Consider the following 72,089-nt stretch of genomic DNA (forward strand, 5'->3'; position numbering starts at 1 on the left):
ATACTTATAATAATTTAGGTATAAAGACTTTAGATTGAATCCAAGGGATAGATACACTACAATTTCTTTAGATAAATAAACCGAGCGTGATTTAATTCAAGAGACAACACCGCCAGTCAATGACCGAACGTCAACTAATAATTTAGGACGAACGCTATTTACGTTCGTTCGGGAATCAATTATAAGGACGAGCGTTCAGTTATAAAACCGAACACTGCTTAGGACGAACGCTAGGTAGATGACCGAGCACTAATTAGAACGAACGCTCGATATAAGACCGAGAGCTCATTTGGACGAACGCTCAGTATAAGACTAAGCGCTACCTATGACGAACGCTGGAATATAAAACCGAGCGTTACTAATGTACTTCAATTCATTACGATCGTTGGACACGCTAGGCTGAGCCGAACGCTCAAACCTAACCCTTCACACAAAGGACGCTCGTTCTTAATCAGAATCCTTTCCAAATGAAAGAATTCTTATTCTAAGTCATTTTCAAGGGAAACCGAACGGTATAAGACCGTTCGATGACGAGCGTGCATTATCAAGCAAAGACTATGATATTTTCCAGATTTTTCATCTACAATAACTTCACAGTTTTCATACGATTCATAACTTATAATTTATCTCCACCATAAATCTCATACATTACAGAATTCATATTATCATCTCATACCATACAGAAATTATTCATTTTCCAAATCATACGTTTCATCCTAATCATACAGTTCAAACAATATCATTCATATCCATCCATTACACAGTACTCGTTCATGCATACTTAAATATCATACAGTTCATACATCCAGTACAGTTTCATGCTTTCACACACATCATGCAAGTATCAATTAAATTACTAAAGCTTCCCTTACCTGGTCTAGCAGTGAACTCCCTAAGCGAGTGCTTTTTAACTTGTCCAAATATGGTTTCCTACCCGCAACGTGCTTCTCAAGTGTTTCACTAAATCTAACCACAAGAAATGTAGAAGGACTTAGCTTATATTCTAACATGCAGCTGTACCAGGGTCCGCATGCAACTCAGAAAGGAGCGTTTAGAGTTTGAGAACTTACCGTTTTCAGAACTCTAAAGCGTTCGGTTCCAGTGAAAGCTCACGACGCCGTGAACGTTCCTACGGTGTCTGAAACGGAATCGGAGAGGTTGGTGGTGAGTTATCTTAGAGAGAAGATGAAGTGGTTTTAGAGAGAAGGCAGAGAATTTGAAATCAGAAATTCTGGGAAGAAGATGAAACATGCAGAAGAGTGGAGAAGAGTTTTCCAGAAAATATTTTTCTCTTCCCACGCAGGACGAATGTCCATTCTCCGCATGCCACTTGTCCTTCACTAACGTTTTTAGAACGTTCCAGCAGTGACACTTGGCAACCGCATGCAGAGTGGGTGTGAGTGGGTTTTGACGTGGCACGGTGCAATTAATGGTGATCAGAGTGTGGGATTTGGTGCGTTAAATATTCAGGGTTTCACATTTATCTATTTATTTTTGTTTTAAATCTATAATATATTTAATGCATAAATTTCTTTTCTTTTCTTACCAGTTTCTTTTCATAATCTTATTGGACTCCAAGAATTAGAGATGAACTATGATTTTATTCAATTAAGTAGCAATATCTTGATAGCTCAAGTGTCTAATTTTAGAGTTTATAAAGACAAGGGGTGGCAATGGGTAACATCAGAAGAGGTGAAGAAAAAGTGGGTTCAATAGTATCTCTGAAGATAGATGAGTTTTAGGTTTTATCTTGCAACTTGAATGATGATTTTTTTTCCCAGCAAGTTTTAAGCAATTAGCTCAAGTGAGTCATTTAAGGCTAAGGGAAAGTAATGTCACATTTCTTCCTGAACGCATCAAAGAATTTCACAGCCTATTTTCTCTCGCTGTGAATGATTGCAAGCATCTTAAGGAAATTAGAGAGGTTCTCCAAACTTGAAATATTTCACGACAATAAACTATACATCCTTGACTTCTACGGGTTCAAGCATGCTGTTAAATAAGTTTTTGTCATGTCTTTACTGAATTTGATTTGATAATATATGTAGCTCATTTAATGAATTCTTGATAAATTATAATTAATAATAGTTTCATACCAGGAAAAAGTCTTCTAGAGTGGTTCCATAAAAAAAGGAAGGAACCTTCAATTTCTTTCTGGTTTCAAAATAAATTTCCTACCAAAGTTCTTTGTCTTCTTATAACACATGTACTGAGTGATAACATGATAAGATTAGTTTGAGACATTATGTTCATCAATGGTGGAGTTAGAAAACAATATTTGCTACATTATCTAAATAGAGAAGTGAAAATGTTGGAATCAGATTATACACATCTCTTTGATCTACATGTGAAGGTTTGACCGATAGCTCCCTCATTAAAATAATTTGAATCCATGTTTTGAAAGAGGGAAACAACATGAAGGACATTCGATATCATCATCAACTTTCTAGTAACTTTGTTTAGATCAACAACATTAGTCCATGTTTTCAATTTAACATTATGTATTTTTTTTATGCTTACAGTGTAATTGTCAATGGATGTAATTTATCTCAAATCATCAATAAAATTAATTCTGATTAATTTTTTTGTATTTTACAATTTTATATATTTTATTTATTTCTTATTATAAAAAGCATATTTCATTAAATTAAGAAATTATGAATGTACGTGGATAATTATAAATAAAGGAAGCTTCAAACCTCCATAAAATAATAGTCACTAATAAAAGAAATTAAAAGCCTTAAAAAAAAACTTCATAAATATAAATTTGATACCAGAGGTCATCATAAACCTCTTCAAAAAGGTTGTGACGACTCTAACTGCAGAGGTTTAAAAAATCCTCACAAATTAATTTGCAAAGGGTAAAATCCCCTACAAATTCGAATAAAAACCTCCACATAATATTAATTTTTTTGTAGTGAGGTTGCTTAGAAGAGCGATGTGTTTCACTTTGTCGAGGAGGCTGCTCGGAAGAGTGATGATTGTGTACAATATTTGTTCTATGAATTTGATTTTTAAATTCTAAAAGTTTTTATTTTGTTAAAAACTGTGAATTTTTGGAACGAGTTTCATTATCTTAGTTAGAAATAAGATGTGTGAAAGTGATATAAGGAAAACTTTGTTTAGGAAAGACAATGTTTTTATGTTTGTCCGTTTTGACTCACTTTTCCCTCCTGGAGTCTACTTGGTGTTGGCAAAAAGAATTTTTTTAATTATGATAAAAAATAGGGAGAAAAAGATTAAAGCATGTAATTTTTCTATGAAATATCTTTAGGACCATTTTATGTTTTTCTATTGTTTAGTTGTGTATTTGCAGGATATTACAAAAAGTTTTAAAACATATTTTGATCATCATAAAAAAAAAGGAAGATTGTTGGCAAAGAGAAGATACTGAAAGATTAGGATATTTTGATGATAATAAAAGAAAGTTTAAGAACTCAAAAATGTAAAAGGATATTGAAAGACTTGTAGTTTAGTATGTTAATAAGTCTTAGGGTTAAATATGTTTTTAGTCCCTCAACTATCAAGCGATTTTGTTTTTCGTCCCTATTTCAAACTTTTAACGATTTGATCCCTCTCCTTAAGGAAATCATAATTTTTGGTCCTCACAAACTAACGCCGTTAAATTTAGTCTCACGTGGCTAACGGTATGCCACATATGATACTAGCTTTCACATTAATATTGTGCCACGTGGTGTGCCACTATTCACCACCCTCTTCTCCTTCTCTCCTCTTCCACCACCACCTTCCCCTTCAACTTCGTCCTCATACAAGCCCGCCACCACCAACCCCTCGCGCTAGCCGCCGTCGCCAACTGTGAATCACGTGCTGCTGCTGGTTGGGGGAAGGCGACACCGGCGATGAATAGTGGAGCGTGCATTGCAATTGTGCTGGTGATTACTCTGTGGAGATTTCGTGGTCCTTCACCGAAGGGATTCGGGATGCGTGTGGGAATTTCAGCTTCGGGGTGGTGATTTTGATTTCGGAGATTAGTGTTGTTGGTGTTGCTATTGGCGACGACGAGGGCGTGGATGGAAGTGGGTTTCTTGCTGACAATAGCGTACTTACTGTGTTCCTCCACGGTTTCGAAAGCGAGGTGGCCAACCAGCAAGGTCACCATCTTGTGCTGAGCGAAAAGGTCCTGAGACTTAGGGTAATTCGCAGCGACCTCCGACACGGCTCGTTCACGGCTATGGGAGGGAGCCCCCCGAGGTACTCACCGCCGGCGTCGCCAGCCGAGACGCGGAGGAGCCAGGAGACGTCGCCGACGGAGTTTTCAAGGTGGGAGGAGACCTTGCGGAAGGCGGCGCTAGGGTTGAGTGTAAACACGCGATTCATGAGAGCGTTGCCGCGACACTTGAGGACCAGGGCAAGAGCCTTGTCGAGGACCTGTTCGGTCTCTTCGATGATGCGGCGCGTGGGACGCTCGTAGAGTTCGGAACTGGCCTGACGGAGCAGCGAGGGGTTGGTGGTGGCGGGCTTGTGTGAGGACGAAGTTGAAGGGGAAGGTGGTGGTGGAAGAGGAGAGAAGGAGAAGAGGGTGGTGAATAGTGGCACACCACGTGGCACAAGATTAATGTGAAAGCTGGTATCATATGTGGCATATCGTTAGCCACGTGAGACTAAATTTAACGGCGTTAGTTTGTGAGGACCAAAAATTATGATTTCCTTAAGAAGAGGGATCAAATCGTTAAAAGTTTGAAATAGGGACGAAAAACAAAATCGCTTGATAGTTGAGGGACTAAAAACATATTTAACCCTAAGTCTTATTATGAACAAATTATCCTTTCTGAAAAGTTAGGATGAAATTTTTTTAGAGTTTGTTGATAGAGGTGTTTGAGATGCAATGTTAAATGGTTTATTTCTACCTACTATAACTATAAATGACTTGTAGAAAGCAAAACCTTATATGATGGAATATCCCTAGCCATGACCCAAGCACTTTGAAGAAGAAGCTAGAGTCATCTATGCAAGGTGAAGCAAGCTCTTTCTCATAGGCCACCATGGAGGTTAAAAAGTAGTTTAGGTTTATTTAGGCCATGTATTCGGTCAAGTAGTATAGGTTTCTTTAGGCCATGTATTTCAGTCAAGTAGGTAGGATTGTTTAAGGCTTGTGAAAAGTATATGTCATGTGTCATGCTTTCATTGGAGAGGATTTAAGTTTAGTACGTAGCCACATGACACTCTAGGAATGAAGAAGATTGTGCTTTGTAAGTGGCCACATGTCCTCCCCTCATTGGAGAGGATTTGTGGACACTTGTCCACTCCTTAGAAGGCCTCATTTTTTGCCAATGAGTGCAAGGGTGAGAAATCATGCTTTTAGGATTTTTAGGAGACACTCTTTCTTATATATATATATAGGTGTCTCCTCCCTTGTAATCATCTTTGATGTTTAGTAATGTTATGCTGCCCATTTTTTGCCATACTACTCATTTTAAGATCAAGACTAGAGCAACCCTGAGACCTTTTTAGTCACCTTCCTCTTAGAGTTGGCCAAACATCTCTTCGAGCCTTCAAACACCACACTACCACCATAACACCACCCTAGGTCGTGAGTCTTCTTCCCTTTTCAACCATTGTTTTCACATTTCACACCCCTTTGTCCACCATTTCCGCACCATTATCACCAAAAAGACCATCCTTCGTAGCATTTGTTCTAGCTTATAATAACATTTTCTAGACCATAGTGTTTGATGAACAGAGTTTTATAAACATCGTCTAGAGATAGAAAGAGTCTTTATTAAATAATCATCTAATAGACGATATGTGTAACAAGTTTTACAAACAACGTCTAAACATCTAAATGGACATCGTCTTACAAGTAAGAATTTTATGGACAAAAGCATCCATCTTAATGTTAACACTGAAGCTTCAAATATGTTTTACTCAAATAGTGTTATTCAAGCAAGTGGTTTACAAAATTTATCGTTTAACAAAAGCTTGCTCAACGCTACATATCTCAAACAACTTTTGATAAAGCATCTAATGTTTTTCATCATTTGATGATCATATATGTTGAACGCTTTAACTAAATGATGCATTTATTAATAAATTGACATATTATAAAATGTTTTGAACATGTTATACATCTTAATGTTTATCAACGCTCAAAATATTAAAAGCATGTACGATAAAGTGTTTTGATGTTTATAAACCTTATTCTTGATATTACTGCAGATCACAAAAGTACAAAGACTTTATCAAAATCACTACATCCAAGAAAAATACGTTGAGAGATACGAAGAACATTTTTGGAATGTTTCCCTTGAAGACTTTTGCTCTAACACATCGTACAAGCTACGTTTTGCTAAAAGTTATGACAAAACACTATATCTCTGCAAAGTAAACTTAAGTTTGACTTCTCACCAAAAAGGCTATTTGTTATACATGAAGTCACCCTCTCAGTCTAATAGTCATCTCTCAAGAAAGCTATAAATAGACAAAAGCTTGAAGAGAAGAAAAGAAAGGATAATATAGACAACCTTTGAATGCCCATACAAGTTTGTTGTTACTCTATTAATATATTTTCTAAAGCTATATTTTCAAGAGAAAGAAACATAACAAAATCTCATATTTCATTATATTGTTTTTATCTTCTCTTTGATATTTATCAAGTTGTATTTGCACATAAGACTGATTGTGTTGCACATTTCGAAGAGAAATAAAATACTTGGTGTTTAGCTTATTTGAGTTAAACAGTCTAGACAATTGTCTATGATTGAAACCAGAAGTAGTTAGAAAGCTTGTATACCAGGAGTGGTTTGGACTAGTCACGTTTACTAGGTGAACCAAGAGTGGTGAGAATACCTATTGTAAACTTGAAGAAGTAAAACTTGCATAATCTTCTTGAAGATTAGTGAAACCCCTTAAGAGTTCTTGAGAAAGAACTAGATGTAGCTCAAGTTAAGTGAACTAGTATAAAATTCGTGATTTATTTCTTTTCTTCTTAAAAATGTTTTCCTTTATATGCCCTTCATAAAAACTAGCGTCTAAACATCTTTGTTAAATCATCTATCTTTTTAGAATCCATTAGACACTACTTTGCGAAAGATTTTTAAAAACACTATTCACCTCCTCTAGTGTTTTCCTGTATTTTAGGAGCACGAGCTTAAACTTGGAATGTTGAATGAAGAAGAGGATCAATGAAGAAAAAGGAATATTGTTTTTAAATACAAGGTCTTCAAAAGGAAAAACTCCAAAGAAGATGATGACTCTGATTGTGAAAATATGGACCTATTGATGAAAATGTTAAAGTTTATGAAGAGAAAAGGTGTAACATCCCAAAAATTCACCCTTAAAATTTTTTTTCAAAACTTAAATATTGTAATAATACATTTATGGTAACATCCCGTAACCTCATACTAAAATCTATACATCAGTTTTAAGCTCAGACGTAACTGCAAGGATAACATTGAATCCTTCTAATTCGTTCTTCCATCTCTTCCTTCGTTTGCACAGGATCACGCGACAATCCTTCAACTGCTCCCGTATAACAAAAACGTTATACGATCATCGCCAAAAATATGGTTTTTCCGATAAATGCACAAAAACAAAGTAAGGGTGAGCTAACTTGCAATACATCATTTATAAAACGTGCATAATTATTTCAATACAAATGTCATATAATAATTAAGTCGGACATCCTTGTTGGAACAATCGGTACCGTTATAGAGTCGCGCAGCGGAATAAAATATTCGGAAAGCGTGTTACGGTCGCAAATCAAGTTTAATGGTCCATTTTAGAAAAACAATTTTCTTAGAGAAAATTTATCAAACAGTTGATATGCGTAAAAGATAAAGAGTGTAGGGAATAGAAAATCACACAAGCAATTTTTATCCTGGTTCGATTCAAAAGAATCTACGTCCAGTCGTTAATCACTATAAATAGTGATTAACCTTTTTCACTAAAAAGTTATTTAACAGATTACAAGAAATAGTGAATAAAGCAGATAAAAAAACCTTCCTTCGACGAACGAACCGGAAGAAGAACACTCTGCCAACTCGAAGAGAACAGCTCCGACTATCGACAAACGAAACACGAGCTTCTCCTATTCACGAGACCAGGCAGAGCACCTTGCTAACTCGAAGAGAGCTTGCTCCGACTATCGACACACGACACGCGAGCCTCTCCTGTTCACGAGACCAAGCAAGGGAACTTGAACTATAGCTTCTGAGAACTTCCTCTGACAAACAGTATTCTGCAAGAGCTTCTGTTCAACAACGTTACCTTCTGATTTTTCCAAAACAAAATATATAGCCAAGTACACTGAATGCCAAAGGACAGCTCCCAACTGCCATGAATAATCGATTATTGTAAGTGATAATCGATTATTCAAGTCCGTTACAGGTTTTCAAAGATGTGATAATCGATTATATGAAGTGATAATCGATTATTCAAGTATGACTTGTGATAATCGATTATTGCTTAATCATAATCGATTATTGCAGGTTAAAAATGCAAGTTTTACAAGGTTTACAAGAATTTCCTACTACATTTAATTTCTACAACTTGCTTTTAACTAATTCTAATATCTTCTTCAACTAAAACTTCTTGTAGCATCATCAAAACAAATTTCTTCAAGATTTACCAATACTCCTTATTGGTAACAATCTCCCCCTTTTTGATGATGATCAAAAATTCAAATTTTAAAAGCAAGTTTGGCTTACCTGCGAAACATACAAGCTAACAAACAACAATAAGGTTAGCAATACCTGTAATAATTTATACTTCTCCCCTTGTATTATTCTTCTCCCCCTTTTTGATCAGAAGCAAAAAGATCTGATGTTAAAGGCTCCCCCTAAATATGATCTCCCCCTCAATTAATCAAAAGATGCAATTCAAAACATAAATAAAATTGAAATTTCATAACATGAAAGAGCATAATACCTCATATATCTTCCCCTGAATGTAATAATCCCCTTTTAGAAACAGACTCCAAATAAAAAATATAAAAAAAGTTTTTTTTTTTTTTTTTTTTTTTTTTTTTTTTTTTTTCGAAAACTTAAGATAATCGATTATTACTTTAAATAATCGATTATGTGCAAGCCAAATTGTCAAAATCCAAATTTTTGAGGACGAGATAATCGATTATTACCCTTGGTAATCGATTATTTACGTTAATTTCCGAAAAACACAAATTTGGGCCAAATTTTCAACTTCAGACACATCTAACATTCATAAATTATTTCAAAGCTCTTAAAAAATACCAGGATACCATAGAGTCTTCTTTTCCTTTTGAAAAATTAACCTGCAAAACAAAACAATAGAGTTTTGGTCCCCATAATCTCATTTGGGTCCTTTGAGGTTAGAGACAATTTACTTTATAACAGGAATCCAAGCATATTTTCCATTTGGAACATCAAAATGTTTAATTCTACATTTGTTAGAAGTGTGCCCCTTTTTCATACAATAAAAGCATGTGATAACATTTGGATTTCTATAAGACACAGTTCCTTTTTCAACCCATACCCTACGGGTTCTTTTAATTTGGTTCTTACTTTTAAAAACACTTTTGTTTTTATAAACCTTTCTAACAGTTATAGGCATCTCAACATTATTATTTCCAGTTGCAACTTCAAGAAGATTTTCAAGAATATCAATATCAAGCATATGACTCTTACATGAAAGACATTCGACAGGATGTTCAACATTTGAAGACTCTTTCATTTCCAGGTTGCAAATTTTATTTCTCAAACTTACTTCCTCATCTAATGCCTTATCATACTTAATTTGCAATTGTTTAAATTCTTTTTTCAAATTTTTATGAGCAGCATTCAATTTCTCAGATTCATCAAGCAATTCAAGAAAAGCTTTTTGCAAATCAAATTCACTAGATTCAGAATTAGAACAACTTACTTGGCTTGCAGTATCATCAGTATTTACCATCAAACACAAGTTTGCTTCTTCATCAGAATCACTTGAACTACTTGAGTCATTATCAACCCAAGCAATGTGGACCTTCTTTTTGTGAAATTTCTTGATAATTGGACAAACGACTTTTATATGGCCTCTTTCACCACATCCATAACATTTAAAGCTTGATGAGGAGCCTTGATTGTCCTTCTTTTTCTTCAAGAGTTGGCTTTTAGATGATTCATTGCTGGCCATTAAGCATATATTTTCTTGCTTATTTGAATTGTTTGAGCTTGAGGAGCTTGAATCAGACAACGTCAACTTAACAACATCTGTGACTTTATCATGAGTAACTCTTAAAAATTCCCACATTTCCTGAGCACTTTCATAAACAGAAACTTTGAAAAAATCATCAAGGGTTAGTGCAGATAAAATTATGTTCCTAGCCCTAACATCATATTGTGCCATTCTATTTTCATCCATAGTCCACTGTAAAAATGGTTTTTCTACCTGCATATCATTTACTAAAATAGTGGGAACAATTGGTCCATTTATAACAACTTCCCAAATACCCCTGTCAATAGACTCCAAAAATATTTGCATTCTAATTTTCCAAAACGCATAATTTTCCCCCGTAAACAAAGGAGGTCTATCAATAGAAGCACCCTCAGCATAAACTTGGTTATGACGGCCCATTTTCGAAAAAAATTTGAAAAAATATCAAAGCAAGCTCTGATACCAATTGTTGGAACAATCGGTACCGTTATAGAGTCGCGCAGCGGAATAAAATATTCGGAAAGCGTGTTACGGTCGCAAATCAAGTTTAATGGTCCATTTTAGAAAAACAATTTTCTTAGAGAAAATTTATCAAACAGTTGATATGCGTAAAAGATAAAGAGTGTAGGGAATAGAAAATCACACAAGCAATTTTTATCCTGGTTCGATTCAAAAGAATCTACGTCCAGTCGTTAATCACTATAAATAGTGATTAACCTTTTTCACTAAAAAGTTATTTAACAGATTACAAGAAATAGTGAATAAAGCAGATAAAAAAACCTTCCTTCGACGAACGAACCGGAAGAAGAACACTCTGCCAACTCGAAGAGAACAGCTCCGACTATCGACAAACGAAACACGAGCTTCTCCTATTCACGAGACCAGGCAGAGCACCTTGCTAACTCGAAGAGAGCTTGCTCCGACTATCGACACACGACACGCGAGCCTCTCCTGTTCACGAGACCAAGCAAGGGAACTTGAACTATAGCTTCTGAGAACTTCCTCTGACAAACAGTATTCTGCAAGAGCTTCTGTTCAACAACGTTACCTTCTGATTTTTCCAAAACAAAATATATAGCCAAGTACACTGAATGCCAAAGGACAGCTCCCAACTGCCATGAATAATCGATTATTGTAAGTGATAATCGATTATTCAAGTCCGTTACAGGTTTTCAAAGATGTGATAATCGATTATATGAAGTGATAATCGATTATTCAAGTATGACTTGTGATAATCGATTATTGCTTAATCATAATCGATTATTGCAGGTTAAAAATGCAAGTTTTACAAGGTTTACAAGAATTTCCTACTACATTTAATTTCTACAACTTGCTTTTAACTAATTCTAATATCTTCTTCAACTAAAACTTCTTGTAGCATCATCAAAACAAATTTCTTCAAGATTTACCAATACTCCTTATTGGTAACAATCCTCATACCATCGTACCACAATTCCTGTTGGACACTCATCCTATAGTACCCAATAATCAACACAGTACATAATAGACTCTCATCCAGATGATACATTGATGAGTAACTCAACGGAAGGTTCTCCACTTGTGATACCATCCTTAGTCCCCTCACTATGTCCAAAATCGGCACATAGACCAGGACATCCTACTACAGTACCCTCAACATCAATATATACACAGATACCATATCATTACTGAATCGAACGCTAAAACAACGAACTTATATTATATCGAATACTGTTTACACGAACGTTAAAATTGATCACTTAGGCTCGACACTAAACACCAAACGCTATTATACCGGATACCATTAGGTCGAATACCAAAAGATCAAACGCTAAGTAAGATCAAGTACTTAGACTTCACGTTAAGACAGTGTACTCTACTAGAACAATTACTATTATTTCGAACACTATTCGAACGAACGTTCAAAGATCAAATCTCGCCGAACACTGCCTCTAACGAACACTATCTGAGGGCAACATCATCGAGGCTGGACGTTCCCTACGAACGACCACTAACTATTAACGATCCTTACCTGAGACAAGCATCATCCGACCCGAGCACTACCTATGAATGATCACTTCCTGAATCATGCATCATCACGACTGATCACTACTTATTAATCGACCGTTACCTCAGCAAATATTAAGGCCGGTTACTCCCCATAAATGATTGCAACCTCAGAACAACATCACCAATAAAGATCATTCTCTAAGAACGATCGCTACGAGACAAAACACTATAATAATGAACGTTTGAGTCTGGGTTAAACGCCTAGAGTACTCTGCTGAACACCTAAGGTACTGACTGAACTAAAACAAACTAAACCTCAGGGTACCAAATTAAGACCGGACACTAGCTACCTGAGAACAACTATCATCAAGATCAACAGTTACCTAATTACGTTCGCTACCTGAAAATAAATAACACCAAGACCGAACGTCACTAATAAGAACGCTCGCTACTACCTATAGATCCAACAAGTTTTACTTCCCGTCTCTCTCGAAGTATTATTCCAAATCCCGCTTATCTGCACTATCATCCCTCCCGTACCAGTACGATCATCACGGTTGGAAACCACAGCCACAACAAGCAAGGTGAATAACCAGAAGCATCACATCATAAACCCATTACATATAAACCATAACAATTTCCATAATAAATCGATACCCATGACATTGCAGACTAGACTTTCATAAACTAATGTCGTTTACTTGTAATTCGTCGTCATAACCTGCTCTCAATAACAGGCGACCCGAGCCGTCTTCCATCGCGACTTCAGACCTATCTCCCCGACTCCTCAAGGACTAACGAGTAAAAACATCGATACTACACGTAACGATGCACTATACTCAACACGAGCCGAAGTCATTGGGCGAGACATTCACCTCCTCGCGCAGAAGAAGGTGACACTCGAATCTCCGTCTCACGCGAGACTAGCAAAAATGCTAAAAAAAGACAGACGAAGTTACAAGTAAATAACATAGTGTATGTACCACCTCCAACAGAATAAACGTGCTCAATCACGAATTCATACATATTCTCAATAACATGTATAAATAAATCAATATTGGATCAAGGAAATAACCAACAATTCTCAATAATTGCTTCAAAATACTCCCACGGATTTATACATTATTGCCGAACGTTATTTCCAACTCGGATACTGTCTGGACGAACGTTCTGGGATCCATCATCATCAACGACCGAACGCTGCCTATGGACACCAAATGTTATTAAACCGAGCCCCAAAGGACGAACGCTCAAGAGCAAGCGTAGTCGTAACAATACCTCTAACGAGTACTTCATGAGGATTAATAACATCGAGAACGAACGCTCACAAACACAATTAAACCAAGGTTGAACGTCCAAAATCCAAACCGAACACTTAAAGCCGAACGCTCAAGATTGCTACCCAAGAATTCCAAGTTAAGAACGAACTCTTATACTCACTAATATCTCAATACCGAACTCTTAAATCAAACACTATAAATCCGAACACGATTAGGACGAACGTTTTGATACTTAGTCGAACCCCTAGGTCACTTTGCCGAACGGCATTAAAAGAAGCATGACCGAACGACATAAATCAGCAGCTAACCGAACGATGCTAAAGTCAAAACTTAACCGAACGCTCAATAGTCACTAATACCTCAAGGCCGATCGTTCAAGATTCAAAACTTAAGAATAAGCAACTTAAAACCGAACGCTCACTTATACCCAAAAACCGAACGTTCAGGATTCAAACCTAAAAATATCAAATTTAGATCGAACGCTTAACATATCTAAATCACTGGAAAATATTTTGACGAACGTCTAGAATTTACATAACTCAAGGACGAACGCTGACGCTCGTTACATAAGAATACAGAACCGAACGCTCATATTAGTTTGGTCGACCACTAATTTGTCGAGCACTGTTGGGACGAACGTTAAAGATCAAGCATAAGGCCGAACGCTACAAAACGAGCACAATATTAGATTTGAACACTATTTGACCGAACGCCAAAACCGACCGTCATTAAACACTATTCGGCCGAACGCTAACACTTAGCACCACAATCAAACACTATTCGGCCGAACGCTACAATCCGAGCACCATATTGAATTCAACACTATCAAGCCGAACGCTAAAACCGAACGTCATATTGAATCGACTATTGTTTGGACGAACGCTCAATGATTGAAACCTAAGAATACTAACTCAAGGCCGAATGCTCATAATTACAACAATACCAAGGCCGAACGCTCACATCACAACCATACCAAGGCCGAACGCTCAAGATTACTTCACTAAAATACTAAGTTAAGGACGAACGCCTAAAGTCATTAATTCACTATTTTAATACGATTTGGACGAGCGTCTCATATATTACTGACTTTACGGACGAACACAGACGTTCGTCCAAAACCGAACGCTCATGACCGACCACTGAGCAATTTGGACGAACGTCCAATTTCACCAGAATTGGACGTACGTGCGTTCTGCAGAATTCTGCAGAATCGCATCAGATTCCAGAAAAACCCAGAAAACCCATTGTTTCACCCCTTTTTCCCAGATTTGCAACAGTATAGTCTTACAATCACTCATATGTTCTTGCACAGAATACTCTAAACACAAAATTATTCATCAAACAATCATAATATGATCTCAAACATAATATTCCTACCATCTATAGAAACAAATCTAGCTCCCCTTACCTGGTTTTCTCCAAGCACAACCATCCTACAGCCAAGAACTCTGCCCCGATCGGAACGACGAAAACGTTCGATTGAAATGAAGCCCTCTACTCCGTGGAGGCCATGGTAGCATCAGAATAGAATTCTTATGGTTCAAGGTGCTGGAATTCTAGAGTGAAGTGAGAGAATTTTGGAGATGAAGTTTTAGAGAGAGAAAGAATGGTTTCCTTCCTTGTGAGCTACTCTCCCCCGTGCCAAAACAAGAGACCCTCTCCTTTGCTATGCTTCAGTAATAATGCACTTCCAATAATTGCATTCTAATAATGCAAAAGGTGGGTGACCACCATGCCCTCACCACTTCTCTAAAATATGAGGTTCTTACAAAAGGACATCACAAAAATCACAAAAAGAAGAATCAAGGATCCTCCTCTAATTTTAGGTGTTACGGGTATGGAGAATCGAGAATCGAGAAATGTCAAAGTGGACTGTCTAAGTGCTAAAATGATTGAAGAAAAGAAAGGAAGAAAATCTTCCAAGAAAAAGAAATGGGAGGGAAATGATTCAAGCTCTTCATCAATCTCTCTAGTGATTCAAATGAAAAAGCTAACATTTGTTTGATAGCAGAAACTGAATCAAGCTGGAACAAAGATTGTAGTTCTAGTATTTTTATCGAGTCAAATAATTATGTTGAATTACATTTTGCATTTCAAGAATTATGTGTTAAATCTGAAAAATTAAATTTTGTATATATAGAAAATTGAAATTTGATTATAAAGCTTTGTAAAAGAATTTTGGAAAATCTTTGGAAGAAGTGAAAACTTTAAATAGCAAAATTTCAATTTTACAAGAAAGTAGAAATGTATTGGTTGAGTGTGCATCTTGTAATAGCCATATGTTTAACATTGACATTCTTGAAAAATTACTTGCAGATGCAACTAAAAATAAAAGTTTTGAAAAACAATTTTTTAAGAAAAAAGATTTTCATAAAAACGAGCAAGCTCCTAAGAATAAGAATACAAGACTAGAAAGGGTATGGGTGAAAAAAGGTAAACCTTATTCTAGGAGTATAAATTGTATAATATGATTTTATTGTATAAAAAAAAGGTGACACACTTCAAATAAATGTACAATAAAACATTTTTACGTTCTCAATGGCAAATATACTTATATTTTTATCATAAAATAATCCATCTCTATCATTAAATGACCCCAAATAAGTTTTTTTTGGGTCTAAATGTTATTTTTCTGACTTGTAGGTTATTTCAAAATTAATGAACACTACAAGAAATAATGAAATTACATACGGACAACTATTACGGATTCATATCCGTATATAAATGAGGAACTATGTACGGAATTTATGTACGAAAACCAGAAAAAGTTTTATATACGGATATTATATACGGATATTTATATACAGAATTTTTCGTATATAAATTCCGTATATAAAGTTTGCGCGTGGTGCCGGGAAAACTATCCAAGGATATATCCGTATATAACCCGTAGTATCCGTACGTAGTTAGAACGAAGTTGTTAACTGCGGATATTATATACGGACGTGGGAAATTATTTTTTTAAAATTTTTTTTTTCTGATTAATTGGATGCCGAGCTGCATATCACACTCTGAAGAAGCGTTTTCCCCTCTTTCTCGAACCCTAACTCTGTTCTCGAACTCTAGAACTCTTGTTCTCTCTCTCGAACTCTCTTTCCCCTCTTCATCAATCCTTCATCAACCATTCATTCACCTCTCCTCTCCAACCTTCAGTCAGCTCCCGTGTCGAGCCTTCGTCTGAAACCTTCAGTCACGTCCCCTCTGGATCGTCTCTTCTCTGCAGCTGTAAATCATTCTTCTCTGGAGCCCTAAATCTGGTAAGTGATTCTTCTTTTCGTTCATGTTTATGGTAATCTGTAATGGTTAGAAATCTTTAAAATTGAAACCTAATCTGTGTTGATTTGATTTTCATTGCCCCATTTTTGGTTCGTCTTCAAATGAATAACGTAATGTAATGTAGTGCTCCTCTGTCTTTATAACCATGTGTTCTGCAACAGAGGTTCACTGACTTTTATAATAATACTCTATAATGGTAAACTGATTTACAAATTCAACCACATTTCTTAATTTCTCTTTGTTGATTGTCTCGGTTTGATTTTTTTTTGTTAGAAATCTGACATTGACTAAATATATAGCCAAATTATAGGATACATATGAATGCAAATTTCACTTTACAAATTAATTTTGTGAAGTTGAGTTAGATTTTAAGTAGAAAGATTCTTCTTCACAAAATCTACTGGGAATGCCAAACAAGCAATTGCAAAGAACTTCCTTTGGTTCTCAACCTCCCACCTCACCCTATCCAACAAAAGAAACAAGAAATAGGGGATAATTCGAAAAGTAATACCTGTGGGAACACTATTGCAAGATTTAGGACCCCCATTGACAATCCTGGAAATACTAACAGTTAATATAAGTAGCCATAAAATACAATAATATACTCACAAGAAAGAATAAGCTATCAACCCTGCTCACCTTGGCCAAGCCCCAATGACTGAATATGTGTGGAAACTAAGGCATATGGAACGCTGTAAGTGATCTGAAATAATTGATCCATGAAGCCAGATTAACTTACACAGAACTCTCAAATAATATATTGGCAAAATCATGCACAATTAATGGGGTAATGTCCAAATTTTAAATTTTGACATGTCTTGATTCTCGAGATAGAAAAAGCCAGTTCGTGTTAAAAACTGCTGCCAAGCTTGAGTCAAGACACTATAGGAGACATAATAGTACTGTTTATGTTAAGGTACATAGGAGAACAGAAGGCAGTTTGAGCTAAAGAGATCATGCAGACAAAATCAAATGAACTAAGATACTTTATATGATGAGTCACTGAAACCATGCAAAAAGACAGAATTTGAGTTTTTGTTTTAAGGAACATGGGAGACAGAAAGGGTGCCTTCAATATTGGCAGAAAAAGAACAAACAAAATGCTTTTAGCAGGAAATAGAGCAACTTACTGCAAGTGGAAACCCAAGAACGGTAAAGATTGTCAATACAGCAATCACAATGCCAGTTGGTGGTAGTTCTTTGCCTATATAGCCAATTCTTTTTGCCAGATAGGTTACAATAAGCATTGCAATAAAGCAGACAGCCATCAAGATATTTGAGATTCCCCACACAAACCCAGCCCCCCGCTTCCTGCATAACCTCTCCATGAGTACAGACGTTATTCCAAGAACAACTGAATTAAGCAATAAGCCTATTGCCCCCATTCTAACTCCAGTATCATAATTAGGGCCTTCATTTGGTTCACCACCATAAATCTCTCGGCCCATCCAATCAGTATCAAAAAGGAGAAATGGAAACCACCCAATCCAAGTTAAGGCAGTAGCGGACAGTATTGTCCATACTGGGGTTGAAAAATATCTGAGTGTCCCGAATAGCTCCCACAGAAAAGCTTCTCCAGCAGCACCCGATTCCCCTGCTGCTACTTCAACAGGTTGTGCCCCACTAGAACTCAGAGGTACTTCATGAGCTGCCATGATGCTTATATAAGTGGTGACAGCGATGAAACCAATGTCAAGATAGAAAGCGGACTTGAGATTTGCACAACTAATATTGCATGCAGGGGTCATGGTGAAAGCAAAGACCTTGTACCAACCACCGTATGATCCAGCTGCATATCCAAGAATATTACCAATAGCCATAAACAGGGAGAAATAAGCATTTGCAACACGTGTCCTTCGGTGATCCTTGCCTAACATTTCAAAGATACATAAACAAAATATAGAAGCAGTCAACGTATTGTTTTCTTGTTTTATCACTAATATTTTTAATTTAAAATAAATTACAATATAGACAAGATATATTCTTGCATTATTTTTTTCGTTCTTTTTTGAGGTGGAGGTGAAGGGGTTTTATTCAGACATTGAAGGCCACATTTGCAGAAACCATTCAGGCAAGATGTAATCAAAATAAAAAGATAAAAACATGTCCTTTTAATTTAAGTGAGAACTATATTCAGAAGTACATATCAAGCAGATAAACATTAGCAATTTTGATAGAACACCCAGAGTTACAGAAAATACCAAGACAGATTCTTGAATGTTTGATTAACAAAGTATAGCAGAAAACAAAGGTCTTTCGAGAGGACCCTAACTCTCCTAGTTCCCCTTTTCCTCCAAAAGCCCCAAAAGAACTTCCTGTTCACCTCCTAATAAGACTATTTATAATAGTCTGTTACAGTTTCGTAATTACAACTGTACTAACTACTTTCTTTTTTCCTTCTTTTGTAAACTGTATCAAACTTATCAATACCCCTCCATGAAGATTCACCTTGTTCTCAAGGTGAAATTCTTTATGAATGCAGGCAATAGATACCCAACTATTCTCAATATCTAAATTCCCAACCATTCTCAATATCTAGAAGATGTTTCCATTTGACAAGAACTTCTAAGCCACCTTGAGTGGTCTTTCTAGTATCTAGCAGTTGTTCTGGATATACTTACAGAATATAGTCTTCGGTAAGTGGAGGAGACAAGGGTTAGGTAAATGTGGTTGGCTACCCTCCCTGGTGACTAATGATGCTACTTGTTATGTCTGGGTCCCCCCTTTCCCTCTACTATGATTACTTGAGACAATAGAATTTCCCACGTCATTGGAGAAACTTCTAGTTATCCAGTTGATTTTGAAACCCGACCCAACTTTATTCTCCACTGGTCCCTTCCCTTTATAGACATAATTTGGATTTTTTCCTCCATCATTTGAGCCTTCATCATTAATTATGCCAGAGTTGAGGGATCATACAACATCACTTTTGCCTTAATACCATCCCTTAATCCATTCAAGAATATCCCAATAAGATAATCTTGATCAATCCCCTTTAGCAGCCCTGCATACTATTCAAAATTTTCAACATAATCCTCAACCGAACCAGTCTGAGTTAAGGCAATAACCACCTCGAAAGGATTCTTGAACATGTTGGACTGGATGCGACGAACCACTGCCAATTTGAATGATTCCCAAGTGGGATTGCAAGGCCTTCCCCTCCAAAGCTATCCTCACAGTCTGCATTCTTTCCATTTCAGATACTTCTTGGAGATGAAAGTATCTTTCCAACCGGTTGGTCCAGCCAAACACATCATCTCCCACAAAGATAGGAATATCTAATTTGCGCCAAGTGATCCAGCATTCAGTTGTCAGTCTTATTTTTGTTCAACAGACTTTAGAGGAGTACCCATATTCTGATTTGACCCACACGTTGACTCACTCGACATCTTCACCACCACCGTAAGTCCGCTAACAAAATTTTACAGCCGCTGGAACCTCTCATGATGTTCCTTTTCTGCTCTGTCATGATCTTGAACCAATTGTTGCACTATCTTTTCCAGCCCATCCAATCTTGTTTCCATTCTTGTATTCACCATGCCCCCACACAGATACCACAGGACCAAGAAAGAAGCTCTGAATACCATTTGATAGAACACCCAGAAAGAAAATACCAAGACAGATTCTTGAATGTTTTATTCGGAACAGAACGGTCCTACCAACGTAGTAGGAACACAACAACAAAGTATAGCAGAAAACAAAGGTCTTTTGAGAGGACCCTAACTCTCCTAGTTCCCCTTCTCCAAAAGCCCCCAAAAAACTTCCTGCTCACCTCCTGATAAGACTATTTATAATAGTCTGTTACAGTTATGTAATTACAACTGTACTAACTACCTTCTTTTTTCCTTCTTTTGTAAACTGTATCAAACTTATCAAATTTGGTAGAGATAGAAGAAAACAAATTTCCTGCAAAATATCTGGTACAATATTTGTGTTTCCATGTATTCACCATTGTCAGATGCTGATAATTTGATTTCAGATTTTAAGTGATAAAGTAGTTTTTCTTCAGCGGGAATACTTTTTCTGTATTAATTTTTTTTATATACTGTTTGTTTTAAACTTTGATTAGTCTCGTGTATTTAGGCATTACTAAACTTTTAGACCCAAATTTGCAAAGATATACATTACTACCTTGGTGTTCTTAATTTAAAATTCTAATATGCACATTGAAATTTTGAATTGGTGTTTAGTATACTGTTCTGAGCTTTCATTTTTCATATTTTAGTGTATTAAAACTTCTTCACATATGTACAGGCCAAGAAATCCAGTTCTCAAGTTCATTGCTAGTGGTAAGTATATGTGAATAATTAGTTTTTATATATATTTTATTATTTATGAATGATATTATATCAAGTGCGTTATATTAGGTAGGTTTATTACTTATTATAAATTGATATGTGATGTTGTTTCTTTTGTAGTTGCACTCGGTACCTGCAATCCACTATAGAACAAGCTTATTTTGACCATCAACCAAAGCTCGTAGTAAGACCTAAACCTTCAAATAGTCGTCCAATTGCAAATGTATGCTTATGCAACTGTATGTAACATATTAGAAGGGTTATTTAGTTCTTTAAATGTTGATTTTTTAATTAAAATTATTTAGCTCAACGTAATGTAGGTTGGCCAATATCCTTCTATATCGAAACCTTAAAACAATATTGTACATAGTGATTAATATAAAACAATAATATTGTACATAGTGATTTACATGTACAAAACAAGTATTAAGATAGAGACATGTTGAAAAACATTCTAAGACAGAGAGAAGAGGACCTAAATTAATTTAGGTTATTCTTTAGGAAGCCATTTGATAGGGTACGTGTCATAATATAGAGATGTATATTAAGCATTGGCTAATTGTTTTGTAATCGATTTATGTACAGAACATGGATCGTTCTCCACCAAATCGTGCATGGATGTACGATAGGTGTCATAGAGGAAGAGGTGCTTTGAAAGAGTCTTTTGTATTAGGTGTTGAAGAGTTTATAACTAAAGCTTGTGAACAAGAACGTTATCGTAGAGATGGGGGTTGACGAGAGTGTCGCGCCTCCCGCAAAAATTGTGCATAAAAGAATGCAGTATAGACTAGGAAGTGACTCCTAGGTCGTCTCTCAAGGACCAATTTGTGGTTCAGTCTCAGATTTAACACGAAGTGGGGGGGGGGGTGTTTTTGTGATTTTGTTTGGATGCGATAAAATTAAAGTGAACTGGAAATTAAACACAACTGAATTTAAAAACACTGAAATAAATTTCAAAGCAGTAAAACCAAACGGTAAAAGAAGGTAAAAAATGGAACAGTAAATATGCAGAAAGGTAAAATTTAACTATGCAGAAAATCATTACTGGTAAAATTTTAGCAAATAAAATAAAAGCATTTAACATGAAAATGAAATTCATCAAAGATTAAACATAAAAATATAATTACTGGACAGTGAAGATAAAAACCAAATCGATCAAACTGCTTCAAATACTGTAAGAGATTACATGCTTTCAGAAATTAAATTCTACATTTTTAACTGCTGGAAAATAAAAACACAGAGAAAGGAAGCTTGGAAGAGGAAGAGGCGAGAGCCTCTTCCCAAGCGTATCTGCTGTCCTAAAACTACTCCTAAAACTCTCCTTTCTTGCTTCTCTGATGCTGCTGCCATTTATAGCCACTTCTCCTCTGGACAAACTACCGTATCCTTCATTTCAGCTAGCTTGTTTGTCTATTGTCCCCCTAGCTTCCTGACTTTCTTCCATAGGCAGCCCCTAAATTCCTTCCAAGGCCTTGCGTTTTTGTCCCCGTAGTATTTGACTTCCTTAGCCAATTTTTTTTCACCAAATCCTTGGACGTTTCAAAACTGAGCAAATAGGTGGGGCCCTCACTTGTCTTCTTCTTCAATTTGCTAGCATCCCAGCTTCCTATTCCTCTGCATGCTTGGACGACCAATTTCTTTGCTGGACACCAACTCCTCAAGGCCGTGAACTTCCTCTGCTGAATTTAGCTTCATGTTGTGCTCTTGGATGAAGAAACCCGTGAGCTTCCCTTTTGGAATTGAAAAATATCACTTCTTGGTGGATGGATGCCATTAGCTTATCAACTGTAAAATGAAAAACCATTGTGGAGTGGAAGAATACAGAGCAACAAAATCTGCACTCCAAGCCATGACAAAAACCGTGAGGTAGCTAGATGTATCTTTGTGCAGCTCTCCAAATTAATTAGTTGTTTTCTCCTCCATTCAAGAATTACGTTCCAAGCTAAAGGTGTGGCTGGACAGCCTTGATCTTCTCTCCAAGCTCTTGTGACTGCGTGAAGAAAGCTGCTGGAAGCAATGAAGTCTTTGCTGTTTGTTGGACAGGTCCGTGGAGTGTGTTTGCAGCGGCTCTAAGTTGGAAAGCACTACTTCATTCTTCTTTCTTTACGTGAACTGCCCTTTATTCCAGCAAGCTTCACATGTTAATTGTTGGATGGAAGCTTGTGCAAGCTGTGAGTTGGATGTGCAGCTTTTCCAATTTAATGTTTGTTAAATCATGTTGCAAGCAAAGAAAGCCGTGAGGTGCCCCTTCTCCATCCAGCTTTACGGGTTTTCAATTCATAAGACAAAGAAAGATTTTCCAATGCTAAATGGTGGCTCCCACTTTCTTCAATTAATTGCTCTTTGGATGTGTAAAAATAATGAGGGGCCGTGTGCTTTCATAGAAAGGAACGAGAATTACTTCTCTTCTTTGTACAAAGTGAAGGCTTCTCTTTTTTTTCCAAGCGGGCCATGTCTTCTTACTATAAAACCGTGAGATGTTTGTATGTGCCCCTCCACCTATGTGATCTTTTCAATTTGAGAATAGTATTTCTTCTTTTAGTTGCAGCCCCATTTTTGTCATATGTTTGCCAACATAAATTCCATAGCCGTGCTTAGCATTTATGAATGCATGTGGACGTGAATTTCCAACCAAGTGGTCCCATGTGTTGTCTTCTTTAGCATATTGTATAATTTCCTTCAATCAATGACAAAACAAGAAGGGGGCCGTGTGCATACCACTTCCCTTTGAATAAAATTTTGCATTCATTTTGGAATTCTCTCCCATGGCCGTGAGCTATTTCACTTTCCTTTGAATTCAGCACTTTAATTTGGAGCTTCTTTTGGACGTGACCAATTGATTTACTTCTCAAAGAAAACTCCAAGCAATGGCCGTGTGATGTGTATGTGTGTTGCAAGCTTTGCTCCTAAAAATTCAAAGAAAAATATTCCATCTCAAGTTTCACACAAATTAAATTAATGCAACACAGGTTCGAGTAAATAACACAGTATGCAAATGAAATTTCTTCTAAATGTCCTAAAATATCTTCAGAATTTTCCCTTCAATCAATAATGTAAATAATTAGTCTCAGATAATTCAAATTAGTTAAAATAAGAATTTCCAATCAAATTAAGCACAATTAAGAAAAATGGGAAAATACTGGACATTTAAACACAATTCCCTGATTAATTTTAGTACAATAAACTAAGTGAAGTGAAGAAAATAATGACTCATCAGGGGTCTTCGATGTCCATGTTTGAAGTGCGATTGTACAAAGATTCTGCACGAAAGAGTTGTGAAGGTTCACCTTTACAAGAACGGTTTCAAGCCTAATTATTTCATTTGGGAGGATCATGGGGAAAGATTGGCAGAAGATTATGTACAGAATCATCAAAGTTGGATGGCTGTAGAGACGAAATGTGGTCAAATTAACCAATTTCAAACAATGGAAGACATGGTGCATGATGCTCTTAGGCAAAATGAGTCGTGCCAAGCATCTACTTCTAATAACATTGAAGAGGCTCCGAATGAAGAAACACAAAGGTTTTTTAATCTTTTGTTGGATGCAAACCAGCCGTTGTATGGAGGAGCATCAGACTCGAAATTATCAATGTGTGTCAGACTACGATGCAAAAAAGTGTGTATCAAAGTTGGGATTACAATCGCAGAGGATTGATTGTTGCGTGGATGGTTGCATGCTCTTTTATGATAATGAATATGGTAAGAATGATGGCGCGTTGCTTGAATGCAAATTTTGTGGAAAGCCAAGATATCAACCACGTACCACGGGAGCAACTACTACAAAACAAGTTCCTATGAAATTAATGTTCTATTTGCCATTAATTCCCATTCTACAAAGAATGTATGCCTCAACCCAAACTGCAGGACAAATGACATGGCACTATCAGAACATGTCGACCAATGGTGTTTTGCGTCATCCATGCGATGGAGAGGCTTGGAAGCACTTTGATAGAGTATATCCTGACTTTGGTATCGAGCCACGCAATGTACGACTCGGTTTATGCTCTGACAGTTTTAACCCATATGTACAGGCATCAAATATACCATATTCATGTTGGCCAGTTATTGTGACCCCTTATAATCTTCCTCCAGAAATGTGCATGTCTAAACCTTACATGTTCTTGACATGTCTCATTCCCGGGCCATTCAATCCAAAGGTTGGCATAAATGTGTACTTAGAGCCCTTGATAGACGAATTGAAGAAGCTGTGGACGGGTGTCATAACATATGATATTTCAAGGAAACAGAACTTTAATTTGAGGGCCATGCTGATGTGGACAATTAATGATTTTCCTGCTTATGGTATGTTGTCCGGTTGGAGCACTCATGGTAAACTGGCATGCCCACATTGCATGGAACATACAAAGGCTTTTAGATTATATCATGGGGCAAAAAATTCGTGGTTTGACTCCCATCGGAGGTTTTTACCGAATGACCATGCCTTTACCAATAAAAAATGCCACGAAAATGCACCATTTGATAAAATATACAAAAGTACATACAAACACCTACAATGGAAAATCCACTAAAGTTTATTTTAAGGGTGGACGTAATTCAAATTTAACAGCAGTTATACTATACAGGCTTTCATTTCATCATTGTAATATAAATACTATTTGGAGGTTGATTTGGGTCAGACTGAATCATCAGATTCTTCAGAATCACTCCTGTCAGGCTCCCCTGCATTTGTAAGATTCTCTGGAACATCATGCTTTGGTGCAGGCTTAGGTGCAACTTTTTTGTTAGCACCTCGGGCATTTTCCTCCACTTCTTGTTTAGCGGCTTCTGCATGTGAATCTCAGTCAAGGAAATAACCAAAGTGAAGATTGTTTCCACTATCAAGAAGGCAACAAACTAAATTTTATCCTTTATGCAAACATAGACTCTAGTTATCCCACGAACCCCGTGTTTATAAGTGAGGAAAACAATAAATAAAAGGGTGGTAAGAAAAAACCAATAATAATTTCATAATAATTTCAATAACTATCCATTATTTCAATAAAATAATTTAAAGCACAATCATAGATTAAAGATTAAAAAATGAAAACATCACTCATTTGCTGTTTGAGACAACAAAGACGTTTAAGGATATCAAGATTTTCAGCTGTTCCTCGAGCTAAGATTTTGAGGAGATCTTTCTCAACACGGGACACAAGCTCAGGCTGGAAAATGAAATATTAACAAAAATGTTAATATGAGATCATATACACATACATATACATATATGGAGGAAGAGAGGTATGTCAATGTTTGTCATGTGAGTGAATATAATACATTAAGATCGGGCTCCCTGCGAAATCTACGCTTGCGAGCATCTCTCATCGGCGGGGTGAGACCATGCCTGTACTCAATTACATCTGGAGCAGCATCACCAGATTCCCGAACCATAATCATCTGTTAGTTGGAGTCATAAAAAATCAGACACACAGTTATTAAGTTACATGAATCAAAGATGTGATTAGGAATGAACGAACTATTTGATTAATGATGCACAACTGACCTGACCAATGTCAGCAGTCTTAATCAAAGAGTTATCATCATATGTCTTGTAGGATTCAACAACACAAGGAAGGTCCAATAGAGAAGCTGGGAAGTGTTCATTCCCAATCATAAACGTACCACTCCTTTCATCGTCACTAAATGATAAATCTAATGACTTGTCTTCAGATGAAGAAGGATCAGTTTCATTCAAAAGCCGCTCTATTCTCTCTGCCACATTCGGTGGAACTCTAAGTATGAATTGCTCCTCCATAACTAAAAACATTAGGACATGTCTCAATACACTAAAATGTAAAATGACTTGATTTAAAAAACACATAATGGAATTGAATTGATTTAGAAGTCAAATCCCATGTTTTGAAATTAAAAAAAAATGATTTAGAATTTAAATCTTTTGTTATTAAATAAAATAGACTTGATTTCAATTCTGCATGTTTCACTTTGACCATTTTAATACAAAGTTATTAACTCGTCGAGTGAAACGATAAACTTCCTCTCTACTCCCAGCATAAAAGTAAACAAGTAAAAAACATCATAATTCAGCAACATAAAACTGTAAGACAAGCTGAAAAGTGATAGGTACTCAGACCTAAAACGAATAAACCCACATAATCTTGGAGTCTTTATTAGAACAACACCAAAGGATTCCATCAATGTGGAAGAACCAAACACACCACACTCCTCTGGTCTTTCGAGAGGACCAGACTTTCCTCACCTATCTCTTTACAGAAATACCAAGAATGACAAAAACTAAAGAAAACAACCTCCCAAAAAGACTTTATAATAGTCTGGCACAACAAACCCAACCCACAGACAGTTATAACTGTTTGTCCCTCTTATTTCTTCTAACATAAACTTTTCCTTTGAACCTATCAAAAAGTAATATTCCTGAACAGTTTGTTTTATCTGATACCACTAAGGATATTGATACAAGACTTAAAAAAAGAGTGTACACCAGTTTTTCGTTAAGCCCTTGTAGAAGAGATGCATTAATCCATGTTTTAAGAACTCATTTAGGACATAAGCTAGAATGATGATTGCACAATGAACAACAAGAATCGAAAAAGAGAACAAAATATTAACATAAAAGTCAAAACAAAAAACAGTCAAAGGCAAACCTACAACAAATAGTAGTTGCAACAAAGAGAATTAACACTGTTACATTCATATAAATTACAGAAAGAATTTATTTAGAAGTAGGCTTCCCAATGATAACCATTCCATGATCAAAGATAACATGAAAAATAATTCAGTATCATCACCCGAAAATAAAAGACAACATTGAACTTAAATGAAAAACAACATAAAAATATTTTTATAAAATCATTAGCGCTTTGGTTTTTCATCAATCATAAGTATTAAGCAAATTACCTAACAACAAGCTAGTCTACATAATAAAGCAAACCATGAACAAAATGGAGAAAAATGTGTGTCAACGGCATGCATCTCACAATCTGTGGAATGTCAAGGTTCATTGATTCTTGACTCAGGTGCCTCATACCATTTGTCTGGTAACACTCGTTTATTTTCCTCCATTACCCCTCAAAAAGTTCCTCAATTAGTTACTGTTGCCAATTGATCCAAATTGACATCTCAAGGAATTGGCAAAGGGTCCTTATCTCCTTCATTAAACATAAATTTTGTTTTGTATATTCCTCATTGTCCTTATAATTTAATCTCCTTGAGTCAATTGACACGTTCATTAAATTGTTCTATAACCTTTACTTCTACTTCCTTTGTCATACATGAACATGGTACGGGTCGTCGAATTGGAGAAGGATATGAGTCAGGAGGACTGTATTTCCTAAAACCTAACTCTTTTGTTTCCTGCATTTCAACTTCATCTCCTAAATTTTACATGATCATTTGGGTCACCCAAGTTTGTCTAAGCTGAAGTTGATGGTTCCAAGTCTTAAACACATTCCTGTCTTAGATTGTAAGTCTTGTCAGTTTGGAAAACATGTTAGATCTTCTTATCCCAAGAAATTCGAGACACAATGTAAGTCTATTTTTTCTATCATTCACTCTGATATTTGGGGACCGAGTCGAGTTACTTCCTTTGGTTTTAACTATTTTGTAACCTTCATTGATGAATTTTCTCGGTGTACGTGGGTTTATCTTATGAAAGAGAGATCTGAACTTTTAGTCATTTTTATGTCCTTTGCTAATGAAATTAAGAATCAATTTGGAAAGACAATTAACATTCTCATAAGTGATAATGCTAAGGAATATTTTTCTGCTGCATTTTCTTCATTTTTATCTTCCAAAGGAATTTTACATCAGTCAACATGTTCTCACACTCCACAACAAAATGGCATAGCTGAGAGAAAGAAAAGACATCTCATTGAAACAACACGTTCCCTGATGTTAAATACTAATGTTCATGTTCATCATTGGGGGATGCAATCCTCATTGTTTGTTTTTTGATCAATAGGATGCCTTCTTCATCTCTTGACAATAAAGTTCCTCACTCCGTAATTTTTCCAAATGATCCTCTTTACCATGTCTCTCCACGTGTTTTTGGGAGCACTTGTTTTGTTCATAATGTCTCCCCAGGTCTTGATAAACTTTCTCCCAAGTCTATTAAATGTGTCTTTTTGGGATATTCTCGCATTCAGAAAGGATATAGATGTTATTCTCCCTCCACAAGAAGGTATTATATGTCTTCTGATGTCACCTTTTTTGAGGATACACCTTTCTTCTTGTCTTCCAAGGAGGATCGTTCATCTATTCAAGAGATACTTCCTATACCATCATGTGATCCCTTGGTCATTCCCGCTTCTCCATCTTCAGCTCAAACTCAGAATGCAAAGATATTGTTCAACCACCTTCCTCCTTGCCTGAAGATCCTCGAGACTCAGCTCCTTCTCCATCAGATTCCCAAACCATGGATCCTTCATCCTCCTCGTCCTCTCTTGACTCAAATCAGGCTTGCCCTATTGCTCTTCGAAAAAGTATTCGATCTACTCGTAATCCTTATCCTGTTTATAATTTTTTAAGTTATCATCGTCTGTCTCCTACATATTTCTCCTTTGTTTCCTCCCTTTCTAACATCAAAGTTCCTAATAATGTTCGTGAGGCACTTGATCACCCTGGATGGCGACAAGCCATGATTGATGAAATGCAGGCACTTGACAATAGTGGCACTTGGGAACTTGTACCTCTTCCTCCCGGTAAGAAACCCGTGGGATGTAGATGGGTATATGCTATTAAAGTTGGTCCTACTGGTGCAATTGATCGTCTTAAAGCTCGTCTAGTCGCAAAGGGATATACTCAGGTTTATGGTCTCGACTATTGTGATATTTTTTCTCATGTGGCCAAAATCAATAGTGTTCGTCTATTTCTTGCCATGGCTGCCATTCGACAGTGGCTACTTCACCAATTGGACATTAAAAATGCCTTTCTTCATGGTGATCTGGAAGAGGAGATATACATGGAGCAACCTCCTGGATTTAGTCGTGTTGCTCAGGGGGAGTCTAAGTTTGTAAATTACGCCGTTCACTCTACGACTTGAAACAATCACCTTGAGCTTGGTTTGGTAAATTTAGCCATGTTGTGCAACAATTTGGATTGAAACGATGTGAAGCATATCATTCAGTGTTTTATGGGCATTCTACTCCTGATAAATGTGTTTATCTTATGGTTTATGTTGATGATATTGTGATTACAGGAAATGATGTTGCGAGAATTGTTCAATTAAAGGATCATTTGTTCAACCACTTCCAAACCAAAGACCTGGGTCGTTTGAAATACTTCCTTGGTATTGAATTGGCACAATCAAAAGAAGGAGTCATCATTTCACAAAGAAAATATGCCCTTGATATTTTGGAGGAAACCGGTTTGACAGATTGCAAGCCAATTGATAGTCCTATGGACTCAAATCAAAAATTAATGAGAGACCACGATGTTCCTTTCTCAGATCCAGAAAGATACAGAAGGTTGGTTGGAAAACTAATCTATCTCACCATAACAAGACTTGATCTTTCTTATCCAGTGGGAGTTGTGAGCCAATTTATGTAAAATCCTCATATTGATCATTGGAATGTCGTGGTACGCATCCTTAGATATGTAAAAGGGAATCTAGGACATCGACTGTTGTATGAGAATAAGGGAAGTACTGAGTTAGAAGGATATTGTGATGCAGATTGGGCTCTGAATGATCGAAGATCTACCACATGATATAATATTAAATTAGATTTTTGGTTTAATTAAAATCTAAAACTTTTCAATTGAATTTTTAAGATTATAGTTTTCTTATAAGGTAGTTAACGGGATGATATTGATATTATCTTGCTCTCTCACTATTATAAAGTCTTTTTGGGAGGTTGTTTTCTTTAGTTTTTGTCATTCTTGGTATTTCTTTAAAGAGATAGGTGAGGAAAGTCTGGTCCTCTCGAAATACCAGAGGAGTGTGGTGTGTTTGGTTCTTTCACATTGATGGAATCCTTTGGTATTGTTCTAATAAAGACTCCAAGATTATGTGGGTTTATTTGTTTTAGGTCTGAGTACCTATCACTTTTCAGCTTGTCTTACAGTTTTATGTTGCTAAATTATGATGTTTTTTTACTTGTTTACTTTTATGCTGGGAGTAGAGAGGGAGTTTATCGTTTCACTCGACGAGTTAATAACTTTGTATTAAAATGGTGAAAGTGAAACATGCAGAATTGAAATCAAGTCTATTTTATTTAATAACAAAAGATTTAAATTCTAAATCATTTTTTTTGAATTTCAAAACATGGGATTTGACTTCTAAATCAATTCAATTCCATTATGTGTTTTTTAAATCAAGTCATTTTACATTTTAGTGTTTTGAGACATGTCCTAATGTTTTTAGTTATGGAGGAGCAATTCATACTTAGAGTTCCACCGAATGTGGCAGAGAGAATAGAGCGGCTTTTGAATGAAACTGATCCTTCTTCATCTGAAGACAAGTCATTAGATTTATCATTTAGTGAGGATGGAAGGAGTAGTACGTTTATGATTGGGAATGAACACTTCCCAGCTTCTCTATTGGTCAGGTCAGTTGTGCATCATTAATCAAATAGTTCGTTCATTCCTAATCACATCTTTGATTCATGTAACTTAATAACTGTGTGTCTGATTTTTTATGACTCCAACTAACAGATGATTATGGTTCGGGAATCTGGTGATGCTGCTCCAGATGTAATTGAGTACAGGCATGGTCTCACCCCGCCGATGAGAGATGCTCGCAAGCGTAGATTTCGCAGGGAGCCCGATCTTAATGTATTATATTCACTCACATGACAAACATTGACATACCTCTCTTTCTCCATATATGTATATGTATGTGTATATGATCTCATATTAACATTTTTGTTAATATTTCATTTTCCAGCCTGAGCTTGTGTCCCGTGTTGAGAAAGATCTCCTCAAAATCATGGCTCGAGGAACAGCTGAAAATCTTGATATCCTTAAACGTCTTTGTTGTCTCAAACAACAAATGAGTGATGTTTTCATTTTTTAATCTTTAATCTATGATTGTGCTTTAAATTATTTTATTGAAATAATGGATAGTTATTGAAATTATTATGAAATTATTATTGGTTTTTTCTTACCACCCTTTTATTTATTGTTTTCCTCACTTATAGACACGGAGTTCGTGGGATAACTAGAGTCTATGTTTGCATAAAGGATAAAATTTAGTTTGTTGCCTTCTTGATAGTGGAAACAATCTTCACTTTGGTTATTTCCTTGACTGAGGTGCTAACAAGAAGTGGAGGAAAATGCCTGAGGTGCTAACAAAAAAGTTGCACCTAAGCCTGCACCAATTCTTCCTTTTCTTTTCTCTCAATCTCTCTTTCTCTTTTCTTATCCTTGATCTCTTTAAGTCTTGCCCCAAATTCTAATTCTCTACGAAGAAACCCATGATCATTTAAACTCCCAAGAAATAATTTTCCATCATCAATGTAATCCCTAATTAGTTCTAGGTTTCTTTTAATGCTTGAAGGCACAAACTTTCTTCTCATGCAAGCTTTTAAATCATGCCAATCACGTATGGAGGACTTTCTACCTTTCCTAACATGATATTGTCTTTCATTCCACCACTCTCTTGCATGCACTTCTAACTTAGAGAGATATATACTAAAAACATAATATTCACTCTCTTCATAAAACCAAGGATTTATTTTATCAATTTCTTTTGCCCAAGCTAGGTATGTTAATGCACCTATGTCTTTACCAAAGGATGGAAGATTCCTAGCTTGTTTAAACATTTCATCAATATTATCTAACGTAGAAGACCTATATGAACCATAAGAAGACATCTTTGTTTTTAAAAGTTTTCTTAATTTAAAGGGTTCAAAACTTTCACTTAGACAAGTCCCAGGTAAGAGAGGTGAGCTAAAGAGCTGCTTAAGTACCAAGTCTTGCCTTGCCAGAAATGTCTTAGGCTACTAACTAATTACCCCTTAAACTAAAATCACCTTTAGAAACAAAGTACAAAACTCAAACAATTAAACACTAAAAGACTAGACTCTTCGGACTCTAATGTGAAAAGGCTTAGAGTTTAATCCCTTTTAGCCTAATCACCGCTAAACGTGAACACAAAATCAAACAAACAAAACACTTCAGAAACCAGCGGACTCTAATGACCCCTACGAGATACACAAATCAAGTCGATATTAAATTCTACTCCTATGGTGAAGCTTGTAGCTTTGGCTAACAAGACACATTCACCTGTCTAGCTATGCTAAAAAAAAACATCAAAGCAATCAAGAAAAGTTGCCAAGAGTTTGAAAGAGCACCAAGGACTCTTCCAAAGAACTTGGACTTTATAAAAGGCCCTTTTACACAACAAAAAAATGAAACTAAAAGAAAACTAGCCTATTGATGAGAGGGTCGCACCTCCCACAAAAGTTGATTGCAAAATTAATGCAGTATAAACTAGGAAGTGACTCCTAGGTCGTCTCTCAAGGACCAAATGTGGTTCAGTCTCAGATCAAACACATAGTGGGGGGATTTTGAAAGATTTTTTTTTGTGAATGCAACTGAACTTAAATAAGACACTAATGCAAACGGAAATGTAAAAACGGTCTCAATTACAAAATTAAAGCGGTTGGTCACTAAAGCTAACATTACTTTTAAATTAAAGGAGTGAAAATTAACCAATTTAAAGGAGTGAAAATTAACTTTGTGATGATTAGCATTGAAAGGAGAACAAGATAATCAAGCAAAGATCACTTAAAAATTAGCAAGCATTCAAACCTAAATGTATGCAATATTAAAATCGTAACAAAAAGAAAAACTTGAGAATAGAATCAAAGCATGTAAATTAATTCAAAAGAAAACCCATGGAGTATCTCTCTTTTGGACGTGGCAGCTGTTCCCGTGTGAAGCCTTGCGTGTTGTTTCCAAAACGTAACACCAAATGCTTCATTCTCCAAGAAAATAAATCAATGCCTCTCCTTTCTTTCTCCAACTCCACATACGCGTGCAGCTGCTCCCCAAGATGTGACAGCGTTCTCTCCACTCTCTCCTTGATGTGGTGTGCCTCTCCCAGCCAAGCCGTGACACCTACATCTCAACTCCATGTGCTTCTATTTAAAAGAAAGAAAAAAAAAAAAAAGAAATCCTGCGTGCTGCTCTCTGGATGTGACAGCACCTACTACCACATAATCTACTTCTCATTCCATCTCCGTGCACAAGTGTTTCTCTTTCTCCCAATCAATCACCGCATCTCAAATTGAAGAGAAAGAACACTCATTCACGAAAGGAGCACTCCAGGACAGTGCTTCCAGCTCACACATGATCGTGACCGTGCTTCTCTTCTCCATCATCTCTTCACACTCTGAATCATCACTTTCTCCCTGCTTCCAAGCATAAAGCTTCTCCAGCAAAAATGAAAAGGGTCGTGTGCATCCACACACTTCACCTACCAGCTTGCTTCATTCTCAAAATAAAGTGGCCATGAGTAAATCAGCAAATAGAAGTAAAAATCAGCTCTTAATTCATCATCCAAAAACAGCATTCCAGTCAAGAAATGAAAGACTTCAATCGAAGTGCATAAAAACTGAAAAACCCAGAGTGTTGTTCTTCCATTCTATAAATTGTAATAGCGTGAATACACCTCCCAGTTTTTACATTTTTTCAGAAACGTTCCAAGCACAAGCCTAAGAAAAACATAAAACTGAGAGAATGGCCAGTGGCGGCTCCCGCGCACGTCCCCCCTCACTCACTGTCCTACACTACCCTACTGTAACTCTCTAAGAAACGTGAACAGCCCTCCTTTTCTCAAGGTTGCGGCTGGACTTGCTTGCTGGACCGTGGATGGATTTCCGTGTGCACCTCCTAGCTTGCTGGACCGGTTCCCATTCTCTCTGCGCGGCTGTGTGCTTATTTCTTCAAAACTCTTGACCGCTTCTTCTTTTGCCACCTAAGAAAGCTGCCCCTCACACCCTTGCTTACTGGACCAAGGCCGCGTGTGAGCTGCTGGAATGATTTTCTTCTTCAATGCTCATTGGGCTCCGCTGGACATTTCTTAACGTCACGACCGCAAACCCTTCAAGCACCTCCTCACGTGAAGGCTCGCTGAACCGTGTGCTGCTGCTTGGACGTGTCGAGATGCCACTTCTTCATTTTAAAAGAAACATTTCCAATCAAGCCTATTTCCGTGTGCACCCCCAAAAATAAATCCATACCTCCTTTCTCTTTTTAGCGTAAAATAAAATTGATGTCGCATTTTCTTTTCACCTCCAAATGTCCCAAATATTGTCCAATAATTTCCTTACAATTAATAATAAAAATAATTAGCTCAAATAATTCAAATTAATTAAAATAAGAATTTCTGATCAAATTAAGCACAATTAAGAAAAATGGGAAAATACTGGACATTTAAGCACAATTCCCTGGTTAAATTCGGTACAATAAGCTAAGTGAAATTGAGAAAATATTGACTCATCACCTATCAGCCTATTACACATCAAATGGAAAAAAAAAAATACAAAACATGTACGCTGCCACGGTCTGGTCCTGGTTCAGCTAGTCACTTTTGATGCCAAATCCTTGTGCTAAAAACACGTACACTGATGTTGCTGTTTCGGCCAGCTTTGGCCCCCTTTTCTAGCTTCTGGATTCCACTCTCTTTGGATCTGATTCACCACTCCTACAAAATAGTATATAACAACATGTGGATTAGGGAACCTGATGCAAACAAATTACAAGAGATACACAACAATTTAAAGTCTTCCCTTTAGTTCAGAAGACAACTGCTAGCCTGCTCCAACTACACTTTTGCTCAATTTTGTTGCTTCTTGACAGCTTGGAATCAATGCTTTTGAATCTCTTGGCCAGTATAATCCTATAATTACAAATCACAAAGCTGCAATGAGTATTCACTTTGTTAGAACAGATTGCAAAAGAGGATATAGGGTAGTAATAACTTCCCTTTCTCTTGGCTGCACAAGCTTTCCCCTGAGATTCTACTACTGCTCAATTGAACTCCAGATATTTATCAACTCTGCACACAACAACACACCTATTCTACACTTTTTTCCCTGCACTGATTCAGTTCAAATCTGCACACCGAAATTACACTAATTCCAGCAAAATACACATAGGAATGGACATTAACCAGATGCAATGGGTGTAATTCAAAGCTGAACTAAACTGATTTAAACAACCATTCAGTTCTAATTTAAAATCTGATAAATCCAATGGGTAAAAAAAAATGATGTGCTTAATTCAACCAGGAAGTCAGAATTGGAAATTAAGTGCTTTAAGCACTTCTTAAACAAAATGGAATGATGCTTTGGCAGTTAAAACAAGTTCATGCACAAACCTAATTACTCCAAGCAAATCAATTCATGCATAAATCAGTCCATGAACAACTAACTAGGTGGCATGCAAGGGTATGCAATCAATCAATTTGAATAAAACTGAAATCTGCATGTGATTAATACCAGGAAACTATTTTCTATATGCATTTGGAAAAATGATTTCAACAAAGAAAGAATGATGGTGCTAATCAGGACTCAACAGATTTCAACAATTGTAATCAAACCATGAAATCAGTAATCACATTCAGAACATTTAATATCTCAATGATTTCATCAAGCAGTTTATAATCTAAAATGAATGCAAGAGCATATTAAAATGAAAACAATCACAATTGCTCTAGTTTGATCACTCAAACTCCTTTTCCCTGCACAGTGAACAATCACAAACAATTATATTAACAATGAATTCTCTATTTCAAAGTACCAAGAAATTAGGCCAAGTTAGCCTCACTAAACTCACTACACTCAGGCTTCTCTTTTGAAATTTAAAACACATAAATGAAAAGGTTTGGAAAGGAGATTCTCCCTTGGTAGTTCAATGCTTGAGAGTCTTTCAGACCACCACCACCTAAGATGCTACCAAGCACACAAACCCTCTTTCAACTTCCAGAAACCAGAGAGTAACAACTTCTCAAACAGGCAAAGGCTAGGCAAGGCAAAGTGATATGCAGAACAGAACAAGACAACCACAAAACAATGACAGCACAACAGATCTATTGCTTAAGACAACTCTAGATCAGATGAACAAAGCAATTAAAGCTCAGATTAAGAACAACAGATCAGAATGCACATATGAATTAGACAAAACTAAGACAGCCAACAATTGACAAACAAGAAACAAAGCTTTTGATCAAAGTAAGCACAACAAATAGAACCTAAGGAATAGAACTAGAACAGATTAGTAAAGCAAGAAAAGGGACTTAAGTTGAACCAATACTGAACATATTTGATTTATAAATTGGCATACCAAACTGTTTGACATTGTGCCTCAGAGAAACTTGTTTTATTTTTCATATTTGATGTTCTGAATTAGAGGCAGCTATTGTGAATTGCACTAAGTCCTTCAACTCTTTTTTTTTTAACAGTAGGATTAATCCTTAATTGCTTCAAATGTTATTGACTTACAGCTCTTGCTACAATCCACAATAGACTAAGATCAATGCAGTTTACAAATCAGCACTTTACTTGTATCAAATTAATGGTTCAACTTAATAAAAAGAAAAGACATAATTGGTTTCATTGATAACTTTTGACTCTAGCATCAAATTTCACTTTTAACCAAAACTGTAGAAATTGAACTTGAATAACAAAACAACAAACACAAATGACTCTTGAATATGATTGAACTAGAAGCTTAGCAATGAACTAATACCAAGCAGAACAAACACACACTCAAAACATTAACACAGACTTCAAAGAAAAACCAGTTCGGTGTAGTTGGCCAAATGACAAATATGTTGATTAATCAATGTGCAACCGAGCTAGGCTGAGCCTTTCATTGCTCACTTGGTATGCACTTGTTATTGATTAGGCAGAAACCAAGCAAAGCTATCATTAAACATATTCAAGAACATGAGATTCATTATCTCTACCACTGAAATCTGCCACCAAGCTCATTTATCTAAATGTCATAGCTTATATACGGTGAACATAACTTACTCAGTGCAGGCAACTCAAATGAATCACACAACACAAACATCAGCTAGTTAAACTCGAATTTAATTGACAATTAAAACAATGCACAAGACTAGAACATGACAGAAATGTGATTTTCAAATGAAAAGACTCAAACCAAGACTTGCACCGAAATAAAATGAAATAATACTCAATATAATGACTCAGGCACAAAATCAAGAATAGAATTCAACACAGATTACAACACAAGACAGTGAAGGAAAATGATGAACAACAATAAACGAAAAAAATAGAAACGCGACTCAAAATCAAATGAACAAAAAAATGAATCAGACAAGACCGAATCGAAACAAAACGCAAAGAACAGAATCAAACCGAGACAAAATAAGATGAATGCATAGAAACGCGAAACAACACAAGAACAGAAGAAAACTCGAAACAGAGACGCGAAGCAATTAACTTAGAATTAAACCGAACAACTCAGAATAGAGACGAACCGAGATACTTACCTTCGAAGCGTGTTCGACCTTGCTCTGAATACCACTTGATGGACGAATGCCCGAGGAGAGGTCGATTGAAGTTGCACGAGCACGAATCTGACCTCCTCGAAGCTTCTCCGACAAAGAAGGATGTAGCGGAATGTTGAGGAACACTAGATCGAGGAATGACTCGAATGAAATCTAAGGAAAACTGAGAGCGAACACAACAAAACCCTAGACCGAGGTTTAATCGGTGGAAAACCTTATAAACACGAAGGAAACCCTAGAACGGTGAGGAATCACTAAACTGACCGATTAATCAGTGGAAATGGTGTTTTAAACGGTGAAAAGGAAAGAACGAAGGTTGGAGAGGTGTTTAATCGGTCAAAACTCAAAGAAAATGAAGAAATGGTGAAAAGGATGTGGAATCTGTGAAGAGAGAAATGGAATAGAGGCTTACTGTGACGATGATGCGTTTAAGAGGGAGAAACCCTAGCAGATGAGGTTTCTTCGAAGTGGAAATGTGAGTAATGAGATGCGCGAGTGGGAAAATGAGAAATGAAGTGGCGTTTCTGTGCGTGAGAGGAAAAGCCAATGACGTGGAATGGAGGAGAGGTGGCAGTGAAGGATGTAGCATGGAGGAGAGAAGCACCGTGAAAGTTGGAAAATGAAAGGGAGAGAGCTGCTTGGAAGGTGGCTAGAGGGAGTCTTTGGACTCTCTAGCTTGACTTTCAAGAGAGAGTAATTTCTGATTTCAGAAAATTCAATTCTCATTCATCTCAAAAGTGCTAATACAAGAGAGGAGTTGGGTATTTATAGTAACCCATCCTCTTTAAGAGTTAAACTATGAAAGGTAAAAATACAAAAGGAGAACTACATCAAGCAGAATTCCATCACTCTATATTTCTCTTCAAAATAAAACACAAACATAAGAATGTGGAACAACCCTTTCAGAGACGCGACTTAGGGCTACATATTTTGAACACCGAATGAGCAGAGCAAAAGAAAATATCAAACAAAGAATAGGGTTCTAGAACGATGGTACCTCAGGTACAAACGTGAATGATTCCTCTCTCCCTGTGAGTGGTAGCTTCGTCATCTACTGGTCCACACAACCGCCGCTTCAGTTTGGTCTGCCCATGGTTCTGCGATCGAATCTGAAAGAGAAATGGAAGATGAACAATAGAAAGGGGAAATGAAAGAAATGAATGAGAATAGAAAATGAAAGAAGGAATAAAGGAAGAAGACCAACGAGGAGGACGATAGCTTTGAGAGGGATGAAGCTCTAGCAGTCTGAAATTTTGAGAGAGGAAGAGGTTTGGAGGGAAAGATGGTGAGTAAAAAAAATTGGGAGGATATGTTTACGCACAGATGGCTAGAAAAAATATTTATGTGTAAGATTTTGGGGGAAAACTTTAGGGTGAAATTTTAAGTGAGAAAAGATGTAAAAAATGTATTATTATTTGAAGAGGTTATAAACCCCTTTAGAAAATAACTAAAACCCCGCTATTATTGTGAGTTAGATAGTTCACCATAATTATCTTCAATCATGTGTTTGTGGGGATCTTTTATATCTTCGGCAGAATAACTCCCACTAAATAACATTTTTTAGTGAAAAACAAAAAAACAAACAAATAAATTCGTCAAAAAATTATATAGAGAAATAAATAAATAATAATTTTAAACATATGATATTTTTTACATAATAAAATTTACTTAATAATTTTATATAAAAACTAGACTTTTATTAATAAAATAATAAAACTCCATTTTTAAATATTATCTTTACTTTATGTGAGACCCTGAATAATTAACGCATCCAAATCCACACTCCGATCACCATTAATCACACCATGCCACGTCAAAACGCACTCACACTCACTCTGCATGCATCTGCCAAGTGTCACGACTGGGAATTTGAAAATAGATAGTGGAAAACAAGTGGCATCAGGAGAATGGACGTTCGTCCTGAGTGGGAAGGGGAAATGATTTCACCCTCTGCATGCACTGACGCCATCTGTCACGTTAGAAGTTTCTAAAATCTATAGTGGGAACCAGGTGGCAGTACGGGAGTGCACGTCCGTTTGACGTGGGGGAGAAAATGGTTTCTCTGAAAACACTTCCCCTCATTCCCTGCATTCACCTTCTTCCTCACGAAACTCTGGCTTTTCTTCTTCTCCAACTTCTCTCTAAAAGTCTTTCATCTTCTCTCTAAATAACTCACCACCAACCTCTCCGATTCCGTTTCAGACACCGTAGAAACGTTCACGGCGTCGTGAGCTTTCACTGGAACCGAACGCTTTAGAGTTCTGTAGCTGGTAAGTCCTCAAACTCTAAACGTTCCTTTCTGAGTTGCATGCGGACCCTGGTACAGCTGCATGTTAGCATATAAGCTAAGTCCTTCTACATTTCTTGTGGTTAGATTTAGTGAAACACTTGAGAAGCACGTTGCGGGTAGGAAATCGTATTTGGGCAAGTTAAAAAGCATCCGCTTAGAAAGTTCACTGCTAGACCAGGTAAGGGAAGCTTTAGTAATTTAATTGATACTTGCATGATGTGTGTGTAAGCATGAAGTGTACTGGATGTATGAAATATATGATGTTTAAGTATGCATGAACGAGCCCTGTTGTACTGGTTGTATATGAGTGATATTGTTTTGAACTGTATGTTGATGATGAAATGTATGAATTGGTAAATGGATAATTTATGTATGGTATAAGATGATAATATGAATTCTGTAAGGTATGAGATTTATGGTGGAGATAAATGATAAGATATGAATCGTATGAAAACTGTGAAGTTATGGTATATGAAAAATCTGGAAAATATAATAGTCTTTGTTTGATAATGCACGCTCGTCATCGAACGGTCTTATACCGTTCGGTTTCCCCTGAAATGACTTAGAATAGGAATTCTTTCATTTGGAAAGGATTCTGCTTAAGAACGAGCGTCCCCTTGTGAAAGGCTAGGTTTGAGCGTTCGGCTCAGCCTAGTGGTGCCCAACGATCGTAATTAATTGGAGTTATGTTAGTAACGCTCGGTTTTATAATCCGGCGTTCGTTATAGGTAGCGCTCGGTCTTATACTAAGCGTTCGTCCAAATGAGCTCTCGGTCTTATATCGAGTGTTCGTTCTAATTAGTGCTCGGTCATCTACCTAGCGTTCGTCCTAAGTAGGGTTCGGTTTTATGCCGAACGCTCGTCCTTATATTTGATTCCCGAACGAACGTAAATAGTGTTCGTCCAAAATTATTAGTTGACGTTCGGTCATTGACTGACGAGTTGTTTCCTGAATTGAATCACACTCTGTTCATTTATCTCAATAATTTTGTATTGTATCTATCCATTTGATTCAACCTAAAGTCTTTATACTTAAATTTTTCTAAGTATTATTCAGAGTTTCTAGAGTCAGTTCCTTTGACTGAGTTAAGTATTCGTAACGTCCGTCAGTGGACAGGAGTTCGTTTCTTTTGTTCAGGAACGAGGATTTCTATGTACTGTGATACGTTCGTCCTTATTTATAAAAGGATGGACGCTCGTCATTTTATGGAAGTGGAACAAATAACAGAAATGTGAATAAGAGTAAGTATTAAGATGTGCGAACGTTATTTTGAGTGAAATATTGAAAGTGGAATTTGAACGAGCGTTCCAAGGAGGAACGTCTCTATGATCTGAATGTGATAAGTTGTATAGTATGACCATGGTAAAATTACTGATGGCTGTTCATCCTGATATTCCGTGAGTGCTCGTCTTCATGTAGAGGGGAGTAGGTCATGTGTGGGAATGGCAGGAGGCCCTAGTCCTACTGAGTACTTTGGACTGATAGGGTTAACCTCGGGTGGCAGCTGATGAGTGTTTCCAGTTACCACACCACCCGAGTGCACGAACGCCTGTAGTTACATGGATTCATACAGTCCGGACGGTCGTTATTTATGAGAGTTGGATGATTTACTCTATGCTGATTCATTGGTGTATGTATTGTATGCTAATTTCTTATGTTAAATTGTATGTGAGTTGTATGAATTAAATTACCGAAGCTTACCCTTGCAATTTCCTTGTGTTGTCTACTGGTTATGTACGTCCGTCTTGTCAATGCAATGATCATCCGTGTGGATGTGAGCAGATGGAGAGGCACTGCTTGAAGAAACACTGGAAGAAGAAAATTTGGAGGATGCCAATCTGGTTGAAGTAAAGGTTAAAGCCGAGCAATAGAACGCTCGTTTAGTAGTAGTTGTTAGGGTTTCAAGAAATTATTTTGGGACGTTCGGTTATTTAGTTTTGTAAAACCGTTCGTCCATAACTTGGTATATTGTGGAGATTTCTGAACCCTGTATATCTTTGTGCGTTCAGCTTTTAATAGCTGTTGTAATTAAGACTGCAATGTTAATTCTGTAAATGTGATTAGTTCTAATTTATGGTGATTACTATATATTGGGATGTTACACTTTAACTCTAGTCAGTCTTAACACAATTGTATTTACACAATGAAAATATTTTAGAACATGACAATAAATTGAAAATTCAAAAAATACTAAAAAGTTAATATACAAAACAAAAGAAACATGCCAAAGAATAACTCCTTCCTATTTACATTGTCTCTTTTATCCAAACTCCATAATTCAATTTTTATTCTCTAAAACTAAAAATAACAAACTAAATTCATATGATTGCACCAATTCTTCTAAATTTAAAAGATACTTCTTTTATATTTATAAATTGAAATCACATAACCAATACAAAAGGATAATAAGAGAAAACAAACTAATTTAATTCATATATAAACACAAAATAAAGAAAAAAATGGTTGAGAAAAAGGAAAAAAAAATTTGTAAAAACAAAGTAAGGAAAATGTTGTATTTGACTTCAATATTTATAATATATATATATATATATATATATTATAATATATATATATATATATATATATATATATATATATATAAAATTTTGTGTGTCATCTTGTCATTGTCGACAAAATAAAAAAAGAACTGAATTTAAATAAATAACGATTTAAAAAATAAAACGTTAAATAATTATTTTGATTTAAAGAATAATTAAATTTTAAAAACTTATTTAAAGTAAAAATAATTATTTTAGTGTAAAATCAGAAAGAAAATATATATCGTCTTTTTTATCATAGATAAAATAAAAAAAAACTGAATTTAAATAACTAATGATTTAAAATTATAACATTTTAAAAATACAGTCTAAAATTATATAAGAGAATAATTACATTAAATAATATTACAGATCAGTCTTACATTAAAAGAGAAATATATGCTTATAGCCGAATGACCTTACTGAAATAACGAGAAAACTAAAAGTGTACAATATAAGTAATTCAGACCGAACGGTTTACAAAATTCTCACCGGACGGTCATACAAAATCAAAGAAAAAGGTGATCGAACGATCACCTTACTATCAACCTAAACTACTGACCGAACGGTTTTACGGTTCGGTCTTAACTTCTACTTCTACTAAGTTATTTTCTTCCAACGCTTCCTCCAGCAGCTTGTCTCCTTCTGCTCACATCCACATAGATGATCATTACAACAAAAAGACAACCAAACGTACAAAACAGACAAGATAGGAAACAAAGGGTAAGTTTATGTAATTTAATTCATGTATAAACATAGATTTCACACAAAATCAAAACCGAACACTTGGACTGAGACCAAAAGGTTTTCCAATTCCATAATAGATCAAAACCGAGAGAGAATTGCCATGGGGATTGGGAAGAAGACCAAATACAACCATATTTCTCAAGAAAGAATAGAAACGAATGTTATTTACAAAGTGAGCCAATTTAATGAACTGACTGTTGAGAGTTGAAATCGAATGCCGACAAGCCCAGGCCAAGTACTAAGACTCTAGGCCGAAACCAATGGGGACAGACACTTCAAGATGTTCAAAGACTAATACATCGAATAATGACATGAAGAAACTGAACGGTGAAGAATAATACATTGAATAATGTCCAAAACCCTCTATGATGGACGAACGCCCGAGGAGAGGTCGATTGAAGTTGCACGAGCACGAATCTGACCTCCTCGAAGCTTCTCCGACAAAGAAGGATGTAGCGGAATGTTGAGGAACACTAGATCGAGGAATGACTCGAATGAAATCTAAGGAAAACTGAGAGCGAACACAATAAAACCCTAGACTGAGGTTTAATCGGTGGAAAACCTTATAAACACGAAGGAAACCCTAGAACGGTGAGGAATCACTAAACTGACCGATTAATCAGTGGAAATGGTGTTTTAAACGGTGAAAAGGAAAGAACGAAGGTTGGAGAGGTGTTTAATCGATCAAAACTCAAAGAAAATGAAGAAATGGTGAAAAGGATGTGGAATCTGTGAAGAGAGAAATGGAGTAGAGGCTTACTGTGATGATGATGCGTTTAAGAGGGAGAAACCCTAGCAGATGAGGTTTCTTCGAAGTGGAAATGTGAGTAATAAGGATGCGCGAGTGGGAAAATGAGAAATGAAGTGGTGTTTCTGTGCGTGAGAGGAAAAGCCAATGACGTGGAATGGAGGAGAGGTGGCAGTGAAGGATGTAGCGTGGAGGAGAGAAGCACCGTGAAAGTTGGAAAATGAAAGGGAGAGAGGTGCTTGGACGGTGGCTAGAGAGAGTCTTTGGACTCTCTAGCCTGACTTTCAAGAGAGAATAATTTCTGATTTCAGAAAATTCAATTCTCATTCATCTCAAAAGTGCCAATACAAGAGAGGAGTTAGGTATTTATAGTAACCCATGCTCTTAAGAGCTAAACTATGAAAGGTAAAAATACAAAAGGAGAACTACGTCAAGCAGAATTCCATCATACCCTCCCTCTTAAAAAAAAGATTTGTCCTCAAATCTGGCAATTGCGTTATGAAGAAGCTCCACACAGTCTTTGGGAGCGTGGCCATCTTGGAGTGACCTTATTCTTTTAAATTCACTTTTTCTTCCTCCTGGATCAAACACAAATCTACAATAAACATCAAATATATTTTTAATTAATATCAATCCAAGAAAGAATTTTTCTATAAAAACAAGGAAATAAGGACTTCTAATATTTTGTGTTATCACATTTGGAAATTCTAGAAGTTCAAATTCACTTTCATCTTGAGGTATTTCTTTCCTAAAAGATTTGAATAATTCAAGATTTAAATTGTCATATTTTGAAAAAGTTTGCATAGAATATGAGATGACAATTTGTTTGAAAGAGAAGTTAAAAATTGAAAAACAATCAATTATTGGAAAAGAATTAAAGGTTTGGAAACCTTCCCTTTTAAGTTCCATGGTCTTTAAAAGAATAGGATTTGTCATCAGTAACAATTTCTCCTTTTCTTTCTTCTCTCTTTCTTGCTTTTCTCTCTTCTTCTTTTCTTTTATCTTCTTCTCTTTCTTCCTTTTCTTCTTCTCTTCTTAATTCCTCTCTTCTTCTCTCTTCTCTTTTCTCGTTTTCTTCTCTCTCTCTCTTCTCTTCTTCTTTCCTTTCTTCCTTTTCTTTTCTCTCAATCTCTCTTTCTCTTTTCTTATCCTTGATCTCTTTAAGTCTTGCCCCAAATTCTAATTCTCTACGAAGAAACCCATGATCATTTAAACTCCCAAGAAATAATTTTCCATCATCAATGTAATCCCTAATTAGTTCTAGGTTTCTTTTAATGCTTGAAGGCACAAACTTTCTTCTCATGCAAGCTTTTAAATCATGCCAATCACGTATGGAGGACTTTCTACCTTTCCTAACATGATATTGTCTTTCATTCCACCACTCTCTTGCATGCACTTCTAACTTAGAGAGAAATATACTAAAAACATAATATTCACTCTCTTCATAAAACCAAGGATTTATTTTATCAATTTCTTTTTCCCAAGCTAGGTATGTTAATGCACCTATGTCTTTACCAAAGGATGGAAGATTCCTAGCTTGTTTAAACATTTCATCAATATTATCTAACCTAGAAGACCTATATGAACCATAAGAAGACACCTGTTTGTAGCAACTTGGTGTCCTTTTTCTTTACAACCCCTATCAGTTGAGGATTCAGTCTTCCTTGAGGTTGTCTCACTGGTTTAGCATCCTTCTCCAAATGTATTCTATGCATGCAAAAAGAAGGGCTAATACCAGGAATATCTGCTAAAGTCCAGCCTATTGCTTTCTTGTGGTCTCTGATAACCTGTAATAGTTGTTTTTCCTGCTCATCAGTAAGCAATGCAGATATAATAACAGGAAGTTTCCCATCCCTCTCAAGATAAGCATATTTCAAATGGGATGGTAAACGTTTCAACTCCAAAATGGGTAGATGCACCACAGATGGCAAAATTTTACTACCTAAGGTAATCTGAGCCACCTCAACATCACACTCGGACGCCATTGAGGTATCATCTATTAATACCGCGTCCTCAATATCACCTGCTTTACGGTTTCCTTTTTCATCCAAAATTAGGGACGACATATTTGAAAAAGAAAAATTGTTTACAACATCACTTGATAAATCAATACAAAACAAAGAATGATCTTTAATCTAGTGCTTCCCAGCTTCCAACACGTTGAACCACACCTTCTCGTCTCCTATCTCCATTGTCAATGATCCTGCATGCACATCTATCTTGGTTCGTGCTGTCATCATGAAAGGTCTTCCCAAGATAATAGTTGTTGGATTGATTCCTTCTTCATCCTTCATGTCCAAGATATAGAAATCTGCAGGAAAAATTAACTTGTCTACTCGGATAAGGATGTCCTCAAGCACACCTGCAGGGTTGACTGTGCTACGGTTGGCCAGTTGAATGACCACACCAGTAGTCTTAAGAGGTCCCAAAGATAGAGAAGTAAACACTGATAAAGGCATTACATTTATGGAAGCTCCTAAATCTAGCATGGCATTGTCAAACCTTGAACTTCCAATAACACAAGGAACATAAAACATACCTGGATCCTTGCATTTTCGCGGTATTTCAATATGTTTCTGAATCAAGCTTGACACATTTCTTCCCAAATTCACAACCTCATTATCCCTAAAACGCCTTCTATTTGTGCAAATTTCTTTCAAAAACTTGGCGTATTTAGGAATTTTCTTAACAACATCTAACAAAGGAATATTAATCTCCACCTTCTTGAAAATATTTAAAATCTCTTGGTCTAATTCCTCCATTTTTTTGTTTCTCGGCTTCAACCGATTTGGATATGGAGGAGGTGGAGAATAAGATGAAGAAGAATTTTTAGAAGAAGAGTTAGAGGATACTAACCTGGATTTATCAGTGGAAGTCTCAGGTGATGGTTCACGTGATCCTCCATTGTCATCAATTTGCGCTCCTTTCTCCTTATCTTCATCCTCTTGGGCTCCTTCAGGGCCTTCTACTTGCTTAGTTGTTCTCAAAGTAATAACACTTACATTTTGCGGGTTGATCACTGTTTGTGCAAGTAATTTATTTGACTCCTTAGCCTCTAATTTTTCCACCCTCTGAGTCAAATCTACAATTGATTTCTTGATTTCTGAATTTTGCTCAAGTATTGTTTTCATGAAATCTTGTATTGACATTTCATGCTGAGATTGCTGCCTTTGTTGAGGTGGAACATAAGGTTGCATGTTTTGCTGATACCTATTGGAGGTTGAGTCATGATAATTCTGGTATGGTCCATTTCCTCCAATCATGTTTGCAGCAAAAACTTGAGATGAATTTTCCACAGTGGTTTCCACCAAGCTAGGACATTCATCAGTATAATGGTCAGTTGAAATGCAAATTCCACACTTCTTAGCAATTTGTGGAGTTGAGGTTTTAAACAAGCTTGCAATCTGATCGAGTTTGCTTTCTAGCTTATTTAATCTTTCATCTATCTTTTTCCCATCAATTGCACCATTTTCAATTTCATGCACTCCCTTCAACAAAGTCACTGAATTTTCTCTTGTTCCATACTGTTGATTGTCTACTGCCTTCCTTTCTATTAAATCTATACCATCTTCTGGTGACCTGTCTAAGAAAGATCCTCCACGTGCAGCATCTGCCCATGACCTATCAGTAGGACTTAAGCCTTCATAAAAGCTCAGAATAAAATCTTCCATTTGGAGTTGAGGGCATGAAGAGCATAGTTTCTTGAATCTTTCCCAATATTCACTAAGATTCTCTTTATCTCTCTGTCTTATATCTTGAATTTCTTTGCGGATAGCTGATAATCTAGATGCAGGAAAATACTTCTCAAGAAAGAGTCTTTCAATAGTTTCCCAATTTGTAATTCGTGCAGAGAGATAATACCACCAATCTTGAGCTGCTCCTTGAAGAGTAAATGGAAAAGCTCTCATTTTAAGGCTCTCTATTGTGATCCTGGGAGATCTAAAATTTTCACACAACATGTGAAATTGCCTCAAGTGCTTGTGTGGATTCTCCCTTGATAACCCATTGAACTTTGGTAAGGCATTTAACAAGTCAGGTCTCAGCTCCCACTCCTCATTAGGATATTCAATGTTACTTCGGATAGCTGTATTGTGGGAGGTGGCTAATTGTCTGATGGTTCTTTGTGCCATATTGTTTGGGTTAGGATCAGGTAAAGGATTGGATGGTATGTTTGTGATTGGAGATAATGAAGGTGGAATGACTTTAGATGTAGGAAGTGTTCCCTCAGTAGAACACCCAAATTTCAATCTTCTTCGCAGCTTACGCAAATTCCTTTCGACTTCCGGGTTAATTTGATAAAATTTCCTTTAGCTCTGGTCATGCACTACGCAATCTGCTGGAAGTTGTTCCTCTGTTACTTCTTTTTTTCTTTTGTTCTTGCTTTAGATAAAGATTTCAAATAAGAGATAAGAGAGACTTGTTGGGTCCACTCCCAGGAAAGAGAGGTGCGTCACAATGGACAACTTAAGTACCAAGTCTTTCCTAGCCAGAGTGTATTCAAACTAGCCTCAAGTATTTCTCAAAAGAAATTCTTAATAAAAAACAAGAACAAAGATTTTTCTAGATTATTCACAATAAATTCAATCAAAGTACATTCTCAATCAAATTCTATTGTGTTTAATCATGTCTATTCTTAAATCTTCTAACCAAGTTAAAAGCTAATCAATCAAAGTAAATTCTCAATTGATTATAGTTGAAATTATTACTACCAACCAAAGTACATTCTCAATTGATAGTAAAAACCATCTAATCATATGAAAGTTCCTAAATTAAATCAAACTAGATTCTCAATTAAACCTAGAAACCCTAGAACTCATATAATCAATATGCATGTAGATTCAAACACATTATGATGCAAAAATCTTTACTTTTAACAAGATAGAGAGATGAAAGACATAGAGAGAACAACTTAAATCAATAATCAAAGTAAACAATTGCATTAACTGAACGTAACCTCAGAATCCGTCACGGAATTACAACATAATAGCCCTATATGCTTAGCTCTCCATGAATGGAGTTGTATACAAGATGAAAGAAAAGTGAGAGGAGTATGAGAGAATTAATGAAGTGAAGTCCCTCCTGGATCTCTTTATATAGGGCTTGATTGGGCTTGGACTCTGAGTATTCAGTTGACAAAATCTTTTATCTTATATCTTCCAAATAACTAAAAGATTTAGATAATTATAACATTATTTGGAAGATATTTTCTGTTGATATTCCCAAATTAAATTAATTCAACAACTGAATTTTATCTTTTAGCTTTTTATGAATTTCCAAAATAGCACAAATACCCTGAAATTGTCTCTATCTGCACTTTAGCCCCTTCTGAATTTCTGAAATTGCAAGAAAGCCCCTCAATTGACCAGACTTTGACCAGAGAAGGCTTATTGACCAGCTTTGACCAGAGGAGGGCGCGCCCAATGGGAGCTCGACACGTGTCAAGCTCCTCCCTACCCAAAATTAGGGTTCAGAATTGGGGAAAGGGCTTCCCCCTACGTTCCCGCTTCCGCCGCTGTGGAGAAGAAGCTCGTGGTGGCCGTTTTGGATGCTGGCTTGGAGGAGATAGCAGCAGCTAGGTCTCACGATGGTGGGGAGAGATTGGGTTTTGCTGTGTGCATTTGGCTTCCTTTGATTTTCAGGTGGAGATGCGAAGACGATGATGAGAACGAAGGCAGCGGAGGTGTGATGCGGCAGTCATGGAGGTTTCGCTGTTGGCAATTTCACGATATTGGCTTTCGCGATTCTGGGTCTGTGTTTCTTTGCAGGTTCTGATGCGGTGATGGAGGAAAGGTTCACAGCGTGGTGGTGGCACGACAGTTACGGCAGCTGTTGATGGTTGCGTCAATGATGCGCGAGAAGCGTGGCGTCGCAGCGGCCATGGATGTCGCGCTTTGGTGCTGGCAGCGCGACGAGGAAGATGGTGGCCTGAAGATTGTCTAGTCATGGCAGCGGCGTGATGGTGATGATTTCAGAGGAGGAGAGGCACTGTGGTGGCGGGAGTGGTGGTCGCGGCAACGACGCGACGGCTTCGCACTCTTGCGTGAAGGAGAGAGTACTCTCGTGGTGGTGTTGCTGGCGGCGCTTGATTGCGGCAAGATGTTGACCGACGAAGATTGTGTGTGACGGCTCGACGGCACTGAGGTTGACGGCGGAGCGACGCGACGATAGTTGACGATGGTACAACGGAAGCGGAACGGCGGCTTACGGCATTGGCGGCTAGGGTTGTTGTGCGGGAGTGGTCGCGGCAACGGCGCGACGGCTTCGAACTCTTGCGTGAAGGAGAGAGTACTCTCGTGGTGGTGCTGCTGGGGGCGCTTGATTGCGGCAAGATGTTGACCGACGAAGGTTGTGTGTGACGGCTCGACAGCGCTGAGGTCGACGGCGGAGCGGCGCGGCGACAGTTGACGATGGGGGCGCATACTAATAGATAATGCTTTTTAAAAAACGCTATCTATTAAGCGTTATCTATGACCAATTTTGTAGTAGTGTCAAAATGAATTTGAGACAATGTTTTGTTATAATTGAAATTTTCGAACAAGATTTTAAGTTGTGGAATTGAAATAATGTTTGTTTCACTGAAATTGAATTTTGATACAATATTAATAATTAAATAAAGGTTTATTTGCTCACAATTTAGTCATGGTATTTTAGTTAAAATTTTTCTAAGTCAATGAATGTTTTATAAACTACACATGACATCTTGAACGGGATGTTATACTGGCGACCAAGAGCATTCCTAGCGTCGTCAATCTTTGACCAACGATTTCACTGATAACTTATCTTTCATTTTCGTTCCGATTCGTGATTCCCCCTCCTTCAATTGATTTTTTATTTTTTTGTTTTTGCTTATTCCTTGTATTGGGGTTGGAAGTTAAATTCAAATGGAGGAAGAAGATAATTATGGAGGTTGTGGTGTCTCTATGTGTTTTGTGAATCAGTGAGGTGGAGGATGGAGATGATCAAAGTGTTGTTGCATTAGGATAATGGTATTGTGTGTTCTAGAATTAGGAAAATGTGTGGAGGAAAAAAATTGGGTGATGAATGAATGAAGATTGAATATGTATGATACAACAAATCGAAAATGAAGGTGGATGTTTGAGAATGATGTATGAAGATTGAGTGTTGAAACCATCTGTGATTGAAGGAAGCATGGAGTTGGATGGTAGGGATTTTGTGTTAAAAGCGTATGTTAATACCCATACGAAGGTGAGGCCGGCGTTGTTTATGTCATGCTCCCACACACTTATGTTACACACAAAACAAACAAATGTCAAGAAAAACAAAAATACATGCACTCCCAAAATAACTAATTCGTAATACATTATCGAATCTGAGAGTGCATTCTAAACTGCTCAATCTAACATACACATATAGTTTTAGATTGACTAATTCGGAATATAGTAACAGATTCGAGAGTGTATTCTAAATTTTCCAATCTAGTACTCAATTATAATTTTTGAATTAGGCAATCTAGAATATATTTCCTGAATTTGGCACTACATTCTCGATTACTCAATCCAAAATACATTACTAATAGTCAATGTTTTCAACCTTACATATTTTAGATTGATCATTCTCGTATATATTCTTATATTTGGTAAAGCATTCCAAAATGCGAATTCTGAAATTTAATTCAAAACCTATGCGAAATAAAATGAGGAATGACGACTGTGCATAAAGAAGGAGAACAATAAAACCGTTGATTTTGTTTTATAACTTTTTTTAATAAAATTTCGGTTTAATCCTTTTCGACATCCCTATTTATGTACGAATGTCTCAGATGGGTCCTCGTTTTCTAAAGTGTATCAAAATGGTCCTTAATTTTCAAAATTGATATCAATTGAGTCCTTTCCGTTAAGTTGGCTGGACGGCGTTAAAAAAATTGATGAGTGGATGCTGAGATGACGAACGAACGCTCGTCCACCAGCGAACGAACGCTCGTCCACCAGCGAACGAACGCTCGTCGACCTCTTACTGCTGGTCAACCGTTCGTTCCACACTCGACGACCGTTCGTTCGGTGGTCGACGAGCGTTCGTTCGCTGGTGGACGAGCGTTCGTTCGCTGGTGGACGAGCGTTCGTTCGTCATCTCAGCATTCCACTCATCAATTTTTTTAACGCCGTCCAGCCAACTTAACGGGAAGGACTCAATTGATATCAATTTTCAAAATTAAGGACCATTTTGATACACTTTAGAAAACGAGGACCTATCTCAAACATTCCTACACAAATAGGGATGTCGAAAAGGATTAAACCTAAAATTTCATAAGGGTAAAATAGAAATTGTAAAGGTGAAGGAGGTGTAGGAAGAAGATTGGGGCATGAAGAAATGGCCTTAAACAAGTAGGCTAGGACCCATAGTGGGCCACTAAAGTCCATAAGATACATATAATGTGGCCCTCAAATTTCATCCCTACCATTACATTTTTATTAAATGTAATTTATTTTTTATATTTAATAGTTATAAGTTAAAAATAGAGTATAATAAATGTTATAATAAAGTTGATGAAAGAAAGAAGAAACATGGGAGGTAAAACATTTTAGATATTTTTTGATGTTTCTTTATAATAAAATTGAAATTTCGTTGTCAATCTTTATTGTTAAATTAATTTACACAAATTTGCGGAATTCAAATTTCAATTAAAAATTTAACACCATAAAAAACTAAAATTACTTTCTTTCTAATTGTTTGGACTTTCTTTTACACAAATTTATAATTGTTTCCTATGAAATGAGTGTTGAGTCTAATAACATTTATTTTATACAGTAAAGGGTTTTTTTTCTCTCTAACTATTTTGTATAACCATGTATTCAAAATCTAAATTTAAAACTGTTAATTAAGTTAAAACGATATTATATCAATTAATTCATGCTTTATCGATATTATTTGGAGTTGCATTGTCCCAAAAGATATATTTCTTATTTTTTTAATCAATTATTAGCATTTATGTAATTTTCATAATTATTCATTAATGTATTTATTGAGGTCAACGGTGCAATAATAAGATAAAGATGAAAACACTCAGAAAAAAAAAATAAATGTATAACAAAAATATAAAAATAATATAAAACATTATTCTTAACTATTTACACACACACACACACAACACGTGTGTGTGTGTATATATATATATATATATATATATATATATATATATATATATATATATATATATATATATATATTCTCTTTTCAAACTCACCTGAAACATTGAGAGTTTTTCAGTAAAATATGAAAATACATGAAATTTTATGAAAATAAATAACAAAATATGCATAATTAAAAGAAAAATGAGAAGGAATGCAACTACATGTTAAAATTATGTAAAGTGAAATAAAAAAATTCCAATATGATTTGGATGCTGATTAAAGAATAAGTTAGGAATAATTTAAATACTACTACTTTTGTCATAATACATAGGAATTGACCACAAAGGGAAAAATTTATGAAACGAGTGAAAACAAACTACCTCAAAAGTGGTTACCGATATGACATGATATTCAACTTTAATATATTAGCAAAAGAAATCTTGTTTTTCTTTTCCAAAAGATAAGTCTCAAAAAATTGAAAAAACATGTAATAGACTTATGATCACTATAATTACCAGCGCAATCAACATCGAAATAACACACAAGTAAAAAAATATAAGAAAAAGATAATATTTTAAAATTTAGTATCACAAATATATTTAAGAATTTAGAGAAAAATTGCTCAATGCATTATAATACAAGAAATAATAAATTGACTCACATATAACATAATATCAGGATGAGTAGCACTAAGATACACTAGATTATAAACAATATGTCTATATATTGTGAGATCAAATAGACAAACACCATTAGAAGGAATATATTTCACATTGAACTCAACAGGGGTGCTAGATGTCCAACTATCAAAAACATGAGTCTATACTAAAATATTGTGAATATACTAAACTTAAGAAATAAGATAATTTCTAAGAGAATGTGCAACTAAAATCCCCGAGAATTAACAAAGAGCTTCCAAATCCTTCACTTCAAATTGTTTTTCAATTGTAATTTTAACTCTAGTATACTATCTACATCATCTCTAGTGATTATAATGTCATGAACTTATAAAGAAAGAATAACTACCATGAGTACTGTCACCTCATTTATTACTGTATTGATTCACCTCTCTGCTTCCATTAATGCACCGTGCCACACGTTTAGTGCATTAAAAATCCACTACCGAACCATGCATGCGCGCCACTTGTCAATTTGGAAACTTCTGAAGTTAGTGGTGGGGTGCAGGTGTCGATTAGAGGGACGCTCGTCCGTCTGACACTGGGATTTGAACAAAAGTGAATTTTTTTGGAAAATCTCCCACTCTCTTACGCGCACCTTCTCCCCTTCCAAACTCAGACTTTTCCTTTTCTCCTCCATCTCTCTAGAACCCTTCCCCTTCTCTCTTCTGCAACTTACCATTCTCTACTCCGATCAACGATCAGGCACCGTGGAAGTAGTCCCGGCGTTATAAGCTTCAAGTTGAACCGAACGTTTCTGGATTCTGAACGGGTAAGTACTTCGTCCTTAGTTGTTCGTCCTTATCAGCGTTCAAGCATAACTCTGAACCAATCTTGGTTTTCTGTCATTTTTAGCTTGAAGAGTTTTGGGTTGAGCGTTAAGGGTAGAGGAGAGTTTTACTGAAAACTGATTTTCTGTCTGAAGAGCGTCCGCACACTTCTAATCCGGGTAAGGGAAGCTTATTAAATTTAATTCTTGAGTTATACTATATTGCATGATTGTTCTGTGAAGTTGTACTGTGTTGGATGCATGTTCTATGAATTTTGTTAATTATGATTTATGATATCAGATTTTAGCATATGGTTTTGATGATGAGTTGATGTATGAGAAGTATGAATTGAACTATGATATGAGTAATTTAATTTATGAAAGTTATACTGAAAAATGTGTTACTGTAAGTTGAATTTGAATATGAAATTCTATGATAATGAACGTTCGTTATCGAAACGGTCTTTGACCGTTCGGTATTCTCAGTAAATTCCTTGAAATAGATGAACCCTTTCATTTGGAAAGGATTCTATTTGAGGACGAACGCCCTCTTTTACATAGCTTTACGTTTGAGCGTTCGGCCAAACGTATATATCATGAGTGTTGTGTGAGAAATTGAGAAGCTTGAAAATCTACATTCAGACACTTAGTCAAATTGTTAAAAACAAATCTTTAAGTATCTCATTTTAAATAAATCCCAATTTTTCTATGATTTTGACTCAGCGAATGGTCTCGACCAAAAACGTACGTCTTAAGTGGCGCTCGGTCTTATACCGAACGTTCGTTCCAAAGCGTAAGCGATAAGTAGCGCTCGGTCCTATACCGAACGCTCTTTCTTTCCGTAATTACCAATGAGTAGAAATAGCGTTCGTTCATAAATTTAAATAGCGTTCGTCCTAAACTTCAGAAAGTTCGCGAAACGCGTTCGGTCATTTACTGGCAGTCGTTTCTTCATAAATGAATGGATCTTGGTACAGTTTTTAATTCTTCTCTTGGTGGTTATATTCTTGTGGGTTCGGCTTAGAGCTCTCTCATACTTAATTTTTCTAAGTATTTTCCAGATCGTACTAGAGTCAGTTCATCTAACTGATTCAAGTTGTAATGAAGTTCGTCTAATAACCTGTGTTGGTTTTATTCTACTCGTGAACGAGCCTTTCTCGGTATTGTGTTAACGTTCGTCCTCTATTACAAAGAGGGCTGGACGTTCGTCCTTTTATGAAAGTGGAACTAAGAATGAAAATGTGAAAATGAGGAATGATTAAAATGTGCGAACGGTATAAGAGATGAAATTATGATTGTGGATTTTGAACGAGCGTTCCATGGAGGAACGACTCTTGGATGGAAATTGAGATTTGTAAAGTATGAATGTGGTAAGCTTAGCTGGCGGTTCATCCTGATATTCTGTGAGTGCTCGTTCTCAAGTAAAGAGGAGTATGTTATGTGTGGGAATGGCAGGAGGTCTTAGTCCATAACTGTAACTTGGACAAAACGGACTAACCTCAGGTGGCAGCTGACGAGAATTCCAGCTATCCCACCTGGGTGCACGGACGTCGTAGCTACAAAGAATTCATACGGTCCGGACAGTCAGTCTAGTATAAGGAAATTGATTGATTTAATGAATGAATTGAATGTATGTGTTGCAAATTATTGATGTGTTGATATGTATGAAATGTATGTTTTACTTGAATTAAATTCAATAAGCTTACCCTTGCGTTTTCCATTATGTTGTCTGTATATGTACGTCCATCTTGTCCTTGCAATGATCATCCGTGTGGATGTGAGCAGAGGGAGATGTTTCTCTGGAGGAAACGCTTGAAGAGGGAATCATTGCTGAAGAGAATTTGGTAGATGTCGAAGTGAAGGCCGAACAGTAGTATGTTCGGATATTTGTTAGTATTAAGTTAGGTTAGCGGGCCGTTCTTGAATGAGCGCCCTTTTGCTGTTTGTTAAATATTTGGACGTTCGGTATTTATTTTGTAAACCGTTCGTCCTTATTGTTACTGAACGCTCGCAAGCTTATTTGTATATACGTAAGGCCGTTCGGCCACTTATGAATTTTATCACTTTAATTGTAAGACTGTTTTGTCATATTAATACATGTTAATATTCTATTATATAGTTGCTGAGTGTATAATTTTGAGATGTTACAAGTACTCTTCAAAAAAAAAGTCAGTATCAATAGAATAAAATACAAACGATTAAGGACAACTTAAAAATCAAGTCCAAGGATTTTATTTAAGAGCGTAAAAGTTTTTCTAAACTTGCACAACCCTCTAAATTATGAGAAACAACAAGAAGAGGTATATAGATCTCCTACGTCATATCACCTTTAATAAATCATTTCTAAGATTTATATAAAAATATTACATTGATGAACAAAAGTAACAATAATAAGTGTACAATGATAGTCATATTAGTACAAAATATGATGTATAGTCAATAACAAGTAATTCAAAAAATTTGTAAGAAGTGCAGTCACCATCCAAATCAAATTGAAAATATTAAGTAAAATATTAAGTTAAGTTTTAAGCATAGTACAAAACATAATATATACATAAGATTAACCCAATAATAACAAGTATGATCATTAATACACCAGACATGATAGCATAATATACCTTTGATAGGAATAAATGATCGATCCCATAATTTAGAATGAACCAAGTGAAAAGGCCAATGAGAGGTGAAAACACTTTTGATTAAAGGTAAAATAATAAATTTGGAAACTTTACAACCATAGTAATAAAAAGATAATCACTAGTTTGTAACCAACCAAAAATTCCAATGGAGACTAAGTAGTTTAACCTAGAGGAAGAAACTATACCAAGAAGGTAATGCCATAAGTAGAAATTTGATATTGCATGATTCAAATGAAAATTTGAAAAATAAAAAATGGAGGTTGCAACAAGGACCCTCAAAATATTTAACATATAAAGTCTTGACTATCAATGACATTTCGTAATTTGCCTCCAAGATCGAGGATCATGCACATGACAATTAATGAAAAAAAAACACAATTGAGTAACTAGCGTCACATCATTGACAAATACAAGATCCAAAATAAGATTAAGAATATAATAAACATTTAAAAATAACACTAGAGGTGGAGACATATCTAGTACTTGCTTAAGACACTAAGAAGCCATCAACAATCATAACGAATGTAAGACATAATTTATGGACACAAAACAATCTGGATCATATGACATGTGATGTGAGACACCAAAATTAGTGATCCATAAAGAAGGGGACATACTTAATAAAGTATAGGAAGACTAGCATTTTAAGGATGAAATCGACATGATGTGTGACTAAGTAGCAAGAAAGTTTTGAAATTGTTTTACAAGATCAACTACTAGAGAGGTGGTAGTGCAAATGGATAAATGTTCAATATGAGAAGTACTAGGAAAAGCCTTTAAAGAATCTCTAATTTGATTTATTGGAAGAAGATCTACTATGAGATTGTTGTTCTGACTTCAACAATTCTAAATATTGTGCTTTCTGATGACCTTTTTCTTTTCAATTACTATATTCTTCATGATTAACATTTTCCTAAAATTTACCTTTATTATGTAGATAAATAAAGATTGATGGAGGAGAAAAAAATTTCTTTATCAAAAGTAATGGTACTTAATTGTATTTCTTCAACCAATAACTCATTATGAATAACATGAACACTATAAAAAGGATGACAATTAAACATCATCCCACAAATTCCTCCTAAATCATTTCGAACGTCGTAAAGCGTTTTGTTCAGGTAGGAGTAACTAGGCACGAGAAGGTCGTTGAGCGTGGCTTCTTCGAGCTACAGTCCCATCTTCTTTTCCAACGCTTCTCTGCAAGCTTCGAAAGCGCTCAGTATATTCGTTGTTCATAACAATCCGAAAAAAAAACCTCGTCGCTATTGCGACCTTCAAACTCTTCTAAAACGGAAGATTCGAAACTAGCGTCTTTAGAAGCTCCTTCTCAACGCCAAATCTTCAAACCAAGAATCGCCGTGACCAACGCCGACCTTTCTTCTTCCTACACCGTCAATTCCATTCCAGAGGACATGTTTGAAAGCAGTAGTGGCGTCACTCACTGGCCATCCGAACAATGTAGGATCCGGGATGAAGCTTAGGAAACCACGTAATCAACGCTCCTCTGCGTGATTCTAAGCGTTTCTGACATAGGCATCAAGGAGTCACAAGATTTTAAGGTTTTGATGGAGTCCTTGAGGCTCTTGAGCACGTGCTGTGAGAGGAACCTCTCGGTCTTGGAAACGGGGTTATCTTCGGAGTAATCTTCTGTCATTTCGAGAAACTCGCCGACACACCAGAGTGCAGCTACATTGGACGGGGAGAGGTTGATCTTGATGCCGTAACCAAATTTGACGGCCATCTCGAAGGCCTCAGAGCCACCGGAGAAGCCCATGAACGTTCACTTTCTACCAACGTGCCAAGAGTTAGGAAGGAAAGTTGTGAACACGTGGCCAAACATTAGCCACATCGGTCGATTTTTAACGTTATTAGTTTTGGAGGACCAAAAATTAAGGTTTCCTTAAGGAGAGGACTAAAATGTACCTTAATAATTTAGGGACTAAAAACATATTTAACCCTTAAAAAAATTATTTGATTAAATAGCTATTATTCCTACATAATATTTAATTATATCTATTAATAAAGATATTGGCTTCTGTAACAATTCTATATGCTTTATAATGATTTTTTTGGATAGATATATTTTATCTTAATTTTATTTTTATTAATATATTTTATTATTTTATTTGTTTTATAAAAAAATTATCTATATTAAAATTATCAAAAATATTTACTTTATATATATATATATTATAATTGTAATAAAAACTAATTTTTTATTGTCATAATAAAATTAAATAAATACATATGCATATATCTGCACGTGATTTATATTTTAATTAACAGAAATTAATAAAAACCATAATGAGATTTAGTAGACATTTGTGTAAAAACTATTTTTATATGAACAATATCACATTTTAAAATTTTAAAGAAAAGTATTTAAAAAAAATATCTATTGCAAAATAGAAAAAGTAAATACTGAATCAAAATCCTAAATAAACTCAACCTGGTATAACCCATGGTAATTAAATTGGTTGTTCCTGTACCCAAAAACATATATTTTGTAGCCACATTTGTAATGTTGGTCCCCTAATCACAATCATACTGCAAAATTATTGTGTCTTGAAAATCACGGACAACCTTCTCAATTCAGGTTTTGGGATCCAACCTTCTATGATTGTCTTCTTCCATCACTCCTTTTAATTGACTTTAATAGGCACAATAACCCATTCAAAAACTTCACCAAACAATGCTTCGTTTGGTTGGCACAGTAAGAATCATGTCGCACACCAAAAGTAACGGGAAAAGTGTTACCTTAAGTCACGAAAACGAATACGAGGATTTTCCACACAAACCTTTACTTTGTACTTATTTCATTTCATGCACAAAATAACCTTCAATCGGGAAACTTATGTGTCAAATAAATCTTTTGGCGCCCATTCAAGACTTAACAAACAAGACTTAGCAAATAGATAACTTTGACCTGGTGTCCATGGTAGGGCTTGAGAAAGCATAAGGCAACTCGATGGTGACTACAGGAACATAAGCACAGTTGTGCCAAGAGAGTCGGGCAAGCAACAAGATCCTATGCAGCTGATTAGGAAAATGTTGTAAAGGAGGCACGAAGAAGAGTTAGTGGTCTTCAGGGTCAAGAATGAGGCCGTTCTCTAGGTGCAAATGATCCAACACTTTGTGTCAAGCAGCTATGGTTAGTCAAACTTGAACAAGCAGGTAGAAGGACCAGCCAAGACAATCCATCAAGGAAGCACAAGAGCAAGCAAGAGAGCTCCTTCGATACAAACGGTCCATACAATCAGCCTTCTACTATTCACCCCAACTATCATGGAGACGTCCATGCCCGAGCGGTGGATGCCTCCAACATTCGCACCACTCCTAGTACTCAACAACCTACTGAGATTTCCTTGAGTATTTGCACCACTCTTGGTATCCCTAAGCAACCTGGTATACACGATATCGCCTAGTGTAGTTTCATCGACTCTTGGTTGTGTAGTATTCTTCACTACTCTCAGTATCCCTGATCAGCAAATAACCTCAAGTCACCCTAGATCAGTTGAGTATTCGCACCACTCTTGGTATTAGACGATCTCGCCTAGATTTTCTTAACCTTTCAAGGTTAAGTTATAAGTGTTTTGATTCTCTCTAGAATTGCAATCATAGATTACTTACAAGTCGTTCAAACCATAACTCTCACAAAGAGAATTTGATTACAATACAAAACAGTCTAAACACTCGCAGATGTTTCTCTCATCTCTTTATTTCTCTCTCCTTACATAAGTAAGCATGTAATACATTGAAGTACTAAAGGGATGGTTTACTTTTTTCTTCTCTCTCCTTCTCTCATGTACTAAACACAAGAAAATATTACAATAAAGCTTTTGAGATACTCTCTTTTGTGTTTCACTCTATCACTCTTTCTTCTTTCTTCAAGTGGATATTATGATGAAGCTTGAGAGTGTTCTTCTTTTCCTGAGCTCTTCTCTTTCTCCTTTTCTCTGATAGAAGTTATTTAGCATTGATAAAGAGATTTCCTCACTCAATGGATGATGAGATATCTTCATATCTTCATATTTTCCTCTCCTTTTCATCATCATCTTCTTCTTTCTTCTGGTCTTCTATTTATACACCTTGAGGATATAATCGTTATGACGATGCTTGTCTTGGGATTTGACAATTTCATCGTTTGACGAAGCTTGTCTTGAGATTTGTTCCTTTTTGGTTATTTGTCATAAGATGGAGTATTTGTCTGAGTAGATGTTCTTTTCAGAGTTTCAATCAAAGGTAATCTTCACTTATCTTTTGGCACAACTTTTGATATTTTGATCAATGCTCCTCTTTGTTTTTTGCTTAATGTTCATTCTAGCATCTATAATATGAACGTTCGTAGTGATTGTCCTGCGCAAGATAGATACATATATAACAGATCTTATTTTTCTTTAGTGTTTTTATCTTTTGTTTTAGGGATCTTGTGTTTTCTTGTGTCTTGTTATGACTTTGGCTTGAAAGTCTTTTAGTATTTGACTATTTTGAGGTTTGTATCTACACAAGCTTTATGTCACTATTTTCTAGGAAGAGAACATTGCATGAATGTCTTTCTTGTTACTACTTCTGAGCAAATATCACTTTTGTTGTTTTTAAACGTTGAACATTTAATGTTATTTAGTGCTGGTTCAAAACAACAAAGTGCTTTTTATTTCCTACCGTTAGGTAGCATTTTGCTAATAAGTTATTTTCTTTAAAGATACCAAGCGTAGATATATACTTCATCATAAGATGAGTTACTTGTTAACCTCATGGCATTGTTTAGTCAAGTAAACACTTATTTAACTTTTGTCTCTTTTTAGACAAATAACGTTTAACTTGCTTAAGCTTTCTTTCATAGTTTAACAATTAAGTCTTTTAATATGTTTTGTCAGAGACATTGTCTTGACCTATTTTGTTTTCAAGAGAAGCTAAATACCTATTTTAGCTATTATAAATATTAAGCATTATACTCAATTTCTCTTATATGCTTCTGGAACAATAGTGTTTAGCTATGCGTCTAAATGTTTTTCTATTTCCTAAGTGATGAATCATTATTTTATACTATTCACTTAGCTTTTCACACCAAATTATATTAATGAATTGTGTTTAATTCTGCATTATTGTCTCATTTTCACTAATGGGGCTTAATTTGATCAGTAATTCATATTTTGGATTATGCGAATCTAATTATTCTCATTATTAATTGCAGGGCAATTTTGGAATTATGATTAGGACTTCAAGAGGGCTGCAACACCATTTAATTTCATTTTGTAATTTTAATTACTTTACTTTTGGACCAGATTTGACTTTTGAGCCTATTTTTATCAATATTTTGTAAGAAGCCCATATAAAGGGCATTTTTGTCTTTTGTCCTTTTAATAACCCCAAATCAGATTTGGAAAACTTTTCTCCCTCAATTTCGTTTTCCTCTTCTTAGATATAGAGCATTGTTTTGTTTTCTCTTCTCTTGTATTGAACCAATTTCATTTTCAATTGCAAGTTTATTTTCGTTTGGTTGTCTTCTTTGCATTACACTTTCGTTTTTCCCAAATTTGTTGCTACATAATTTCGTTCCCGATTTAATGTTGCTTTCATATTCGTTTTGCTGTTTGGGTTTCATTTTAATGGTAGCTTACAATTTCTAGGTTGGTCATTAGCGAAATTGCATTGTTTCCTTTAGATTTCTGAGTTAGAAGTGTGTTTTTGCTGCTCTTACTTAGCTAATTTTGAATCTGTTTTGTGCTTGCGATTGGGTATACGCTTAGTTGCCTAATTGGTGTCTAATTTTCGCTTAGTCGATGAAACTATATGGTGCAAAATTGGTTGAATATTAGCATTGCGTTTTCTTAATTCGCTTTTATGAAAACATGGTTAAACTTCGCTTAGTTGGTTAGCTTGTGTTGGATTAGGGGTTAGAGTAGTGTGCAATTGTTGTTAATCTGTGATTGAGAGTGTTGTAATTGAGTTAGTGACCAATCGATTTAAATCTGTGTTTGCATTTGTGACTAATTTGGTTTATTTTCATTCATAAAACTATCCAAACACCACCCCCACCAAGTGTTCGATCTAAGTCATGAACTACATTTGGTCCTTGAGAGACGACCTAGGAGTCACTTCCTAGTATTACACTACACATTGTCGCAACCGGAATCGCGACGGGACGACGATCCAAAAAGAAACGGGTTTCGAAAAGAGATTTTGGAGTCGCCACCATAGTTTATTATGGAAAACTACGGAAAAAACCACAATACGATAAGACACAGTCCGCGAAAACCAGATTCTGGGTTCGGGAGTCGGTTACGTGTAGGGAAGGTATTAGCACCCTACAACGCCTGCCCTAAGGCAGTACCTTTAACTAAATACGCGAATTTGATGTGGGTTTCAAAATGTTTAACTATCCCTAAAATAAAAATAAAAATAAACAAAATATATTTTTTAGTTTTTTTGGGCCCGACAAGGATTGACCTTGCTCCTACGTATTCTCATTCAAAATGAGAAATCAGGGTTACGTAGTTCTAGGTTGAAAGACTGTTTGTTGTTTGAATAAAGCCAGATGTTTTTTAATTTTTAAAGATTTTATGTTTTTTATATTTTCGAGAAAAAAGAAGGTAATGAGTACTAGGCCGACGCGGACGGTCGCACGAGTACTCATACCTTTAAAATAATATTTAAATGTTTTTAATTATTTTTGAAAAGAGAGATAACGATATTAAGCACTAGGACGATGCGAACGATCACACGAGCACTCATACCGTTATCTACTTATTTAGGAAAACTTAAGAGTATTGAGTGCTAGGCTGATGCGGACGATCGCACGAGCACTCATACCCTCGTTTAATATTACATAAATAAGAGAGAAAGGTATTGAACACTAGGACGATGCGAGCGATCACACGAGTGTTCAACCTTTCAAAACGTATACTTTTTGTATATTTATTTAAGGAAGAAGAAGAGGTTTTTAGCACAAGGACGACGCGAGCGGTCACACGTGTGCTTAAACCTTTAAAACATATTTTTGAAATTTTATTTAAGAAAAGAAGAAAAGGTTTTTAGCACAAGGACGACGCGAGCGGTCACACGTGCGCTTAAACCTTTAAAACGTATTTTTGTAATTTTTATTATTTTATTTAAGGAAGAAGAAGAGGTTTTTAGCACAAGGACGACGCGAGCGGTCACACGTGTGCTTAAACCTTTAAAATATATTTTTGTATATTTATTTAAGAAAAGAAGAAAAGGTTTTTAGCACAAGGACGACGCGAGCGGTCACACGTGTGCTTAAACCTTTAAAACGTATTTTTGAAATTTTATTTAAGAAAAGAAGAAAAGGTTTTTTAGCACAAGGACGACGCGAGCGGTCACACGTGCGCTTAAACCTTTAAAACGTATTTTTGACATTTCTTTTTATTTAAACTATCAATATTGTATTATTAATATATATCTTAGGATAAGTAAATGTCTAAAATAAATAAATAGAACAAAATAAAATAAGACAATAAAGAAAAATAAATAAACAAAAGAAATTGGAGAGGCTGAACGGACGCTGGGAAGAGATTCAGAATAACGAGCGTTCGTTAGGTAAAGAACGAACGTTCGTTGGGGGAGAGGACGAACGTCCATTGGGGAACATGACGGACGGACGTTTAGAAATGTGAGCTGAATGACGAGCGTTCGTCGAGAGATATGACGAACGGACGTTGAGAACGAAGGCTCAATAACGAACGCTCATTGAATGCATGACGAACGGACGTTGAGAAATTAAGGCTGAGTAACGAGCGTTCATTGGTTCGGAAACGAACGCTCGTTCGTTTGGATAACGAGCGCTCTTCAGGGAGAAGATTTGAACGAACGGTCAAGAAGGCTTAAGGTAACGAGCGTTCGCTCATTTGGATAACGAGCGCTCGTTGGTGAGAAGGTTGAGCGAACGGTCAAAAAGTCTTAAGGATAACGAGCGTTCGCTCGTTTGGATAACGAGCGCTCGTTGGTGAGAGTGCTGAGCGAACGGTCAAAAAGTCTTAAGGATAATGGGCGTTCACTCGTTTGGATAACGAGCGCTCGTTCGTTTGGAATGTTGAACGAACGGTCAAAAAGTCTTAAGGATAACGAGCGTTCGCTCGTTTGGATAACGAGCGCTCGTTCGGATAACGAGCGCTCGTTCGTTTGGAATGTTGAACGAACGGTCAAAAAAGGCTGAATGTTCCCGGACGTACGCCCATTTCTGGGCTTGGCCCAGACGAATGCTCTCTAACCTAGAATTTTCTAGGGGTTCAGGAGGTTCATTCTCATTCACTCATTCACGCTGTTCTTCTCAGATGAGACCAATGCATCCTTCTCTCTGATCAAAAGGGTTCACTCTGTCATTTAACGGCCATGTCTTCTTCCAATTGACCACCACGGACCAGACTAACCACTGCAACGAAGATGGCCACCGTATCATTGCCTTCACGGACCAGCTACCACGCCATCATCTCTCTCGATCCAGCCACTGCACCACGCCACGCCACACCGCGTCACTGCTTCCTTACTCTTATCTGTTCTCTCCGACGCCGGCAACCCAGGGAGGGGTTCGTCTCCACCAGTTCAAACACACGGGCCACCGCTTCTTCGTCGAGCTCTCCGCTTTTCACTACCGAGACCACTCTCCGTTTTCCGATTGTGTAACAGGTTTTGGATTTTGTTTTGTTGAGATTGGCCGTGAGCGAGGGAGTCGCGGGAGTTAGGACAGAGAGAGGAAACGTGGTGAAACAAAGAATGAATGGAAGGGGAGGTTGGTGATAAGGGAACTCAGGATATTCAGAGGAACAGCGTTCATGATGGAAAAAGTAGCAGAAGCAGTTATGCTGTAAGCACACGATGAGTCTGGATGCACAGAGACTTACCTGCTACTATGTTTGCTGCTGTCGTCCACTGCGTAGCCGGTGACCTCTTCTCGCTCTTCTCCTTCTCTGCCGGTGCTGGTGCCAATGATAGCTCTGGATGATGATTCCAAAAAAAAATGATCCTTCCCTGCGTGCCCTTCCTCCCTTTTTCTCTCTCTGATCTCACCAAATCCTCCCCCCCAAAATCTTGAAAATATTCTCTTGTAACCACCTGGTCTCCCCTGCTGAGACACGTATTCCATACCATTTCCCACGTTTTCTCCCTTTTTTCTATTTTTTTACTTTTTTCCAATTTTATTTTATTTATTTTCATTATTTTTAATTTTAATTTTACTTTTCAATTTTTTTAACTATTTTGATTAATTAACTTTATTAAAACAAATTGAAAATAAGAAATAAAATAGAAATTGAATTAAAAGCCAATATCTAGATACATGAATAAAATAAAAAGGTAAAATAAAAGAAAAATAATAAAAACACGTTTTTTTTTCAACCCGGACAAAATTGAGGGTTGACACACATAATTGCATATTAAATTTGATTCGGGTACGGCCTCGATCACTAAGATCTAAATGTTTTCCTATGTTTCTCTATGTTGAGGATTCTGGTTATGTGTTTTGGGTTTCAGGTTCTAAGTCTTTTGTTTTCACCCTACGTTTTTGTGATTATTATCCTAAGTTGTTTTTTGGAGTCTTGAGTTGTTTGTCTTAATCCTTAGTTTAGCTTTTTGTTGGTTAATTCTTTCTCTTAGATTATCATTTACAGTTTTTCATTATGTTCTTCCAAGCTACAGTTTTATCTTAGAGTTTTATCCTATTGTTTCAGGCCTTTTGTTTTCTACTCTATTTCCTGAGCAGTTGTATTTTCATTTTCTTTTCTTGGCTTATGGCTTTGTGTTCATCTATCTAGGGTTCTCTTATTTCTTCTAGCTTAGAGTTGGTTTTCTATCTTAAGATTTGTCTTTTAACTTGGCTTATTTTGACTTTGTGTTTTTCTAACCTAGTGTCTAACTAAAGGTTGGATTCCAAATTTAGGTTTGGAGTTTTCTAACTTAGTGTTTTACTATCCTAAGGTTTTTCATTTCATTAGCCTAGATGTTTTAACATATTTGGTTTGCTAAGTGTTTTTATAGTTTTGGGTTAGCTTTCCATACAAAGAGACTTCTTCGTTTCATGTTATTTAGTTAAACTTCAAAAACCAAGATCAGGGTTTTTATTGGACGATCTTGTCTTACCTTGAAAATCTATTAGACGAGCTTTTCTTATCCTGACATCCCTGATCAACGAATAACCTCTAGTTACCCTAGATAGATTTGAGTATTCACACCACTCTTGGTACTAGACTATTCTGGTATTACTTGATATGTTGCCTAGCTTTCCTTAACTCTACAAAGCTAAGTTGCAAGTGTTTTGATTCTTTCCAGAATTGCAATCAATGATTATTTATAAGTCATTTAGACCATTGCTCTCATAGAGAGGTTGCGAATACATTATAGTGCAGTCTAAATACTCGCATGTGTTTCTCTCTTCACTCTTTTCTCTCATCTTACAAAAGTAAGCAAATGATACAATGAGATTCAAGAGTGTTGTTTAACTTTTCTTTTTCTCTCTTTCCTTCTTCTCCATTATCTTTCCTTATATAGGTAAGTAGATATTATAATAAGGCTTGAGAGAAGTTCTTAGTGTTTCACTCGATTACTCTCTTCTTTCTTCAAGTGGATCTTTCGATGAAACTTGAGAGTTTCCTTCTTTTCTTGAGCTTTGCTCTTTCTCTTTTTCCTTGGATAGAGGAGTTTTGCTTTAATAACTCGAAGAGGTTTCCTTGCTTAAGTGATGATGATATATCTTTATATTCATCTCTTCTTCATCATCATTGTCTTCTTCTTCTTCTTGTCTTCTATTTATACACCTTGAGGATTAGCCGTTATGACGATGCTTATCTTGAGATTTAATAATGACAAAGCTTGTCTTGAGATCTCTTCTTTTTTAGCTATTGGTGTAGATTTTTATCAGAGGATGGAGTCTTTTGTCAAAGGAAACGTGTTTTCAAAAGCTTTTATCAAAAGTAGATTTGACTTCTCATTTGACACAACTTTTGATAAATTGATCAATTCTTCTTTTATCTTCTTCTTTCCAACGTTCATTTTGATTCTTATAAGATGAGGTAGATGAAATTTTGTAGCAATTGTCCTACACAATATAGAACATAAGTCAATACAACATTTATGTCCTATTTCCTGTTTGCTTTGATATTTTCAAAAACTTTCAGCATTTGTTCAGGTTGCTATGTTTTATAATGTTTTGTTTATGAATGTAGTTGATATTATTTAGTCTGTAAGAAACTCCGTCTTGGTTGGTGTTTTAATTGTTCTTTTCATGATTTGTTTAGACGTAGGTATTGTGTCACCATTTCCCAAGACAAGAACATTTTGTGAATGTCTTTCTTGTTATTGACTCCTACTACTGATCTATTTAAGGTTTTGATGTATAGTTCATTCATTAAATGTCACTTTTGTTCTTTTTGAACGTTGAGCAGTTAATGTCATTTAATGCTTGCTCAAAACAACAAAATGCTTTTTGATTTCCTATGGTTGAGGTAGCATTTAACATTTAAGTTTTTCTTCTTAAGATACCAACTATTGAGTAAAGACTTCATCGTTTAGACGAAGTAATAGTTTCGCTCACGGTATTGTTTAGATTGAGTAAACGCTTCTTTATATGGACAACAGTTAACATTGTTTGTTTTTTCTTTGGGGCTTTAAGTTTTAGTCATTTAGGGTGTTTTTGTCAACAACATCGTCTTGACATTGTTTCGTTTTTCCAAGAGTTAAACTAAATACCCTTTGGGTATGATAAGCTTTACACGTTTAGCTTCAACACTCTTAGATGCTTTTAACTTAACAGTCCTTTGGCATTGCGTTTGGGTGTTTTCCCTTAACAACCAATAAAGTCGACAACACCAAAGAAGGAAGGTCATGCCTAAAGTCTGAAACACCAAAGAAGGCTATACCTAAAGTCGACAACACTAAAAATGTTATGCCTGAAGTCAACAAGACCAAAAACTCTATGCCCAAAGTTGGTAACACTAAGGAAGGCTATTCTCGATCTCAACAATGCCAAAGGAGACCAAACCCAAAGTCGACAACATCAAAAGAAGATGGGAACGTTAGTAAAATTTTCCCAGCATAAGCAAATACTGCGTATCATAAACACAATTTTCTTGGACTAAACAACGGCTTCCCGAACAGTCTAAAGGCGACATCAAAAGTGTTAGAAAAGTAGCCCCTATATCTTAAGCCAAAGGGGGGAGGGGGGTGATCGAGGTCGTACCCAAATCAAATTTAAGGTTCAAATAAATGCAGTATAACTAACAGAATGAACTCTAGGTCGTCTCTCAAGGTTCAAACTGTGGTTCAAGAAATAGGTCAAACACTTGGTGGGGGTGGTTTATGGACAGTTTTCTGCAATGAAATTAACAAAGTGAAACACGAAATCAACACAAATTCAAAGACAGGTTGGTTATTGGCTTCCCTGTAATGTTCCAATCCTTGATTCAAACTAATTATACGCTATCTTCACCCTAATCCAACACCAGTCAACCAACTAAACGAAGATTAATTGGGTTTTCGAAAGCACGAATTAAGAAAACGTGATTACAACGATTAATCAATTTTGCACAATGAATTAGGCAACTAAGCGTATACCTAATTTGAAAAACCCAAAACAGATTAAAACAATGCAAGGTCAGGAGCACAATGACAACAAATTAACCTCATGGAGACAATGCAGTTTGACCAATTACCAACCCAGAACAATTTAAGTTGCCCTAAAAACGAAATTAAAACTCCAAACTAGAATTGAATTCATTATCCAGCAGTGCAAATAGAATGGAAAACGCACAACAAAACCTATAAAATGCAAATGCTTCTAATTCGAAATGCAAACCACAAAACGAAAAACCCCTAAAACGAAATGAAACCCTAAACTGAAACACAATCTAAAAACGCAATTTAAAAACCAAATTAGAACAGAATACGGAACGAATGAAGAAAACACAATATCAATTCCAATTTATCATGTGAAAACGAAAGTAGAAGAGGAACCCAAACGAAAATGCTAAGCAAGAACAGAAAAATGAAAATGGAGAAGAAACTAAGATGCAAAAATGAACTTCATTAATTAGAAAACGAGTTTATTGTAAAAAGAGAAGAGAAAATAAAAATGGACCTCCATGGAGCTCTCTTGAGAAGACAAAACGTAAAAACGAGAATGAGAGCATCAGAGAGTGTTTTAGGGGCTGCCCCCTTTTTGCACACAACCCTAGGTTAGATTTACTAATGGGCTCTCCAAGAACGTCCAAAAACAACCCAAACTTAAATCTACCCAAAAATGTCTAAAAACGAAATTACAACTTAAATTAAATTAAAATGCTGATGTGGCAAGTGAAGGATGACATGGCAGCTCCCCTTGATGTCCCAAATTAATACTCCAAAAATTTCTCTACAATTAATAATGAAAATAATTAGTCTCAGATAATTCAAATTAATTAAAATAAGAGTTTCTGGTCAAATTAAGCACAAATAGGAAAAATGGGGAAATAATGAACATTCAACCACAACTCTCTAATTAAATCTAGTACAATAAGCTAAGTGAAGTCAAGAAAATATTGACACATCAGGGGGGAGGGGTTAATTAGATTTCAATATCTTTTTAAATCTTTAAAGAATCTTTAATCTTGAAATCATTAGTCAAAGGTGTTTGAATCAATCAAGTAAAGAAATATAAAAGAAAGACTAAAACATACAAAGATTTATACTAGTTCAGCTCTTACAAGAAGCCTATATCCAGTCTTCCCTCAAGAATATAATCATACACTCAATTGATATCCTCACCACACTCAAATCTAATACAACCAATATAAGAGAGGAATACACACACTCTCAAACCTGGCCTACCCGACACATGTATTAAATCAAACATAAAGTATAAGAACCTGAAGAGATTACACTCAAATAGTGCAGATATATCAGAACAAGTAAGCTCCTTTGAGTCTTGATGGATTTCTTGTTTTCTTCTTCACCAATGTACCTTCAAACCTCCAAGAACTCTTCTTTAATATGTCTATATTCAAACTCGGAGAAAATATAAGTATATTGCTAATTAAAAACGTTAATTAGCTAGATCATCAATCTTATTTATATAGAAAATCAATTTCTGTCGCAGTTTAATCGATTAGATTAATATCATAATCAATTATTTTCTGTTTTAATCGATTAAGTCACTTATATAATCGATTAAAATGACA

General features: G+C 36.0%; 3 protein-coding genes across 11 annotated transcripts; 1 reads left to right on the top strand and 2 right to left on the bottom strand.

The window, feature by feature from the left end:
• Nucleotides 1-16,327: 16,327 nt before the first annotated feature.
• On the top strand, nt 16,328-43,233 carry LOC148191275 (uncharacterized). Of its 8 annotated transcripts, none has more exons than XR_015782934.1 (6): nt 16,344-16,654; nt 20,928-20,962; nt 21,092-21,155; nt 30,142-31,489; nt 31,596-31,715; nt 31,828-32,046. XR_015782934.1 is itself a non-coding variant. In XM_088101836.1 (4 exons), the coding sequence occupies exon 4, from the start codon at nt 24,413-24,415 to the stop codon at nt 25,499-25,501; it is 1,089 nt and encodes a 362-aa protein (XP_087957962.1). In that variant the 5' UTR covers nt 16,328-16,654; nt 20,899-20,962; nt 21,092-21,155; nt 22,566-24,412. The 8 variants fall into 8 exon arrangements, 2 of the variants coding, with proteins under 2 accessions (XP_087957962.1, XP_087957961.1); XR_015782938.1 differs by lacking the exons at nt 30,142-31,489; nt 31,596-31,715; nt 31,828-32,046 and adding exons at nt 40,630-40,697; nt 40,802-40,895; nt 42,501-43,233 and having other exon boundaries at nt 16,358-16,654; XR_015782935.1 differs by having other exon boundaries at nt 16,364-16,654; nt 31,351-31,489.
• Nucleotides 16,662-20,891, bottom strand: LOC148191276 (sucrose transport protein SUC4-like). 2 transcript variants are annotated; one of them, XM_088101838.1, is made up of 4 exons: nt 18,875-20,891; nt 17,804-18,543; nt 17,313-17,376; nt 16,662-17,228 (listed from the first exon to the last, which is right to left on the bottom strand). In XM_088101838.1, the coding sequence occupies exons 2-4, from the start codon at nt 18,491-18,493 to the stop codon at nt 17,131-17,133; spliced, it is 852 nt and encodes a 283-aa protein (XP_087957964.1). In that variant the 5' UTR covers nt 18,494-18,543; nt 18,875-20,891; the 3' UTR covers nt 16,662-17,130. The 2 variants fall into 2 exon arrangements, with proteins under 2 accessions (XP_087957964.1, XP_087957963.1); XM_088101837.1 differs by having other exon boundaries at nt 17,804-20,891.
• LOC124822116 (transcription initiation factor TFIID subunit 7) lies at nt 25,430-26,803 on the bottom strand. Its single transcript, XM_088101839.1, has 4 exons — nt 26,473-26,803; nt 26,247-26,366; nt 26,065-26,134; nt 25,430-25,763 (listed from the first exon to the last, which is right to left on the bottom strand). The coding sequence occupies exons 1-4, from the start codon at nt 26,788-26,790 to the stop codon at nt 25,606-25,608; spliced, it is 666 nt and encodes a 221-aa protein (XP_087957965.1). The 5' UTR covers nt 26,791-26,803; the 3' UTR covers nt 25,430-25,605.
• Nucleotides 43,234-72,089: the final 28,856 nt, after the last annotated feature.

Source organism: Vigna umbellata, chromosome 11, assembly GCF_029865625.1.
Source record: "Vigna umbellata cultivar VRB3 chromosome 11, Vumbellata_1.0, whole genome shotgun sequence".
Taxonomy (NCBI): domain Eukaryota; kingdom Viridiplantae; phylum Streptophyta; class Magnoliopsida; order Fabales; family Fabaceae; genus Vigna; species Vigna umbellata.

Coding starts and splice junctions, on each gene's coding strand:
- LOC148191276 (XM_088101837.1), bottom strand. CDS start 18,550: ATGTTAGGCAAGGATCACCGAAGGACACGTGTTGCAAATGCTTATTTC. Junction 17,377..17,803: donor TTCTTGGGTTTCCACTTGCA/GTAAGTTGCTCT, acceptor CAATTATTTCAG/ATCACTTACAGCGTTCCATA. Junction 17,229..17,312: donor GTCATTGGGGCTTGGCCAAG/GTGAGCAGGGTT, acceptor TAGTATTTCCAG/GATTGTCAATGGGGGTCCTA.
- LOC148191275 (XM_088101836.1), top strand. CDS start 24,413: ATGATGCTCTTAGGCAAAATGAGTCGTGCCAAGCATCTACTTCTAATA.
- LOC124822116 (XM_088101839.1), bottom strand. CDS start 26,790: ATGTGTTTTTTAAATCAAGTCATTTTACATTTTAGTGTATTGAGACAT. Junction 26,135..26,246: donor GCAGGGAGCCCGATCTTAAT/GTATTATATTCA, acceptor TTCATTTTCCAG/CCTGAGCTTGTGTCCCGTGT. Junction 25,764..26,064: donor AGGAACAGCTGAAAATCTTG/ATATCCTTAAAC, acceptor ACTGAGATTCAC/ATGCAGAAGCCGCTAAACAA.